A 72,089-nucleotide genomic window follows, 5' to 3' on the forward strand; every position below is an offset into this window, starting at 1 on the left:
TGAGTAAGCTGAGCCGGTTTGTGTCAAACCCGGGAGATGATCACTGGCGTGCTCTTGAAAGAGTGTTGCATTATCTGAAAGGTACTATAACTTATGGTATTCAGTATACTGGATATCCAAAAGTACTGGAAGGCTATTGTGATGCCAACTGGATTTCTGATGCTGATGAGCTTCATGCCACGAGCGGATATGTGTTTCTGCTTGGAGGTGGCGCTGTTTCCTGGAAGTCTTGCAAGCAGACTATCTTAACGAAGTCTACAATGAAAGCAGAACTCGCTGCATTGGACACTGCTGGAGCTGAAGCCGAGTGGCTTCGTGATTTCCTGCTGGATTTACCGGTAGTTGAAAAACCGATACCGGCTATCTCAATGAACTGTGACAACCAGACTGTGATTACAAAGGTCAACAGCTCCAGGAATAACATGAAGTCCACAAGACATGTTAAAAGAAGATTAAAGACTGTCAGAAAGTTGAAAACCTCCGGAGTTATAACGTTGGACTATGTCCACACGTCGAATAATCTGGCAGATCAATTCACTAAGGGACTGTCACGAAATGTGATAGAAAGTGCATCGAGAGAGATGGGTATGAGACCCACATGAAATCTACTGTAGTGGTAACCTGCTCTATGTGATCAGAGATCCCGTGAAGTAGAGTGGTGAAACAAACTATGAGTAGATTGAGAGGAAAGTTCCCTACGAACCTATCTCTGATGTATATCTTTTTCCTTCTGTAAGGCAGGATGGTTTTTACCTTAATGTACTCCGAGAGTCTTATAAAGATGAGATGTTGTCCTATAGAACATCTTTTGAGAAGTACACCTGTATGAGTCAGACTGCTGGTCACAGTCTATGGGACCTGGGTTATCCCTAAACACTCATGAAAGGCATAGAAGTGTGACTTATATGCTTCAAACAGCGGGGATGCTTGTTGCAACCTAGTACCGGCAAAGGATTTGAGTGAATCTCACCTCACACAAAACTGTCAATTCAAGGCTTAGTCCATTGTTCAGTTGTGACTGAGTGAAACTCTTATTCTAGGTGGATGTTCAACTTAACAGTCTCCATCGAAACACTGGTATATCAAAGAATTATGATTCTGGAACTATACAGTTACAAACCTTAGAGTTTGGTGGGGATTGTTGGATTTATTATGGGCTAGGCCCATTTATAAATTTAATAAATTAATAACTCTATGGCTTGTAATTGTGGGTATTACTATTTGTACCGGATTGGAAGTTAAAAGGACGTTGACTCAACTTAAATGATTGGAATTGATCCGTCTAATTTGAGAAGTTGAGAAACGGACAAAGGCGTGCCACACGCGCGCGCGCGCGCCGCCGCCGCCGCCGGCCGGGCCGGGCACGGGCTCGGGCCGGGGCGAGGCAGGCGGGCGTGGCGTGGCGTGGCGTGGTATCTTTTTAATACCCACTAACCACGGGAGTTTCAACTCGAAGCCAGTCTAACTCCTGATCTCCTGGAGTCTCTCCATCTTCCCGTCCTGGCGCATTCCTCCGGGACCTCTCGGCTTTTCCTGTTAATCTTCCAACTCCAGTTAAAGAGAGAGGTCTCATCCAGAGACATGGTTCAGTTGCTCGATGGCCTTCCTCATCTCATAACTCTGCGCGCACGGAGGAGCGAGAGGGCAGGTGCCTCCGAATCCCTTGTCGTTCGAGACCTTGCTCGGGGGATCGGCAATTAGGTTTTTTGGGGAGCGTCTACACGACTGCCCGAAGAGTTTCCGTCTCCGTACGCCTACGTCGTCTTCTTCCCGATCGCCTTCCTGGAGGAGCGTACGCCTACGTCATCTTCTTCCCGATCGCCGGCGTCACCATCTTCTTCCTGGAGGGAGGAAACACCTTCTTCTTCTACGGCATGTCAAGGGACGTTGCTGGAACTTCAGAATCGCGGATGGGAGGGTATGATTGTTACATCATCTTTCTGTTTTATGTTTTACATGTTTCAACAGTTCATCAGTTTGCTTCATATCTTATATCTGCTCATGCTACAAATATGCTTATGTCTGTTCATGCTAGAAATATGCTCTGCATATGTGTTTCCTTCTTACAGTTCTGTTGTTCAGTATATAGCTTTATGCTTGTTGCAGATATGAGATGTATATCATGCCATCTGTTTCTCTCTGTTATTCATGAATCAAGTTCACATGCTTTTGATCTTTATAAGTTTCACATGATATATGATCTAGCATGTATTTTCACCATGGATATAATCGATATCATGATTACAATGATTAATAATTGTTTATATGTCATCATCGTGCTGTTGATTTATGGAATTAAAATGACATGAAAATTACCTATTATCCTAACAGAAATTCCGTGCCATGGCTCCGCATCACCGACGAATAACGTGTCTTCGGCTTGTCCGCACGTACTACTCCGCAGTATACTGTACTTCATTTCTTCTCGTTTCACTCGACACAGGTCGTTGCGGTTGCGGCTAAGCACGGCCGAGGACGCCGCCAGCCACGCGAGACCGAGCCGAGGCGTGTTTCACGTCCTCTCGCAACTAGCTGGGAGGTGGAGGTGGAGGTGGTGGGCCCCGGAGGTCTAGTCCCCCACGCTGGCGTGTGTGTCTCGCCGCCGCCGGGCTGGAGAGGGAAGAGTGTGCGGCCACAGGATCGGAGCCTGGGGCCTGATGGGTGGAGGAAACGGTCAAGAAAGGCGCTACCAGGTCCCGTCGATCAACGGGACACAAAGCGTGGCGTGGACCATGCATCCTTGCCACTTCCAGACGATGCGTGCGCTGCGTTCAGTGCTGCCGTTCTTCCCACCCCGCGGAGCCGTTGAAAGATTGAGAGGCAACAGCCAAGAGGCGTGGCCGCGTAGTGGATTCCGTTGGAGCACTAACTGCCGAACGGCCCGTCCTTATCACAATACTCATGTCTCTCCGAAGAAGCTATAGTTTTTTTTTTTTTGCTTTTTTCTGAGTGTAAACTTTTTCCTTATGATCAAAACACGATTTTTAGTCAGATTTTTTCGATTATTCGCAGCCCACTAGATTTGTGTTGGAGAGGTCGCCGTAAGAAACGTACAGTATGGGCGTGATTGGTGCCCTGCAGTCCTGCACCCAGCCTGGCCTGGCCGGCGGCATGCCGAAACCAGACGTTTGGTTTCCTGTGTAACAGAACCGATCAAATTATAAAAACGTAAGTATAAAAACAATCATCGAAGTGATTAAATTTTTGTACTTAAGCTCCTATAATCCCGGTAGTCCGGAAATCACGAAGGATTTCAAACAACTCCTGACATACAAACCAAGACCATAGTGATTCAACACAACACATCATTCGTTACAACATTTTACAAGTGGCATTCGGATTATATCCATCAGAGTTCAAATAAAATATTACAAACCAAGTTCAAATTTGCGGAAGCAACATAATTTAGTACATAACTTCATAGTTTCAAATACATTGCCAGATCTTAGTCATGTCCCACAAAAGCATCTTCAGGTACGAGAACTAGGAGAGACCGTGCCCAACGGTCTAGTCTTCATCCCCAGCCGGAAGAAGGCAATACTTGCAGCAACCAAAGTAGAACTGGTCATCTGCAACAGGTGGGAGATAAACCCTGAGTACGAGAAGGTACTCAGCTAGACTTACCCGTCAAAACCAGAAATAAAAGACACCAAGGGTCATGCAAGACTTATGAGGTGGGCTAGCTTGACACAGTTACATAAAAGAGCTTATGAATATAGTGACCAATTTAAACTTAGCATCACGTTTATCATCATTTATCTGTCCACTAGATTAGCACCTGTACTATAGCACTCACTTATTAGAAGCAAACAATATTAACCATGGCAGGTATAATCAGGCTGTCATCATCATATCATCATTTCTGAACCATTATGTTATTTAGTGTATCTACTTTGGAGATAAGCCCGTCAAGTTCTCACTAACCGGTGAGAGACGGCGACTCGAATCGAATTACAACTCAGCTGAGGGGGTATTCCTAACTCTCACCCTGACGTACTTTACAAGAGTAGCCGTGGGTCACCTTTGGTACAACTCAGGAACCAAATTCGCGGGTTCGATCAGCACCAGCACTCTCAGGGATTATCCTTCTGCCAGGACGATCAGGACTTTTAAATCACCTGCCCTTGGACTCACGCCTACGGCTCCCTTCCGAGGCGTACTTTATACTTATCGACTTCTGGCCTGAGGTGAGCTACTCGGCTTCGTGGTCGGTCTCCGGACCCGGCCAACTAAGAGAGAGGCATGCGTTCAACATGAACAGGAAAGGCTCTAAGATTCGGTCCTTAAGCGACACAGACGGAGTCACTACCAACCGACAAGCCTCCGCCTGGTCTTCATTTCAAATTAAGATATGTTCTTTTTTACGATAGCAAATATAGCCAACTGTGCCATATATATATCCCTATATCTCGTAGGTGACAGGAAATCACCTGACTTCTACCACGTTTAAGCAGGGCTAAGCACTACATGAGCCTGAGTTACATAGGATTCAGGGTATCAATATCTGGACAAGGATTGGATAACCAATGCAGCAAGTGTTTGCATCCAACACCTAAACTTAATGCAACAATATATATATATATGTAACAATAATACTTTAACTGCATTTCGGAAATTAGTTGGCTTAATATGCTCCGGGGCTTGTCTTTCATAAAGTTGCGTGGACGGTGATCTAGACACTCAACGGCGACCTCGTCTGGCACTTCTTCCGAGGGTTGCACCTCCTAAACCTCTAGTGTTGGCTGCTGCTGCTCCCCGCTCGGTTCCTCGAATTTCAGCAGTGTCACTCCTTCAGGTACACCTATTGCATGCCGATGCACAAGATAAATATCATGGATGCATAAGGAATGACATGATGCTCATGATGAATGGATCACAGTAAGTGTTTAACAAAAATATCACTGAACACTCGTTTACTGATTAAGAATAGCTCTATTCAAATCACTTTAAAACATGTATCTAACTTAACTTGAAGAACAAGATCAACTTACCTAACTTGCATAACCTAAGATAAAGATGCTCATCTTCAGTTAAAGGTCTAACACCTAAGAACATTACCACAAGCTTAGGAATAGTAAAGGCATACTTAAATCAACAGTTAAGGTTTCATATGCAAACGAGCAGTTCCTTAATTCAATCACAACAACAGTTCTACAAATTCAAATCACTTGCAAGAGGATATTCTGAAAAGCTTATGAAATTCTCTATAAATCATTTGTAAATATCAAAGCAGGATTCTTACGTTTAACCAATTCGAATTAAAGTAAACATAGAATCTGTCCAGAAATGGCAGGTTTACTAAATTAAATATTTAGTGATGATGCAAAAGCATATCTGGACCAAACCAAGTTTACCAACTTGTTGTGCATACTAGAGGAACATCAGAAAGTATAGTGCCAACTTCTAAATAAATTATTTAATGTCCTTTTCTTATTTATTTAGTTAATTAGGTGATTAAAGCAACATATAGTAAATTTATGCATAAAAATCTACAAAAATTACAGTAGCTACCTCATAATTCACATAGACTACCATAAAAATTTCAAAGCATTTGGACAAGCAGAACTTGCTGTATCAAAAATAACAGATGATAGGTCTATTTCTAGCATAATTAGGAAACCCTATTGAAAAGTGTCAAGCAATAGATTTTACATTTTTTCTAGTATCATTCTAGCATAAGAATAGTACTCAACAAATTTTACCTTTACTGGATCTATAGAGAAATTATGAAAATTCACACAAGATCCATCCATGCAAACAAGAGAATTACCTAACTCTTACCTACAGTGTCCAAAATGTATGAAAATTTAACTACAAGCTATTCATTATATGAGCAATACACCATAAAAATTTCATGCCATTTGGAACTACACAGAAAAAGATATAATTATCCCTATTTTTCACATGATTAAAAGAGATAATTAGCAACTCCATTTTTCATAACAGAACATGGTATAAATTATATTTTTAATATAAACTAGACATTACCAGAAACTCAACAAAATTAAAACCACATCATTTGGATCTACCAACTAAGAGATATACATTTTTGAATATGTACTCAATTCTATGAAAAAGAATAAAACAAAATAAAATGGAAACCTAACCAACTACTGCTGGGCCGGCTCGGAAAGACACGGCGGCCCGCGACGCGCGCGCGTCAGCACTCAACGTGGCCCAGAAATGGCGCGGCCCATGGCCGGCTCCCGCCTGCGCGTGGCTGCTGACGAGCGGGCCCCGTAAGTCAGAGAGATAGACAGGGGAGAGGAGAAGAACGACGGCGGAGCTTGTCGCCGGTGGCAGCTCCGGTGAGGTCATCGGTACCAGCGTGTTCACCTCACCCGTGCGCACCTAGGGGTACAATCAATTGCGGCTATTACGGTGGCTAGGGGAAATGGCGACGGCCATGGCGGCGCACGGCCACGAGTTGGCCAGCTCCGGCGAGCCGACGGTGTCACGGCCCTAGTGGTCGACCCTACGAGCATCAGCATCACTTACTGGACCAAGAGCAAGGGAAAAAGGAGGCAGCAAGAGGCTCGAGCGGCACAGCCATGTGCGAGCTAGGCCGGCAGCGGTCATGGCGACCCAGTGGAGCCGCCGTCACGGTGAGCCCTACCTAAGGTGAAAACGAGGTTACGGTGAGGTCGAGGACGTGGAGGGGCTCATGGTGGTGCTGTGGTTCAAGGAAATCAGACAATGGCACTCGGTTTCAGTGATTTGGCTCGCGATGGCCATGGCTTCTCAGTCACCGTGCTCGCGTGGAAGAGGATGGCAGGGGGTGAAATGGCGAGATGAAGAGGGAGTGAGCGAGGCGCTGGCTTTCATCTAGGAGCATGACGCGCGACATGGAGGCGCTAGCTGAGCATGCACGCCACGCGGTGCCCAGACTCTGAATCGGTCGGCCACGGCGTTCACTGACGGTTTTCTGAAACTTCGATTCAGTGCTCCATGGCGACGACTGACCGGCGAAGTTGATAGCATTGGATCTCTTAGACCATGACAAATTAGTGGAAGTAATGTATATAAAGGTTGTAGAGCTATGGTAGGGCTACAACTTTGATTTAGAAATCAATAGCTAATTCACCCTGGATCATGAGTTGTATCAAGCCAAAGTTCGCTCAATCAAACTAAAACTATATTTAGGACTTAGAAAATTTTTTCAGTGTTGAATCAACCTTCAATAATGACTTGTGGGCCCTTTTTGAACATGTTCTAGCCATTTTCATGAGATGGTCATATTGAGACTTTTGTCCCTTGATAAATTGGCTACAACTTTGGTAAAGGGTGCATATCCATACAAGGTCTCTAGGTTGGACTTTTGAATCAGTCAAACAGTGCCACTCTATGGGTCATCCTAAGTCAAACCTCCACCTAGAGGGCAATTTAGTCATTTTGGTCCACATGAACAATGTCCCATCAATTACCCTAAATGTAGTTAAGGTGTATTAGACCATAATTAACCACTCTACACAAGTGCTACACCAACTTCTAAGGATCACATGTGAGGAAACAACAAAACACTCAATTTACCCTAATGTTGCAATTCCATGTTTCACATGTTTCATGACTTTGTTGCAATTTTACACTTGTCAAATTACACTACCATGTTGCCATGTATCAAGGTATGAGAAACTCATGTTGCATTCACATGTTGCACTAACTACCATTCACAATCAATCAAGTATGAAACAAACAAAATTGAGAATGTTGCATATGCATGTTTCAGTAACAATGGCATGATGAGATAGATGATGCACATATTTATGAAATGAGATGCAATTTCATGGGAGCCAAACACCTAGGGTGTTACAGCCCTCCCCCTTAGAAAAATCTCGTCTTGAGATTTGGAAAGCGTACCATTCAGTATAGAAAGTTAGAAAATTTTCCTTTAGATAATCTTCCCGCTCCCATGTTGCATCCCGATCACTATGATTACTCCAAACTACCTTGTATAACTTAACTACTCGCCTACGAGTCACCCTTTCTTGAGTATCTAGAACTCATACGGGCTTCTCCTCATAAGAAAGATCAGATTTCAAGTTGATTCTCCTCGTTGCTACTCTTTCCTCGGGAATACGGAGACACTTCTTCAGCTGAGACACATGGAATACCGGGAATATAGCTCCCATTTCACATGGTAGATCGAGTTTATAGGCTACTCTTCCACTTTTCTCGATAATTTGGTAAGGTCCAACATATCGAGGCTCAGGCTTCCTTTTAATTCCAAAATATTTTACTCCTTTCATAGGGGATACCTTTAGATAAACATGGTCACCTACTTCAAACTCAATAGGTTTTCTTCTCTTATCAGCATAGCTCTTTTGTCTAGCCTGAGCGGCTGTCATATTCTTCTGTATAGTTCGGACTTGCTCTTCGGCTTCTTTTACAAAATCAATACCATAGAATCTTCTTTCTCCGGGTTCCATCCAGTTTAAAGGAGTCCTACACTTGCGGCCATATAGCACTTCAAAAGGAGCCATCTTGATACTCTCTTGATAACTATTGTTATAAGAGAATTCAGCGAGAGACAACCATTCCTCCCAAGAGCCTTTGCAAGAGATAAGACAAGCTTTAAGCATGTCTTCAAGAATTTGATTAACACGCTCAGTCTGTCCCGATGTTTACGGATGATAGGCAGAACTGTGGATTAGATGAGTGCCAAGATTCTGATGTAAGCATTCCTAAAAGCGAGCCATGAATTACGGTCCTCTATCTAAAACAATGGATTTAGGGACACCATGGAGACGTACCATTTGTTGAAAATAAATATCAGCATAATTGTGAGGGTGGTAGGTAGACTTGACTGGAATAAAGTAAGAGGATTTGGTTAGATGATCTACGATAACCTAGATAGAATCATAACCCTTTTTGGTAGTGGGTAACCCAACAATGAAATCCATAACAATTTCTTCCCACTTCCTGTCAGGAATAGAGAGTGGCTGCAATAATCCGAGCCTCATATGAATAGCCTTGACTCTGCAACAGTTATCACACCTTGCCACGTAGGCTGCGATTTCTTTCTTCATCTTGGTCCACCAGTAATACAGCTTGAGATCTTGATACATTTTACTGCTACCAGGATGGATGGACAATCTAGAAGAATGGGCTTCAGCCATAATTTGATTTCTAAGTTCTTTGTCTTTGGGTACTACAAGCCTATCATTAAACCAGAGAATTTCTTTATCATCGACCCTAAAGTGCTTGGTCTCCTGCTCTTTCATCTTCCGCTTGATATGAAACACACCCACGTCAGTCTTCTGAAGTTCGATAATTCAACTTCTAAGAGAGCAATCCACAGTGATATTGTGGACTACTACAGGATGAAGGAGGTGTGCCAGATAAAAGTCTTCACTAACTAAGGAATTGCAATGGGCCTTTCTACTTAAGGCATCAACAACCACATTGGCCTTACCAGTAAGCCTGGGCAAAATACCTGATACCCATTACCCGTACCCGAATTACCCGAACCCGGACCCGAATTACCCGAACCCGAGGTACCTGATCCCAAATTCGGATAGCGATTTTGATTACCCGAAATTAGTTTGGGTAATTCGGGTAATATCCCCCGGTACCCAAACTACCCGAACTACCCAAAGATTTATTTTTGTCTTTGTATTTATCATGTGTTGTTAGCTGAACCATTTAACTTATCACTTTATTAGAATATAATTCTCTCTATTTGAATGAGTGACTGTAATATATTATTCTCTACAAATTGCTATTGAAATTCTATACAAATTGCTGCTGAAATTATATATAGATCGCTATTGAAATTTAGTGTAGTTGGTTGTTTTCTATAAATTTGGGTATATCGGGTAATACCCGAACCTGAACCCAAATTATCGGGTGCCCGAATTTGCGGGTAGTGTTTTTTCAGGGGTAATATCAGGTAGCAATTTTCATTGCCCGAATTTTGAATTACCCGAATTACCTGACCCGAAAAAATCGGGTAACCCGAACGCCCAGGCTTACTTACTAGGATGATAGTGCACTTAAAGGTTATAGTCTTTGATTAATTCTAACCATCGTCGTTGACGCATGTTCAACTCGGGTTGAGTAAAGATGTACTTAAGACTTTTATGGTCAGTATAGATGTTGCACACATTACCTAGCAAGTAATGTCTCTAAATCTTTAGGGCATGAACAACCGCGGCTAGCTCTAAGTCATGGGTAGGATAATTGACTTCATGTTTTCGAAGCTGGCGCGAAGCATAAGCAATGACTCGGCCCTCCTGCATAAGAACACACCCCAAACCGATGCCACATGCATCACAGTAGATATCAAAAGACTTCTCGATGTCAGGTTGTGCCAATACAGGAGCAGAAGTTAGTAAGGTCCACAAATCGTAGAAAACCTCTTCACACTTTGGAGTCTACACAAACTTCTCATCCTTTTGAAGTAGTCGAGTCATGGGCTTGGTGATTTTTGAGAAATCCTGGATGAATCGACTATAATAGCTAGCCAAACCTAGGAAACTTCGAACTTCTATGACCGTAGTAGGTGCCTTCCACTCTAGGACTTCTTGCACCTTAGTAGGGTCAACCAAAATTCCATCTCCAGATAACACATGACCTAGAAAAGGTACCTTGTTCAACCAGAATTCGCACTTGCTGAACTTAGCATAAAGCTGGTTGTCACGTAATCGAGTTAAAACAATTCTCAGATGTTCAGCATGCTCTTCTTTATTCTGAGAATATACAAGGATATCATCAATGAACACGACGACAAACTTGTCCAATTTTGGCATGAATACTGAATTCATTAGGTACATAAAGTGCGCCAGAGCATTTGTCAACCCAAAGGACATGACAAGATATTCGAATAAGCCATAACGAGTAGAGAAAGCTGTCTTAGGTATATCTTTAGGACAAATTTTGATCTGATGGTAGCCAGACCTCAAATCGATCTTGGAGAATACCTTAGCTTTGGAGAGTTGATCAAACAGAATATCGATGCGAGAAAGAGGGTATTTGTTCTTGATAGTAACAATATTAAGGGGGTGATAATCCACACACATGCATAGAGACTTATCCTTCTTCACAAAGATAGCCGGACAACCCCAAGGAGAAGAACTAGACTGAATCAAACCTTTCTTTAATAGCTCATTCAACTAAATCTTCAGCTTAGCCAACTCATTGGGCGGCATTCTATAGGGCCTTCAAGAAATAGGAGCCGTACCCGGAATGAGTTCTATCTTAAATTCTACTTCATGGTCCAGAGGTAATCCAGGCAAGTCATCAGGGAAGACATCTAAAAACTCACAGACAACCGGTATATCCTCAATGGCTTTGGCTAGGGTAGCATTGGCTGTATTGTGGATAGCGATATCACGAGGCAACTGCACTAGAAAACTCTTCTTATCCACAGGATCTCTCAACATTACCACATGGGTTGATGTATCGATCAACACTCCATTCCCGCTCATCCACTTCATCCCAAGGATTACATCGATTCCTACCCCTGGTAGAACTACAAGATCCATAAGGAACTCTCGATCTCTAATCTCAATCCTTACATCTTTAACTACTTGGTTAGTCATGATATTATTTCCAGCAGCACTAATACAATAACCCCCCTTGATAATTGTAATCACATTCATCTTATGCTTAGATGCAAAAGTAGAACTCACAAAGGAATGTGAAGCACCTAAATCAAAGAGCACAACTATAGGGTGATCATTAACAAGGAACTTACCAGCGGTGACCACTTCACCAGCAGGAATTTCCTCCACAGTAGTGTAGTGAACACGCCCCTGATGAACATTTCCTTGAGCATTCTGCTTGGGAGGATAGGGACAAGTACTAGCCCAGTGACTAGGCTTGTTACAGTTCCAACACAGCTTGTTAGCTAGTGGGACATTGGAGCTGCCCTGCCTAGAGGTATTCTTTGGCAAGGAAACTGTGTACCCCTTGCGGAAACCAGTTTTAGCTTGATTCTTCTTCTGAGGTGGGCAGTACCGGACATTAGCATTGGGTGGACGATATTGGGTTTTGGATACCACTGGTGCCTTAGACTGAGAAGCACTTACCTTAAAGTTTCTTTTACAGGTCTTGAAAGCAACATATACCTTATCATTATTCTCCTGAGTCAGGGTGTCACTGATAAACTCATTGAAGGTGATACACTTACAGTTGCCCATAGACTTCATCAGTTTAGGGGAAAGTCCCCTCTTAAAACTAGCTATCTTTTTGGCATCAGTATCAACAAACTCAGGAGCATACCTCACCAGGTTGTTAAATGCCTAGAGGTATTCATTAATACTCTTGTTGCCTTGAGTTAGCTTCATGAACTTGGTATGCTTAATTGCCATGAGACCAGGAGGGATAAAATGTCCCTTGAAAGCCTCCTAGAACTGGTCCCAAACTACCTCGATGTTTGTAGGAAAGGTGGTCCTGTGATAGGTCCACCAGATGCCTATAGAGCCTTGGAGCTAGTGTCCTACATATGAGGCCATGATACCTTCTGTCAATCGGAGCAATCCAAACCTTTGCTCTATCATACTCAACCATTCATCAGCTTGTAATGGTTCTTCTGCCTCTCTAAAGATAGAAGGCTTTGTGTCCATGAAGTTCTTAAAGTTGCTATACTGGTTCAGCTCGGGTCCCTGGTGGGCATGTCGATCATCGTGGTTAGCCAGTTGGCACATAGCCTCAGCTAGCATGCGCTGACTTTCGACGACTGTCTGCATTAGCTCAGCTGGTGTGGGCGGTGGTGGAGGGGTTGTTCCTCATCTCCAAGGCTACGACCACGACGAAGGTTATAAGCCATGTGCAAAATGTATAGCCAATGAGCACTGACGATGTGGAAAATTTTGTAGATGAATTGTATAATTATGCCAAACTGATTCCATTAGAGAGAATGAATTTATAAAATCAATAGAGGCATAATCATCCATCACAATCACACAACTCATCAAGCGCATCAATTGACACATTAATGCGATGAACTTAACCAACAACGAGATCTATAGACCGCATAGACGGAATTTATCAAAGGCTCATATACGTGGAGCATAACACGTTTGATAGGTTACATCCAAGCCATAGAGGTTCCAAACTTACATCCAAGATAACATAGGGTTCGATATTACATCCCAACGATTAACTTATTACAAAGCTACTCGTTCATGCATGAGGATAAACAAAAGGCTAGCTCTAGCGCATTAGCTAAGTAGTAAGCTAAATTATGCATCATCCTCGGAGTCAGTGTCGAAGATCTCGCCTCCATCTTCATCACTAGCAGGTTCTAACTCCTCATCTTCCTCCTCTCTAGGTGGAACGTCCTTAGGTCCATTAACCTCAATGTCATCATCATCTTCAGCCATGATGACACCAGAGCCCATCTCATCCTCATCATTAGGGGGCAGGAGAGGGTGAAGCTGATTGTGTAACAGGTGAACCTCCTCATGGAGATGGTCATTGTACTCTTCTGTAGCTGCCAACTGCTGCTCTAGCTCAACCTGACGCGCTCTCAACGCATTCTCTTTGTTCCAGGCTTCATTCCGCTAGTTCAGTACGTGGATCAACATACGTTCACAGTTGCGGTGAGCAACTATCAACTTCTGAACCTCCAGGGTCTCTTGATCCCATTCCTGTGTTACTTGCTCCAAACGTTGCTGAGCCGCACTCCTCTCAGCAGTCACCCGGGCTAGCTCTGCCCTCAGCCTTTCCTCCATAGTAGGCTTAGGACGGGGCTCACGAGGAGCTAACTGGTGATGAGGCGCCCTGCCTCCGGCGGACTTGCGAGCGGTGCGTTTCGTGCGTGCCATCTATAGCAAAAAGTTGCAACTTAAGGGGAGAATCATTTAAGGGATACGAAATTTAATTTGTCGAGACCATCAATTTTTTAAAGGAGGGAGTAATGCAAGAAATGCCATGTATGCTTGAACATGATGCATGCACGATCCGTACGTCCTCACAAACCTAGAAAAATTTAAAGGCTAGCGAAATATACGGTGGCATACATACGTTCTCTCATATACGGTAGCTAGTCAATCTACAATGATACGTTATTAGTGTACCTGCAGCAAATTTCATTTCAGCCCAATAATTTCTTAAAAAGGCATGTAAAGTAAGCAGTAAACTAAATACTTTTGTACATACATCCCCCGATGTATATACTCTAGTATCACAGCTATCCGACAGAGATACCCATACTTAAGTACTCTCATAGATACATGATCGAACATGTAAGTATGCGAGCAACCACAACTACTCTTCCCTAGACCGACGGTTGGACAGTCATGCTCTCACAACTCCCACTTACCAGAGCGTAGAGGTATTTTGATCCATATATTACCACCCAAGCGAATGGCATCCATACAATAGCATGCCGTATGGACAATGAAACAGAAATAAGTAGGAACCCCCAAGTTAGTACTTTAATAAGCCACCTAAGAGTTCTTATTTGGGCATAAGAGATATGACCACTGGCAATACTTAGTATTTAATTTAGAATTTTCACAAATACTTTTGTTTTAAATACACAAATGACATGTTTAGTGTCGAATCTTGCTCTGATGCCAGCTATAATAGAACCGACTAAATTATAAGAACATAAGTACAAAAACAATCACCGAAGTGGTTAAATTCTTGTACTTAAGCTCCCATAATCCCGGTAGTCCGAAAATCACGAAGGATTTCAAACAACTCCCGACATACAAACCAAGACCATAGTGATTCAACACAACACATCATTCATTACAACATTTCACAAGTGGCATTCGGATTACATCCATTAGAGTTCAAATAAAATATTACAAACCAAGTTCAAATTTGCAGAAGCAACATAGTTTAGTACATAACTTCATAGTTTCAAATACATTGCCAGATCTTAGTCACATCCCACAAAAGCATCTTCAGGTATGAGAACTAGGAGAGACCACACCCAACGGTCTAGTCTTCATTCCCAGTCGGGAGAAGGCAATACTTGCAGCAACCAAAGTAGAACTGGTTATCTGCAACAGGTGGGAGATAAACCCTGAGTACAAGAAGATACTCAGCTAGACTTACCCATCAAAATTAGAAATAAAAGACACCAAGGGTCATGCAAGGCTTATGAGGTGGGCTAGCTTGACACAGTTGCTTAAAAGAGCTTATGAATATAGTGACCAATTTAAACTTAGCATCACGTTTATCATCATTTACCTGTCCACTAGATTAGAACTTGTACTATAGCACTCACTTATTAGGAGCAAACAATATTAACCATAGCAGGTATAATCAGGCTGTCATTATCATATCATCATTTCTAAACCATTATGTTATTTAGTATATCTACTTTGGAGATAAGCCCGTCAAGTTCTCACTAACCGGTGAGAGACGACAACTCAAATCGAATTACAACTCAGCTGAGGGGGTATTCCTAACTCTAACCCTGGCATACTTTGCAAGAGTAGCCATGGGTCACCTTTGGTACAACTTAGGAACCAAATTCACATGTTCGATCAGCGCTAGCACTCTCAGGGATTACCCCTCTGCCAGGACGATCAGGACTTTTAAATCACCTGCCCTTGGAGTCACGCCTATGGCTCCCTTCTGAGGCGTACTTTATACTTATCGACTCATAGCCTGAGGTGAGCTACTCGGCTTCGTGGTCGGTCTCTGGACCCGGCCAACTAAGAGAGAGGCATGCGTTCAACACGAATAGGAAAGGCTCCAAGATTCGGTCCTTAAGCAACACAGACGGAGTCACTACCAACCGGCAAGCCTCAGCCCAGTCTTCATTTCAAATTAAGACAGGTTCTTTTCTATGATAGCAAATATAGCCAACTGTGCCATATGTATATCCCTGTATCTCGCAGGTGACAGGAAATCACCTGACTTCTACCGTGTTTAAGCAGGGCTAAGCACTACACGAGCCTAAGCTACATAGGATTCAGGGTATCAATATCTGGACAAGGATTGGATAACCAATGCAGCAAGTGTTTGCATCCAACACCTAAACTTAATACAACAATATATATATATGTAACAATAATACTTTAATTGCATTTCGGAAATTAGTTGGCTTAATATGCTCCGGGGCTTGCCTTTCACAAAGTTGCACGAACGGTGATCCTGGCACTCAATGGCGACCTTGTCTGGCACTTCTCCCGAGGGCTGCACCTCCTGAACCTCCGGTGTTGGCTGCTACTGCTCCCCGCTCGGTTCCTCGAATTCCAGCAGTGTCACTCCTTCCGGTACACCTATTCCATGCCGATGCACAAGATAAATATCATGGATGCATAAGGAATGACATGATGCTTATGATGAATGGATCATAGTAAGTGTTTAACAAAAACATCACTAGACACTCGTTTACCAATTAAGAATAGCTCTATTCAAATCACTATAAAACATGTATCTAACTTAACTTGAAGAACAAGATCAACTTACCTAACTTGCATAACCTAAGATAAAGATGCTCATCTTCAATTAAAGGCCTAACACCTAAGAACATTATCACAAGCTTAGGAATAGTAAAGGCATACTTAAATCAACAGTTAAGGTTTCATATGCAAACGAGCAGTTCCTTAATTCAATCACAACAACAGTTCTACAAATTCAAATCACTTGCAAGAGGATATTCTAAAAAGCTTATGAAATTCTCTATAAATCATTTGTAAACATCAAAGCAGGATTCTTACGTTTAACCAATTCGAATTAAAGTAAACATAGAATCTATCCAGAAATGGCAGGTTTACTAAATTAAATATTTAGTGATGATGCAAAAGCATATCTGGACCAAACCAAGTTTACCAACTTGTTGTGCATACTAGAGGAACATCAGAAAGTATAGTGCCAACTTCTAAATAAATTATTTAATGTCCTTTTCTTATTTATTTAGTTAATTAGGTGATTAAAGCAACATATAGTAAAATTATGCATAAAAATCTACAAAAATTACAGTAGCTACCTCATAATTCACATAGACTACCATAAAAATTTCAAAGCATTTGGACAAGCAGAACTTGCTGTATCAAAAATAACAGATGGCAGGTCTATTTCTAGCATAATTAGGAAACCCTATTGAAAAGTGTCAAGCAATAGATTTTACATTTTTTCTAGTATCATTCTAGCATAAGAATAGTACTCAACAAATTTTACCTTTACTGGATCTATAGAGAAATTATGAAAATTCACACAAGATCCATCCATGCAAACAAGAGAATTACCTAACTCTTACCTACAGTGTCCAAAATGTATGAAAATTTAACTACAAGCTATTCATGATATGAGCAGTACACCATAAAAATGTCATGTCATTTGGAGCTACACAGAAAAAGATATAATTACCCCTATTTTCCACATGATTAAAAGAGATAATTAGCAACTCCATTTTTCATAACAGAACATGGCATAAATTATATATTTAATATAAACTAGACATTACCAGGAACTCAACAAAATTAGAACCACATCATTTGGATCTACCAACCAAGAGATATACATTTTTGAATATGTACTCAATTCTGTGAAAAAAAAATAAAACAAAATAAAATGGAAACCTAACCAACTACTGCTGGGCTGGCCCGGAAAGACACGGCGGCCCGCGACGTGCGCGCGTCAGCACTCAGCATGGCCCAGAAATGGCGCGGTCCATGGCTGGCTCTCGCCTACGCGCGGCTACTGACGAGCGGGCCCCGCAAGTCAAAGAGATAGATAGGGGAGGGGAGAAGAACGACGGCGGAGCTAGTCGCCGGTGGCAGCTCCGGTGAGGCCATCGGTACCAGCGTGTTCACCTCACCCGTGCGCACCTAGGGGTACCATCAATTGCGGCTATTACGGTGGCTAGGGGAAATGGCAACGGCCATGGCGGTGCACGGCCGTGGGTTGGCCAGCTCCGGTGAGCCGACAATGTCACGGCCCTAGTGGTCAACCCTACGAGCATCAGCATCACTCACTGGACCAAGAGTAAGGGAAAAAGGAGGCAACAAGAGGCTCGAGCGGCACAGCCACGTGCGAGCTCGGTCGGCGGCAGTCATGGCGACCTGGTGGAGCCACCGTCACGGTGAGCCCTACCTAAGGCGAAAACGAGGTTACGGTGAGGTCGAGGATGTGGAGGGGCTCACGGTGGTGCTATGGTTCAGGGGAATCGGACAATGGCGCTCGGTTTCGGTGATTTGGCTCATGGCGGCCACGGCTTCTCGGTCACCGTGCTCGCGTGGAAGAGGATGGCAGGGGGTGAAATGGCGAGATGAAGAGGGAGTGAGCGAGGCGCTGGCTTTCATCTGGGAGCACGGCGCGCGACGTGGAGGCGCTAGCTGAGCATGCACGCCACGCGGTGGCCAGACTCTGAATCGGTCGGCCACGGCGTTCACTGACGGTTTTTTGAAACTTCGATTCAGTGCTCCATGGCGGCGACTGACCGGCGAAGTTGACAGCGTTGGATCTCTTAGACCGTGATGAATTAGTGGAAGTAATGTATATAAAAGTTGTAGAGCTATGGTAGGGCTACAACTTTAATTTAGAAATCAATAGCTAATTCACCCTGGATCATGAGTTGTATCAAGCCAAAGTTGGCTCAATCAAACTGAAACTGTATTTAGGACTTAGAAAAAATTTTCAGTGTTGAATCAACCTTCAATAATGACTTGTGGGCCCTTTTTGAACATGTTCTAGCCATTTTCATGAGATGGTCATATTGAGACTTTTGTCCCTTGATAAATTGGCTACAACTTTGGTAAAGGGTGCACATCCATGCAAGATCTCTAGGTTGGACTTTTGAATCAGTCAAACAGTGCCACTCTATGGGTCATCCTAAGTCAAACCTCCACCTAGAGGGCAATTTAGTCATTTTGGTCCACATGAACAATGTCCCATCAATTACCCTAAGTGTAGTTAAGGTGTATTAGACCATAATTAACCACTCTACACAAGTGCTACATCAACTTCTAAGGATCACATGTGAGGAAACAACAAAACACTCAATTTACCCTAATGTTGCAATTCCATGTTTCACATGTTTCATGACTTTGTTGCAATTTTACACTTGTCAAATTACACTACCATGTTGCCATGTATCAAGGTATGAGAAACTCATGTTGCACTAACTACCATTCACAATCAATCAAGTATGAAACAAACAAAATTGAGAATGTTGCATATGCATGTTTCAGTAACAATGGCATGATGAGATAGATGATGCACATATTTATGAAATGAGATGCAATTTCGTAGGAGCCAAACACCTAGGGTGTTACATCCTGCAGCGATGCCAGGGCCTGGCCGGTGGCATGCAAAACTCCTCGCTGGGCCTGGCTCGGCCGGAACGCAGATGGCCTCCGTTTCTTCGGAGCCTGGCTGAGTTGAAGTCTCGTGAATCGTTCGTGAGATAGCCGGTGCAGGAACAACCAAACGAACAGGTAACCAAACAACCGATGCACTCGTCCTGTACGTACGTAGAGCATCTCCAAGAGTTTGCTATCTCAACTTGACATCCATATAATTTTGGCAAAACAAGAAAAAATAGCCTCCAACAGTTTGGCAAAACAACTTGGCATCAATAGCAACTTGGCAAATCTTTCCTCCGCGCGCGTAAATATACGCGCGCGTATACGGCTTGACATCCGGGACTCTTCGTTTCTTAGCGGGGCTCTTCGTTCGCTTAGCGGGCCTCTTCGTTTTGTTAACGAGTTTTTTTATTTTACCAAGTCAAAAATGCCAAACTCTTGGAGATGGATTATTTTTTTACTTGATATATAATTTTGGGAGTTGGTAAATCACAAGATTGGCCGAGTAAAATTTGACAAACTCTTGGAGATGCTCTTATGCAGTCAACCAAACATCAGGGCCTTCCATGCAGGGGGCCTGTCTCAACTTGGTCTGGCTGGGAGAAGCGAGCCAGGCTCTCCTCGTGATGAACCAATCACGCCCTAGAAGCGGTCCTGACTTTGACCCAGCGTCCCAGCACAACTTGTACCGGCCCAACATGTACTCCAATTTCCAAGTCCATCCTCCAGGCACGGAGACCACGACCCGGCCCAGCTGGCCTATTCACCTCCGCACGCTGGCCGTGATTTGGTACTCTGCTGGAACTGACCTGGAAGCATATGCATTTGCAGCCCGCTGGCCCAGCAAGAACAGCTCGCGCACATCGGTAGTGGGTAAATAATTTAGGGCCGCTTGGTTGGCCTTTCAACCTTTTTTTTGTTTTTGCAAAAGTCGAAAGCTAACTAGAAGGCCCAAAAACTATAACTGTTTTTGCCCAAAAGCAGTTTTCACTGCAATACAAAGCCAAAAGCACCCTCCACCCTACTTTTCAGCTGCTTTTGGGTTAAAAAATAACCCACTTGCCACTGATTGTACACATACTGGTTCGTTCTTTCCCTACTTTTTCCCCTCCATGACTTTTTCTTCACAACCGCGACTCCCACCCGCGCCGGCACAGTGACCTCGCCGACGCCACGCCTAGCAACCTCGTCAGCTCCTCGTGATCTCACCGGCGCCGCGCCCAGCGACCTTACCGGCCCTGCGACCTCGCCAGCCCCGCGACCTCGCCGGCTCCCAGCGGCCTCGTCGGCACCGCGCGCCCAGCAACCCAGGTCAATCCTAGGGGCCCGGGCATGGCCAGCGCCAACAGGCGCGCCCTGCCTGGCCCTCGCGGTTAGCCCCAGCCGACGACGCGAGCTCCTTCCCTATGCCTGGCGCGAGATCCTTCCCCGTGCCGACGCGCGAGATCCTTCCCTATGCCTAGCGTGAAATCCTTCCCATGCTGGACGCACGAGGTCCCAGGTCCGGCCGCACGAGGTCTGGCTCCTCCATCTCCAGCCTCACCTTGTTGTAACCCCGTACACACACGGGAAGAAGAGAGAAGAGGCTGACGAGCGGACCCCATTCGTCAGTGAGAGAGGACTTCTCAAAAGCCACAGTTGTTGAACCAAACAGGCTTTTGAGTTTCTCAAAGCTACTTTTTCACAACTACTTTTCCAAAAGTCATAGCTCACAGCTGTTTTTTCAAAAACTACAACCCAACCAAACAGGGCCTTAGCACGTGCCCTTTCGCGCAGGGCAGCGCATCCACTCGCTGGGGGTCGTGTAGCCGCCAGCCCGCTGACATCCTCCTTCTCCACCGCGACCGCACAGCCAGATGTCATTATGGAGTGCTCCGCCCGCCTGCTTGCCATGCTTTGCTGAAAGCGTATGTTGTAAGCGTATGTTTCAAGTGCTTCATATATTTTAGAGGTATGTTGCAAATGTTTTAGATGGATGTTGCAAAAGTTGATTGGGATGTTGCAATGATTGTACAATTATATTGCAAAGATCTGCTACCAATGTGTTCATCCGTGTTTTTGGGATGTATGTTGTAAGTGTGTTTATTTGGATGTTGCATATGTTTTACACGTATGTTGAAAGTGTGTTTATCTGGATGTTACTTATGTTTGTAATGATTTTCAAGTGTTTTGAGAAGCTTTTTTCAAGTTTTTATAAGGATGTTTCAAGTGTTTTATCTGCCTTTTTTGTAAGTTGCAAGTATTACATCTCGATGTTTCAAAAGTAGATTGAGCGAGTGTAGTGGATCTCCATCTAGTTGGTGTAGATTAGATTTTCAGTGGTGTTTCTCGGCTCCACGATGGTTAGTGGTTGCGGGCAGACCACGCATCCTGCAGCAGTGTTCAGCGACGTCTTAAGGCAGCTCTCGGGTAGGTGCCTCTGGTGCGCGAGCCCTGTGTGATGCGCGTGAAATAGCGTGGAAGCGGGCTAACAGGTGAGGATGTCCAAACTCCTCATCCGTCCGGATGTTCGGATGCTAGCAGTTTTTCCCTTCTTTAAGCAATGATGAAGGCCGCGAGCCGATGTCGCAAGTTGTTGTTGGGCCTTTGTGGCATTTTTGTGGGCGGTACCAGACGTCCCTCCACCGAGAGGAGGGTCCCGCTAATCATCCGATGGCCCAATTAATCATCGCAATTCAGTTTAGGCCTTGTTTAGTTCTTCCCAAAAATTTACACTCTATCACATTGAATGTTTGGACATACGCATAGAGTATTAAATATAGACTAAAAAATAACTAATTACACATATTACGACTACTTTGCGAGACGAATCTTTTAAGCCTAATTAGTCCATGATTAGATAATAAAGTGCTACAGTAACACATGCGTTAATCATGAACCAATTAAATTTAATAAATTTATCTCATGGTTTACTAACAGACTCAATAATTTTTTTATTAATATTCGAACCCACGAATATCCAAGGTGACGGGGGCTGGGGAGGAGGAAAGAATAAAGAATGGCGGTGCACCCGTGCTGACGACTTTCGACGACTGTCTGCATTAGCTCAGCTGGTGTGGGCGGTGGTGGAGGGGTTGTTCCTCATCTCCAAGGCTACGACCACGACGAAGGTTATAAGCCATGTGCAAAATGTATAGCCAATGAGCACTGACGATGTGGAAAATTTTGTAGATGAATTGTATAATTATGCCAAACTGATTCCATTAGAGAGAATGAATTTATAAAATCAATAGAGGCATAATCATCCATCACAATCACACAACTCATCAAGCGCATCAATTGACACATTAATGCGATGAACTTAACCAACAACGAGATCTATAGACCGCATAGACGGAATTTATCAAAGGCTCATATACGTGGAGCATAACACGTTTGATAGGTTACATCCAAGCCATAGAGGTTCCAAACTTACATCCAAGATAACATAGGGTTCGATATTACATCCCAACGATTAACTTATTACAAAGCTACTCGTTCATGCATGAGGATAAACAAAAGGCTAGCTCTAGCGCATTAGCTAAGTAGTAAGCTAAATTATGCATCATCCTCGGAGTCAGTGTCGAAGATCTCGCCTCCATCTTCATCACTAGCAGGTTCTAACTCCTCATCTTCCTCCTCTCTAGGTGGAACGTCCTTAGGTCCATTAACCTCAATGTCATCATCATCTTCAGCCATGATGACACCAGAGCCCATCTCATCCTCATCATTAGGGGGCAGGAGAGGGTGAAGCTGATTGTGTAACAGGTGAACCTCCTCATGGAGATGGTCATTGTACTCTTCTGTAGCTGCCAACTGCTGCTCTAGCTCAACCTGACGCGCTCTCAACGCATTCTCTTTGTTCCAGGCTTCATTCCGCTAGTTCAGTACGTGGATCAACATACGTTCACAGTTGCGGTGAGCAACTATCAACTTCTGAACCTCCAGGGTCTCTTGATCCCATTCCTGTGTTACTTGCTCCAAACGTTGCTGAGCCGCACTCCTCTCAGCAGTCACCCGGGCTAGCTCTGCCCTCAGCCTTTCCTCCATAGTAGGCTTAGGACGGGGCTCACGAGGAGCTAACTGGTGATGAGGCGCCCTGCCTCCGGCGGACTTGCGAGCGGTGCGTTTCGTGCGTGCCATCTATAGCAAAAAGTTGCAACTTAAGGGGAGAATCATTTAAGGGATACGAAATTTAATTTGTCGAGACCATCAATTTTTTAAAGGAGGGAGTAATGCAAGAAATGCCATGTATGCTTGAACATGATGCATGCACGATCCGTACGTCCTCACAAACCTAGAAAAATTTAAAGGCTAGCGAAATATACGGTGGCATACATACGTTCTCTCATATACGGTAGCTAGTCAATCTACAATGATACGTTATTAGTGTACCTGCAGCAAATTTCATTTCAGCCCAATAATTTCTTAAAAAGGCATGTAAAGTAAGCAGTAAACTAAATACTTTTGTACATACATCCCCCGATGTATATACTCTAGTATCACAGCTATCCGACAGAGATACCCATACTTAAGTACTCTCATAGATACATGATCGAACATGTAAGTATGCGAGCAACCACAACTACTCTTCCCTAGACCGACGGTTGGACAGTCATGCTCTCACAACTCCCACTTACCAGAGCGTAGAGGTATTTTGATCCATATATTACCACCCAAGCGAATGGCATCCATACAATAGCATGCCGTATGGACAATGAAACAGAAATAAGTAGGAACCCCCAAGTTAGTACTTTAATAAGCCACCTAAGAGTTCTTATTTGGGCATAAGAGATATGACCACTGGCAATACTTAGTATTTAATTTAGAATTTTCACAAATACTTTTGTTTTAAATACACAAATGACATGTTTAGTGTCGAATCTTGCTCTGATGCCAGCTATAATAGAACCGACTAAATTATAAGAACATAAGTACAAAAACAATCACCGAAGTGGTTAAATTCTTGTACTTAAGCTCCCATAATCCCGGTAGTCCGAAAATCACGAAGGATTTCAAACAACTCCCGACATACAAACCAAGACCATAGTGATTCAACACAACACATCATTCATTACAACATTTCACAAGTGGCATTCGGATTACATCCATTAGAGTTCAAATAAAATATTACAAACCAAGTTCAAATTTGCAGAAGCAACATAGTTTAGTACATAACTTCATAGTTTCAAATACATTGCCAGATCTTAGTCACATCCCACAAAAGCATCTTCAGGTATGAGAACTAGGAGAGACCACACCCAACGGTCTAGTCTTCATTCCCAGTCGGGAGAAGGCAATACTTGCAGCAACCAAAGTAGAACTGGTTATCTGCAACAGGTGGGAGATAAACCCTGAGTACAAGAAGATACTCAGCTAGACTTACCCATCAAAATTAGAAATAAAAGACACCAAGGGTCATGCAAGGCTTATGAGGTGGGCTAGCTTGACACAGTTGCTTAAAAGAGCTTATGAATATAGTGACCAATTTAAACTTAGCATCACGTTTATCATCATTTACCTGTCCACTAGATTAGAACTTGTACTATAGCACTCACTTATTAGGAGCAAACAATATTAACCATAGCAGGTATAATCAGGCTGTCATTATCATATCATCATTTCTAAACCATTATGTTATTTAGTATATCTACTTTGGAGATAAGCCCGTCAAGTTCTCACTAACCGGTGAGAGACGACAACTCAAATCGAATTACAACTCAGCTGAGGGGGTATTCCTAACTCTAACCCTGGCATACTTTGCAAGAGTAGCCATGGGTCACCTTTGGTACAACTTAGGAACCAAATTCACATGTTCGATCAGCGCTAGCACTCTCAGGGATTACCCCTCTGCCAGGACGATCAGGACTTTTAAATCACCTGCCCTTGGAGTCACGCCTATGGCTCCCTTCTGAGGCGTACTTTATACTTATCGACTCATAGCCTGAGGTGAGCTACTCGGCTTCGTGGTCGGTCTCTGGACCCGGCCAACTAAGAGAGAGGCATGCGTTCAACACGAATAGGAAAGGCTCCAAGATTCGGTCCTTAAGCAACACAGACGGAGTCACTACCAACCGGCAAGCCTCAGCCCAGTCTTCATTTCAAATTAAGACAGGTTCTTTTCTATGATAGCAAATATAGCCAACTGTGCCATATGTATATCCCTGTATCTCGCAGGTGACAGGAAATCACCTGACTTCTACCGTGTTTAAGCAGGGCTAAGCACTACACGAGCCTAAGCTACATAGGATTCAGGGTATCAATATCTGGACAAGGATTGGATAACCAATGCAGCAAGTGTTTGCATCCAACACCTAAACTTAATACAACAATATATATATATGTAACAATAATACTTTAATTGCATTTCGGAAATTAGTTGGCTTAATATGCTCCGGGGCTTGCCTTTCACAAAGTTGCACGAACGGTGATCCTGGCACTCAATGGCGACCTTGTCTGGCACTTCTCCCGAGGGCTGCACCTCCTGAACCTCCGGTGTTGGCTGCTACTGCTCCCCGCTCGGTTCCTCGAATTCCAGCAGTGTCACTCCTTCCGGTACACCTATTCCATGCCGATGCACAAGATAAATATCATGGATGCATAAGGAATGACATGATGCTTATGATGAATGGATCATAGTAAGTGTTTAACAAAAACATCACTAGACACTCGTTTACCAATTAAGAATAGCTCTATTCAAATCACTATAAAACATGTATCTAACTTAACTTGAAGAACAAGATCAACTTACCTAACTTGCATAACCTAAGATAAAGATGCTCATCTTCAATTAAAGGCCTAACACCTAAGAACATTATCACAAGCTTAGGAATAGTAAAGGCATACTTAAATCAACAGTTAAGGTTTCATATGCAAACGAGCAGTTCCTTAATTCAATCACAACAACAGTTCTACAAATTCAAATCACTTGCAAGAGGATATTCTAAAAAGCTTATGAAATTCTCTATAAATCATTTGTAAACATCAAAGCAGGATTCTTACGTTTAACCAATTCGAATTAAAGTAAACATAGAATCTATCCAGAAATGGCAGGTTTACTAAATTAAATATTTAGTGATGATGCAAAAGCATATCTGGACCAAACCAAGTTTACCAACTTGTTGTGCATACTAGAGGAACATCAGAAAGTATAGTGCCAACTTCTAAATAAATTATTTAATGTCCTTTTCTTATTTATTTAGTTAATTAGGTGATTAAAGCAACATATAGTAAAATTATGCATAAAAATCTACAAAAATTACAGTAGCTACCTCATAATTCACATAGACTACCATAAAAATTTCAAAGCATTTGGACAAGCAGAACTTGCTGTATCAAAAATAACAGATGGCAGGTCTATTTCTAGCATAATTAGGAAACCCTATTGAAAAGTGTCAAGCAATAGATTTTACATTTTTTCTAGTATCATTCTAGCATAAGAATAGTACTCAACAAATTTTACCTTTACTGGATCTATAGAGAAATTATGAAAATTCACACAAGATCCATCCATGCAAACAAGAGAATTACCTAACTCTTACCTACAGTGTCCAAAATGTATGAAAATTTAACTACAAGCTATTCATGATATGAGCAGTACACCATAAAAATGTCATGTCATTTGGAGCTACACAGAAAAAGATATAATTACCCCTATTTTCCACATGATTAAAAGAGATAATTAGCAACTCCATTTTTCATAACAGAACATGGCATAAATTATATATTTAATATAAACTAGACATTACCAGGAACTCAACAAAATTAGAACCACATCATTTGGATCTACCAACCAAGAGATATACATTTTTGAATATGTACTCAATTCTGTGAAAAAAAAATAAAACAAAATAAAATGGAAACCTAACCAACTACTGCTGGGCTGGCCCGGAAAGACACGGCGGCCCGCGACGTGCGCGCGTCAGCACTCAGCATGGCCCAGAAATGGCGCGGTCCATGGCTGGCTCTCGCCTACGCGCGGCTACTGACGAGCGGGCCCCGCAAGTCAAAGAGATAGATAGGGGAGGGGAGAAGAACGACGGCGGAGCTAGTCGCCGGTGGCAGCTCCGGTGAGGCCATCGGTACCAGCGTGTTCACCTCACCCGTGCGCACCTAGGGGTACCATCAATTGCGGCTATTACGGTGGCTAGGGGAAATGGCAACGGCCATGGCGGTGCACGGCCGTGGGTTGGCCAGCTCCGGTGAGCCGACAATGTCACGGCCCTAGTGGTCAACCCTACGAGCATCAGCATCACTCACTGGACCAAGAGTAAGGGAAAAAGGAGGCAACAAGAGGCTCGAGCGGCACAGCCACGTGCGAGCTCGGTCGGCGGCAGTCATGGCGACCTGGTGGAGCCACCGTCACGGTGAGCCCTACCTAAGGCGAAAACGAGGTTACGGTGAGGTCGAGGATGTGGAGGGGCTCACGGTGGTGCTATGGTTCAGGGGAATCGGACAATGGCGCTCGGTTTCGGTGATTTGGCTCATGGCGGCCACGGCTTCTCGGTCACCGTGCTCGCGTGGAAGAGGATGGCAGGGGGTGAAATGGCGAGATGAAGAGGGAGTGAGCGAGGCGCTGGCTTTCATCTGGGAGCACGGCGCGCGACGTGGAGGCGCTAGCTGAGCATGCACGCCACGCGGTGGCCAGACTCTGAATCGGTCGGCCACGGCGTTCACTGACGGTTTTTTGAAACTTCGATTCAGTGCTCCATGGCGGCGACTGACCGGCGAAGTTGACAGCGTTGGATCTCTTAGACCGTGATGAATTAGTGGAAGTAATGTATATAAAAGTTGTAGAGCTATGGTAGGGCTACAACTTTAATTTAGAAATCAATAGCTAATTCACCCTGGATCATGAGTTGTATCAAGCCAAAGTTGGCTCAATCAAACTGAAACTGTATTTAGGACTTAGAAAAAATTTTCAGTGTTGAATCAACCTTCAATAATGACTTGTGGGCCCTTTTTGAACATGTTCTAGCCATTTTCATGAGATGGTCATATTGAGACTTTTGTCCCTTGATAAATTGGCTACAACTTTGGTAAAGGGTGCACATCCATGCAAGATCTCTAGGTTGGACTTTTGAATCAGTCAAACAGTGCCACTCTATGGGTCATCCTAAGTCAAACCTCCACCTAGAGGGCAATTTAGTCATTTTGGTCCACATGAACAATGTCCCATCAATTACCCTAAGTGTAGTTAAGGTGTATTAGACCATAATTAACCACTCTACACAAGTGCTACATCAACTTCTAAGGATCACATGTGAGGAAACAACAAAACACTCAATTTACCCTAATGTTGCAATTCCATGTTTCACATGTTTCATGACTTTGTTGCAATTTTACACTTGTCAAATTACACTACCATGTTGCCATGTATCAAGGTATGAGAAACTCATGTTGCACTAACTACCATTCACAATCAATCAAGTATGAAACAAACAAAATTGAGAATGTTGCATATGCATGTTTCAGTAACAATGGCATGATGAGATAGATGATGCACATATTTATGAAATGAGATGCAATTTCGTAGGAGCCAAACACCTAGGGTGTTACATCCTGCAGCGATGCCAGGGCCTGGCCGGTGGCATGCAAAACTCCTCGCTGGGCCTGGCTCGGCCGGAACGCAGATGGCCTCCGTTTCTTCGGAGCCTGGCTGAGTTGAAGTCTCGTGAATCGTTCGTGAGATAGCCGGTGCAGGAACAACCAAACGAACAGGTAACCAAACAACCGATGCACTCGTCCTGTACGTACGTAGAGCATCTCCAAGAGTTTGCTATCTCAACTTGACATCCATATAATTTTGGCAAAACAAGAAAAAATAGCCTCCAACAGTTTGGCAAAACAACTTGGCATCAATAGCAACTTGGCAAATCTTTCCTCCGCGCGCGTAAATATACGCGCGCGTATACGGCTTGACATCCGGGACTCTTCGTTTCTTAGCGGGGCTCTTCGTTCGCTTAGCGGGCCTCTTCGTTTTGTTAACGAGTTTTTTTATTTTACCAAGTCAAAAATGCCAAACTCTTGGAGATGGATTATTTTTTTACTTGATATATAATTTTGGGAGTTGGTAAATCACAAGATTGGCCGAGTAAAATTTGACAAACTCTTGGAGATGCTCTTATGCAGTCAACCAAACATCAGGGCCTTCCATGCAGGGGGCCTGTCTCAACTTGGTCTGGCTGGGAGAAGCGAGCCAGGCTCTCCTCGTGATGAACCAATCACGCCCTAGAAGCGGTCCTGACTTTGACCCAGCGTCCCAGCACAACTTGTACCGGCCCAACATGTACTCCAATTTCCAAGTCCATCCTCCAGGCACGGAGACCACGACCCGGCCCAGCTGGCCTATTCACCTCCGCACGCTGGCCGTGATTTGGTACTCTGCTGGAACTGACCTGGAAGCATATGCATTTGCAGCCCGCTGGCCCAGCAAGAACAGCTCGCGCACATCGGTAGTGGGTAAATAATTTAGGGCCGCTTGGTTGGCCTTTCAACCTTTTTTTTGTTTTTGCAAAAGTCGAAAGCTAACTAGAAGGCCCAAAAACTATAACTGTTTTTGCCCAAAAGCAGTTTTCACTGCAATACAAAGCCAAAAGCACCCTCCACCCTACTTTTCAGCTGCTTTTGGGTTAAAAAATAACCCACTTGCCACTGATTGTACACATACTGGTTCGTTCTTTCCCTACTTTTTCCCCTCCATGACTTTTTCTTCACAACCGCGACTCCCACCCGCGCCGGCACAGTGACCTCGCCGACGCCACGCCTAGCAACCTCGTCAGCTCCTCGTGATCTCACCGGCGCCGCGCCCAGCGACCTTACCGGCCCTGCGACCTCGCCAGCCCCGCGACCTCGCCGGCTCCCAGCGGCCTCGTCGGCACCGCGCGCCCAGCAACCCAGGTCAATCCTAGGGGCCCGGGCATGGCCAGCGCCAACAGGCGCGCCCTGCCTGGCCCTCGCGGTTAGCCCCAGCCGACGACGCGAGCTCCTTCCCTATGCCTGGCGCGAGATCCTTCCCCGTGCCGACGCGCGAGATCCTTCCCTATGCCTAGCGTGAAATCCTTCCCATGCTGGACGCACGAGGTCCCAGGTCCGGCCGCACGAGGTCTGGCTCCTCCATCTCCAGCCTCACCTTGTTGTAACCCCGTACACACACGGGAAGAAGAGAGAAGAGGCTGACGAGCGGACCCCATTCGTCAGTGAGAGAGGACTTCTCAAAAGCCACAGTTGTTGAACCAAACAGGCTTTTGAGTTTCTCAAAGCTACTTTTTCACAACTACTTTTCCAAAAGTCATAGCTCACAGCTGTTTTTTCAAAAACTACAACCCAACCAAACAGGGCCTTAGCACGTGCCCTTTCGCGCAGGGCAGCGCATCCACTCGCTGGGGGTCGTGTAGCCGCCAGCCCGCTGACATCCTCCTTCTCCACCGCGACCGCACAGCCAGATGTCATTATGGAGTGCTCCGCCCGCCTGCTTGCCATGCTTTGCTGAAAGCGTATGTTGTAAGCGTATGTTTCAAGTGCTTCATATATTTTAGAGGTATGTTGCAAATGTTTTAGATGGATGTTGCAAAAGTTGATTGGGATGTTGCAATGATTGTACAATTATATTGCAAAGATCTGCTACCAATGTGTTCATCCGTGTTTTTGGGATGTATGTTGTAAGTGTGTTTATTTGGATGTTGCATATGTTTTACACGTATGTTGAAAGTGTGTTTATCTGGATGTTACTTATGTTTGTAATGATTTTCAAGTGTTTTGAGAAGCTTTTTTCAAGTTTTTATAAGGATGTTTCAAGTGTTTTATCTGCCTTTTTTGTAAGTTGCAAGTATTACATCTCGATGTTTCAAAAGTAGATTGAGCGAGTGTAGTGGATCTCCATCTAGTTGGTGTAGATTAGATTTTCAGTGGTGTTTCTCGGCTCCACGATGGTTAGTGGTTGCGGGCAGACCACGCATCCTGCAGCAGTGTTCAGCGACGTCTTAAGGCAGCTCTCGGGTAGGTGCCTCTGGTGCGCGAGCCCTGTGTGATGCGCGTGAAATAGCGTGGAAGCGGGCTAACAGGTGAGGATGTCCAAACTCCTCATCCGTCCGGATGTTCGGATGCTAGCAGTTTTTCCCTTCTTTAAGCAATGATGAAGGCCGCGAGCCGATGTCGCAAGTTGTTGTTGGGCCTTTGTGGCATTTTTGTGGGCGGTACCAGACGTCCCTCCACCGAGAGGAGGGTCCCGCTAATCATCCGATGGCCCAATTAATCATCGCAATTCAGTTTAGGCCTTGTTTAGTTCTTCCCAAAAATTTACACTCTATCACATTGAATGTTTGGACATACGCATAGAGTATTAAATATAGACTAAAAAATAACTAATTACACATATTACGACTACTTTGCGAGACGAATCTTTTAAGCCTAATTAGTCCATGATTAGATAATAAAGTGCTACAGTAACACATGCGTTAATCATGAACCAATTAAATTTAATAAATTTATCTCATGGTTTACTAACAGACTCAATAATTTTTTTATTAATATTCGAACCCACGAATATCCAAGGTGACGGGGGCTGGGGAGGAGGAAAGAATAAAGAATGGCGGTGCACCCGTGCTGACCTCGTTCGGCTTCGGTCCTACCGCCGCCGCGTCGTGGGTGGAGAATCGAACTGCTTCCCTTCCCGTCTTCCCCACCCTTCCCGTCCTCCCCCGGATTATTCCCGTCTCGCGTCGTCTCCTCTCTATCCGACTCCTCCTGCGGCTCCCGCATGGACGCTGCCGTCGGGGCGGAGGCCGCCGCCAACGGCGGGATCGAGAGCTCCGCCGACCCCTGCAGCTCAGGCGGTGCCGGCGGGTACAGTCTCTCCGTCCACCAGATCGCCGGCGGCGGGAAAGGTCTGCTGCTCTCCTCCCGGAACTTCCCGTGCCCCGGTTTGCGAATCGCGATAGGTTCTGCGCCCTGTTGTCATGTCCGTGCGATTAGCAGCGCTGATTGGTTAGCGATGTTGTTACGTGGATGCAGTCTCGGCCAGTACTGGGAAATGGTGGCTCGCTGAGGAAGATTTGCGCAACTACAAGCAAAGGTTATGTTCGGTCTTCGGTGTAGTTTAGTTCAACTTTGGACTGCTGTTCGGAAGCGGGTGCTGTGTAATGTGGACTTGCAATCAAAGAATATCTTGCTGTTTTAACTGGAATTATATTGTTATTGTGAACTCAATAGGGCTCGAAATACTTGTGCTGAAATTTGGCTTGATGATTGCTGCAATTACGAACGGATTTGAAAGATAGAGTCATGTAGGAATATGCAACATTTCAATTTAATTGGGCTGTAAGGTGCGCAGCTGTTGTACTTGATCTCAGATGTTAGTCAATTTCTTTTATTACCCCGCCCACACTAGTTGATCATCTAAGCTTCAAATGATCTGGCAATTCATATTTTCTCTGCTCAAGAATCGCTTGCTAGTCACTATGGATGTTTCTAGAGTCTCGGCTGCTCATGTGGCGCCGGCATATGATGCCTGGTTGCCTCTTGCACCGGCCAGTGCCTGTCTGCCTATGGCACTTTACGATGCACCTTACGGGTGGAGCCGTGGTTCCGGGCTTTTCTTGTTCAGCATGGTTGAGGTTCTACTGCCTGCATGAAATGCCCTAGGGAGGCTTTTTCCGGCTGGTCAATTTTAATTTAGAAATGGATGGATAATGGTGCTACTTTTATGCCCTATTAAAGTGTAGCAGATCATCTTTTGTCTTGTTCATGCTAATGTTAATTCCCATTTTCAGCTGCTGATATCATCTTATGGAGGCGAGGGCGTGTTACATTTGGTGTTATATTTGGTGCTACTATGGCATGGTGGTTGTTTGAGAAGTCTGGACTATCATTATTAACTATCTGCTGTGATATATTTCTCATCTTGATAGTTCTGCAGTTCTTACGGGTTAAAATAGCTGGACTGCTAAATAGGTAAGCAACCCGGATCCTCCTTCCATTATATCTCAAAAAATTGGATCGAATTGCCTATATGCTGTTATCATACTGGTTTAACTATTTGCAGGCAGCCTAGGCCACTACCTGAGTTAGTTTTATCAGAGGAGATGGTGAGCAATGCTGCAGCTTCATTCCGTGTTAAAGTTAACAACATGCTGATGATAGCGCATGACATTACTCTTGGCAAGGACTTCCGGCTATTTTTCCAGGTTCGCTGTTATGCATGTACTTTGTGTTGATTATTTGGTATTCCTGTCGTTGCTGAGACAGAAAATTCTCTTTACAGGTTGTGCTTGTCCTTTGGCTGTTATCTGTTATTGGAAATTTCTGCTCGTCAATCACTCTTGCTTACATAGGTATGTCCTGCACAGGTCATACTTTACACTTTGTTCCTTACACATTTAGGAATATAGAGACACTCAGACAGTACCACCAAAGTGCAGGCAGAATCTTATCTCTGTTTTGTCATGAGTTTATTTTTCTGAATTTTATTGCTAAATTTTACAATGGGTGCATGACAGGAACCATTGCATTGGTCACAATACCTGCGTTGTACAACAAATACCAGCGGCCTGTCGATAGGTATGCTGGGATGCTCCACCGGAACATATCGAGGCATTGCAAGATAGTTGATGAGAATGTGATCAGTAGACTACCGAGAAGGTTTATCAGAGATAAAGAGGACTGATACTCGAAACATGAGCTCGCTAAGCTAGTCCAAGTATTATTGTACCTATATTCTTAGACCTTAAAAGGTGTGAAACTAGAGAGTTAGGAAAACAGAAAAAGGCACGAAACCTACAGTAGATACCGTTGCAATGTACTCTTGGGCAATAAGGTTTGGGATGAAATTAAAAGGTATAGCTTTCTGTGTTAGCTCTTTGCAACAAACTGGCTTAATGTTGTTAAAAATAACAAAAGCAACTGTCATGGGAATGTGAAAATGAAGTGGCCGTAACTCGTATAAGCTTGTGCAGTATCAGGTAGCAGGTACTAGCAATGCAACGGTAAATCTGCTTCTCAATTGCATTAGGTTTTATGCCAACAGGCTGGATCTACTGCGAAAGTACTTTAGCTGCGGATTGCAGAGCTGCAGCTCTGTTCTACGTTACGGCTTACTCTCTTCGTCCCACAATAAGATTCATATGGGTCAAACTTGAAAGTTTCATTAGGTTTATATAAAATATTAGCAACATTTGTAGATAAGTTTATCATAAAAATATATTTAATGATACTAATTATATATCATAAATATTAATATTTTTTATATATATTTGGTCAAAGTTAAAATTGTCTGGATTCTCGAGAAGTGAGAATGATACTTTGTGTTGTGGGAAAGAGGAAATAGTTCAGTGAGAACGACACTTTGGGACTGAGAGAATAGTTCAGGAAGATGCTGTGAACTGGCTACGTCTCATTTCGCAAGTAAATTTTGTTAAATCTGACAGGTACTAGTTCTTCCCCTTCTTCGTGACCGAATTTTTTGTTTTTTAGCCTCTTTTTTTTGAATTTTTTTTCCATAAATATACCCCTTTTAAAATCTGGACCCTTAGCTCGGCGTCATCGTTAGTAGCGCCGAGCTTACACGTCCCGGCGCCATAGATTTTAGCGCCTAAGTCCTGGGCTCAACGCAGACGTGGCGGTGACTTAGCAGGCACCTTGGCGTCGTAGATCTTGGCGCTGAGCTTGGCGCCGGGTTATTGGCGCCAAGCTTGGCGCCGTGGTTATTGGCGCCGAGAACGGCGCTAAGATCTATGACGTCGAGGTGGTATTTTAACCCGGCGCTCAACCTTCCTGTTCGAGCATTCTTCCACTTATTTCTCCTCCCTCTTGGGTTTTTTCTCTCCCCACTTCGTCCTATCTCACGAATCGGTATATTGGACCTTGGAAACTTTGATTTGATCCGTAGATCTTCGAGAGCAAGGTATCCTCGCTCCCTCCTAGTTTTTTTTCAAATCGATTCGGTCTATATCAGTTGGATTTTTTAACTTAAGAATCATCATTACTTATGGTTTCATGCAATTTTAATATTTATATTATACAACCGTAGGATGCCAAGACGTGGAAAAGCTACCAAACTAAGGTAACCTCAGCGCACGTTGTTATGATATGGGTTCATTGTTGTGGATCAAATGAAAAACCCTATGTGTAGGGTTTAATGTTAATTGCTTTCGGTTCTTAAAACGAAAATGGCTAAATTGTAGTTATGGCCGGATGACCGAAAATGCCTTCGATCTATTGCCTCTGCCTAGTGGTGTTCCAGTGCCCATGTGCTTTTGCGGTGATCCTTGCAAGGTAGCCAAGTCCGATAAAGAGGACACATATAGGCAGAGGTATGGATGTGTTTCAATTTTGCGTTTGAGCCTATACTTTGTCAGCGCCGCATTAACAAGATGGTGATGAATTGATGTTTGTGTCATATGACATCTTGCATAATTTTTTTGTTTCGTAACAATTGCATTTTTTGCAGACCCCTCTACCACTCTGTGATTTTGAGCAGTGGATCGACACTGAGATCAAGCCTGAAGACAAGGAATGGATGCAGAAACTATTGCGGTGAGAAACAGAGGACAAGAAGATGATGGAGAAGAGACGCGGAGAGGAGGCTACAAAAAAGGAGCACAAGGAAGAGGAAGAAATGAGGCGTGTTGCTACGTACAGGGAGTAGAAGCTTGAGCGTGCACGCCGAGCGAAAGCAGCGATGGAGAAGAATCCTGATGCCCTAAGGAAGGAAAAGTGGTCTCGTTGCACTCAGTAGTCTCCATTACTGGCTAGTTCTATGGTTTATTCATGAACAATGTTGTCTACTGTTGGACTTTTTATTGTGTTGTCATGTAATGTACTTTAAGTATAGGCATGCTTAGGTCATGTACTGCGTTATTTAGTTTGTCGACACGTACTTCTAGTATTATTGTGTTGTTTAATGTGTCATAGTATTGAACTTTTCATTATGTAGTTGTTTTCATTATTTGTGATCATAATATTCAGTTTAATATTGTAGACGTAGTGAAATGTGATCACGTGCTGCAAACAAAACCTAACGAAGTAGGGCATTATATAATTCAACACACAAAACATATGAAATGGTATGTGAGAACATATACCGAACTAGGGTACAGAGGTCCCGAACTAAACATAACATGCCTTAGGTAATTGAAGCGAACAACAAGCACAAGAAATGACATGTGAGAACATGTACCAAATAATGGTACATAGTTCCTTCGACTAAACCTAACATGCCTTAGGTAATTAAATCAAACAACAAACACATGGATGTGCCATGTGAATGAGATAGGGTCGTCCTAGTAGTGTGGCCACATAGCAAATTGTGTTGCACCTTCTCCACAGTAGCCTCCCATTGTTGATGGTGGTGGTGGCGGGGGTGACGGCAGAGGCCCCTTGTTCTTGTGATTAGGGCAGGTGCAATATGGATCATTGCAGAGTACCTCCTGTGAACGTGCACCATTGTTGTCGTCGTCGTTTTTGTCTTCCTTGTACCCGCTGCTAACTTCTCTTTGTAGATCAAAGATTTAGTGTAGGATCCACGTCCTGCAGTTGTACCAAACTGTCTCCTGATCTGCCTCCTCGAGGCACTATGCGAACTCTTGCCGGAGCCAGGAGATTAGAACTCCAGAAGTGTGAGCCCCTTGCTCGCCAACCTCTCGCCCAAGGAAGGCCTCTATTCGTGCTCTCCAACCTTCTGACCTGCACTGCCCAGTCACCGTGTTGCCGTGAATCCTTAGACCTAGCATCTTCTAACAGTCCTGGAGCGTGACTGTCATCTCTCCAAAAGGCAAGTGAAAGCTGTGAGTCTCCGACCGCCACCTACATTTTAGACAAAGCAAGATTACGTGTCAAAAAGACAAGCGCATGAACAAATGGCCATGAATAGAGGCAATGATTGAAGATAATACCTGTCAACCAATGTAGTTATGGCCGCTGAGTTGAACTTGAGCAACCGATGATGAACCTAAAAAGAGATGACATCTAGGCCAGCTCTTTGCAGGAAAGGAGTGTACCTATTGTCGTACTGCATGTCCAAGAACCCATTGTGGGCTCTAGGACGAAGGAGCGGAAGGTACTGTATAGAATAAAACATAGTCTCCTGTTACTTCACGAACACATGTACTCCACATGTACTCCCACAAAAATTTGAACAAGACGTATAGATTATTACTTGCCCCTCCGCTATAAGACGTCCTCAGTGGGTCTCCTCGTACGCCGGGTTGAGCAGGTGGAATTGTGCCATCCTACAAAAAAAGTCAATGAAATAGAAATTCAATATACAATGAAACATAAACTTAGAAATGTACAAGTAATTAACATAATTACAAGCATAAATTGAGACATGTATAATTAATTGAATGAATATGACAAATATGAAATAGTAAAAACAACCAATAGTCGCACCTCATTAATCTGCCAATGGCAAGTGCGTAAATTGTGGCCTAGTCTACCACACTTGCCACACTCATACTGCTCGGGGTCAATAAGAAATGGGGTTCCTCTCCCACGCCCTGTTCTCCCGGGTATCTGATCCATAACCATCCTGTGCCTCGTCCTCTTCCTCGATCCACGCTTGTTCCAACAGTAAGCTAGATCCACAATGTACTTTGGTTCATCGTATGGAGGCCACTCTCTAGGGTCCCAAAAAGGCACGAAGCGGGGGCTTCATGTGTGCACAAGCGTGTCGACACTGAACTCGTGAGGTATCTTGCTCTCGATATTAAAGTTGCGATGCCTAGCTGCTGCCACCAAATAAGAATATAGAAAGTGGTACTGTCTTGGTTTACCACAAGTGCATGTGAAATCTTGGAGGATTACCACATGCATCCTCAACTCTCGAACCTCGTCGTCGGACATTGTACCACCCCTATGCTCAACCTAATAAGTCCCTGTGGCGTGGTCAAAACATGTAACCTCATGTGTGCCAGTCCTTTCATTTGCCTTCTCTAGGTATACCTTTGGTTTCGGAGCCCATATATCTCCATCACTCCGCAAGTTCAATGCATGGGCATGTCTATCATTGAACCAGACAACAAGCTTGTAGAAGGTGAATTAAACGATTACATTCACGGGCATACCACGTATCCCCAATAGCAACTTATTGAATGACTCCGTCATGTTGCTGCACTAAAACTCGTACCTCCATCCACCGACGTCGTGAGCTCTTGTCCATTTCTCCAAATCCCTCATCAAACATATGAGCCATTGTCTACCTTCTGCATTTGATGCAGTTCTAACCTACTTCAACTTTTTCTAAAAGTACTTGTTCTCAAGCTGTCAAGCAGCCTCCTAGAATAGATCAAAGTTATCCTTCACACTATCCTTCCAGAGTAGATTCTCGGCAAGGTGCCGAGTACACCAACGATGGTGCAAAGGTGCATACCCCTCTATCTGCTCTCGCACGACATTAAGGATGCCCTGGTGCCTATCAGATATGACACCAACCTTTATGCCAGGCCCAACCACATGTATCCGGACTAGCCTCAAGAATCATCCCCAACTGTCATTGTTCTCCTTCTCAACCAAAGCAAATGCCAAAGGAACTAACTTGTTGTTCGCGTCATAGAATATGGCTATAAGAAGTGTGCTCTGGTATTTGCCAATCAATGGAGAAGATGAGACGATAGTGCCTAAAGGCCTCGACACACTGAGGGAAGCATCAGAAAACATGAAAGAATATCTGCTTCCCATCCTTTCATGCATTTGGTTTTGGGATGTACTCATAATGCATGCATGGATTCAATGCTTTGATTGCATTGAAAAGTACTGGCAGCTGCTCATACCCATCCTCCCAGTCCCCATATATCATCTTCCATGCTCGCTGCTTAGCCCTCCAAGCTTTACCATAAGTTATCACATAACCTCCATATAATGCCTCAACGGTCCTGATAATTGTCCTAACCTTCATGTTGGGTTCTCCCTACAATATTCCCATCAACTTCTTGGAAACAAGGGTAGATGTCAACTGTTGATGCTTCAGTGTTAGCGCATGGTCAGCACAAATCCTCCATGGACAACGTTCACTTTTCGGTGACCATTTGCTTCCTTGCACAAATCCTCCCTGCAATATTCCCATCAACTTCTTGGAAATGAGGCCCAACAACTTTTGTGATCTTTCACTTTTTGGTGACCATTTGCTTCCTTGCACAAATCCTCCATGGACAGCATTCTTTTCACACACAACTGTGTAATGGCGCTCCGCATATGAATGCAAGACCTTGTAAGGTCTTTTTCGTATCACTGCAAACACCTGCAACCACCTCTTCAATGTAGGGAGGTCCTTGAATACCCTACCCTTCTCAATTACCATGTTAGGACCGACCTCAATGAAAGCTCTAGTTTGGTTTTGGTAAATTGATGAAACCCTAAGTGCTAACCAAGTTTATCAAGTGATAATGAGATAGGTAGCATACTCCAAGTGGTGAAGCAAATGAAGAACATGATGATGGTGATGCCATGGTGATGATCAAGTGCTTTGACTTGAAAATAAGAAAGAGAAAAACAAAAGGCTCAAGGCAAAGGTATAAATAATAGGAGCTATTTTATTTTGGTGATCGAGACACTTAGTGAGTGTGATCACATTTAGGATCGATAGCCGTACTATTAAGAGTTAAACTCATGTCGAAATGCGGTTATCAAAGTGCCACTAGATGCTCTAACTCATTGCATATGCATTTAGGATCTAGTGGAATATTAACACCCTTGAAAATATTTGTAAAAATATGCTAACACATATGCACAAGGTGATACACTTGGTGGTTGGCACATTTGAGCAAGGGTGAAGAAGATAGAGTTGAAAATGAGTCAATCACGCTGGTCATGCATTGACCGGACGCTGGTCTTGGTTGGATCGGTGCGTTCGATCAGTGGCAGCTGAGGACACGCAGCGTCGATCTTCGATCAGACACTAGTGTTGATGTGATCGGACGCTAGCTGGGTGCGTCCGGTCGCACCTATGTGGCGCGTGCAGAAGTAACGTTGAGTGATCGGACACTGGGTGAGTCTGGTCGAGCATGAGCGGACGTGTCCGGTCGTGATTTTTTGTTTCTGGTACCTTACTGGAAACGACCGGACACTGCTGCTAGAGTGTCCGGTCAGTTTGAGCAGTGCGTCCGGTCATCACTTGACTGTTAAGATTGGATGAACAACATTTGAAGCTGATGACATGTGGCAAGCATCAGGCGACCGGATGCTAAGGTCTAGCTTTCGATCGATCTGACCGGAGCGTCCGGTCACCCCGAGCAGTGCCCAGTGAAAGGGTACAACGACTCTATTTTATGGGGGCTTCTATTTAAGCCTCATGGCCGGCGCAAGCTCATACTCTTGGCCATTTTGCATTGACATAGCAACCTTGTGAGCTTAGCCAAAGCCCTCCCACTCATCTCCATCATTGATTCATCTTCTTTGTGAGATTGGGAGAGAATCCAAGTGTATTGCTTGAGTGATTGCATCTAGAGACACTTGGTATTCATGTTTCACTGTGGGATTCACTTGTTTGTCTTGGTGGTTGCCACCACCTAGACGGCTTGGAGCAGCGAAGGAGGATTAGCATGAGTTGGTGATTGTTCATGGCCATCTCCGGTGATTGTAAGAGAATTTGTACCTTCCCCAGTGGAGCACCGAAAGGTAACCCTAGTGGATTGCTCGTGTCATTAAGTTACCTCACTTGTGGGTAGGTTCTTATAGTGTCTAATTGTGTGGACGATGTTCGTGCAACACCTCTTAGCCGCCGAACCACCAAGTATTGGTCGGCACAACAGGGACGTAGCGTGTTGGCAAGCACGTGAACCTCGGGAGAAAATTGATTGTCTCTTGCCCCTTTGGTATTCTCCCTATGATTGATTTAGTATTCATCTTATGATTGGTTCACTCCTCTACACCGGCGATATAATCATCCTACTCACTTATTTATATTCTTGTAAACTAGTTGTAGTAAGCTTTTTAGTGTTATTAGAATTGAGAGCTTGTTTTGTTGTTTTAAGTTCATCTAGTGGAGCTCTTAGTGAGTAGTGACCTAGCAAATTGTGTGTTTAGATACCAAAGCAACTAAAATTGTTGGATAGGTGGCTTGCAACCCTTGTAGAGCTAGAGCAAGTTTGATTTTCGCTATTTGTTATACTAAACAAATTGCTCTAGTTGATTTGTAGATTTTTAAATAGGCTATTCACCCCCCTCTAGCCATATTAGGACCTTTCACTCAGGAGCTTTTAGAAGCTCATCATCATGTCCTTCTGCACACACCTGATCGAAATGAGCAAGATCGCTGAACTCGTGAACTCTTAGATCACGGTGGCCGAGAAAGATACGCCTCTGCATCTCAACATCACTCTCTATCAGCTCTCCAATAGGACAATCATCATCAGAATGAAGAGCCCTTGCCATCTCATATGGCTCTGAATCATTCATAATTTCAACACTATTGGAGCCACAGAATCCATCTCCATAGTGCACTTACGTAGCAACAGTGGGTATATCCACATTGTCAGGAATATCTCCTACAACATAAGTAGAAAAATGAGGAATGAATGAAAAATGGATGTAAGAAAGGGGGTAAGCTCCCAATAACCATGCAGATAAAACACTTACTCGGATGATTCTATGTCAAAGGGATCTCATGAGGAGGATCCACCACAACATCATGAGTCTGACAAGCATCTCCAACTAGCTCATTGGGGGCAGATTGAGCATCGGGAACCGTAGGTGCAACCTCCATATCCATATCGGGTTTCGGAACGGGAGGGTCGAAGTATGCCTGCTAACCCATTGGTGGGGAAAACCCACAAGAGATGGGATCAACTAACACCCGACGCACAACCACGTCTAAACTTTGGAACTGACACTTTATAGCCGATCTCACATAGTTCTCCCACTGGTCTGTACACCCAATTGGGATCATCTTCCTTAGGATGTTGGGAGGGGAACCTAGGTGAAGTACACCCTTCACTGCGATGCCATCATCATCATCGGCTCCATGGCAATGTAGCTCCTCCTGAGCCCTTGCAACCAACTCACTAAATGAAGGCTTCTCATTGAATAACACAGGCACGCTTTGTATCTCAATAAACTCAACATATCCATAGTGATCTCTTTCCACAGTGCTTCCATGATATATGCTCACTAGATTGTCCATCTAGTAGTTTAAACAAAAATTAAAATACAATTCATTTAGTCCAAAGTGGCTGCTACATAGTACCTCTCTAATAAATACTAACCAACTACACCCTAAATAACTATGTCACAAATTATCTAACTATATTTATCTCACTAACTAAATCAACTAGCTATCTAATAACTATATCTATGTACCTATGTCACTAGCTATCTAACTATATCTATCTCACTGACTAAATCAACTACATACATCATCAAATTTTCTAGAAACTACCAAATAATCAAAGTAGCACTACAATTCAAACTAACTATGTACCTACATTGCATATTAAAAATTTTTACTTGTCCAAGTCAATGCAACGATGACACGGACGCTGGGACTGGAGCAGGACGGGGACGCGGAGGATGGGATCGACGGCGAGGTCGTGGCGCGCTGGGAGCAGGGGCCGTGTCGCGGCCGAGGTCGCCGGAGGGAGCGCCTATGCACGTGGCAGACGCAGCTAGCAGGGACAAACGAGGCGACGCGGGCTGGGAGGGGCGGCGGGCGGCCGGCGCCCTGTGGTGTGGTTGGTTGATGTGGCGTAGAGAGAGGAAGAGAGAAAGGAATGGAGGGCCCATACGTAAGACGGCTTGGCGCCAATAACCACGACGCCAAGCTCGGTGCCAAGGTGTCTGCCAAGTCACCATCATAACTACGTCAAGCCCAATACCTAGACGCCAAAATATATGGCGCCGAGACATGTAAGCTCGGCACCACTAACAATGGCGCCGAGCTAAGGGTCCAGATTTTAAAAACATACTTTCAGAGGCATATTTATGAATTTTTTTAAAAAAAAATGGCTAAAAATAAAAAATTCGGTCTTCATGATCAAACAAGATGACTGACGGTTGCAAGTGCTCGGAATTGCCAAACCTTACTCATTCGGCATTACCACAAGCGCAATACATGGTTCAAGATCTTAATGTTGTACGAATATGTTACCCCCTTCCCCCTAAAAACATACAGCATGTTCGCTTGTTGGTTTCAACCAGGGCTTATCAGCCAACCAACAATGTTTTTCTCTCACAACAAACCAGCACCAACCGAGCTTATCAGCCCAGAAACCAACCAGCGAACATGCTAATAACCTGGTATCATTTCGCAAGTAATTTCTGTTAAATTGACAGCTACTAGTTCCTCCCTTCTTCATGATCAAATAAGATGACTGACGGTTGAAAGTGCTCGGTATTGCCAAGCCTTATTCAGCATCATACCATAGGTGCAATACATGGTTCGAGATTAAAATGTTGCTTGATACATTCATTTTGTTACATCCGGGAAACTGCCTATAGCGCTCATATATCAACACTTGACAACAACATATAGACCATTCATTTCTGAAACTGTGATAGCAACTCCTGGGCAGTCTCGCGCCAAATATTGTAAAGGTCATCCAAAAACAGAACAAAATGTACCTGCACAAATAAATCATACCAAGTGATCTATATATTTAATCAAGATAATTGTCAAACACTTATAAAAACAAGCATGATCATTATTGTTTGTCCAGTTCTCCAGAACTAAAGGTATGTATTAGTTCTGGTAATGCATATCCGGTTTATTTATTGGACAATCATTGCTATATTTTTCTCTAACAATGGAGTTTTGAGAATTGAATTCCAAAGTACTACAGAAGTATCGTACTTGACCGTGAAAAAATTTGGACCAGAACCACACCTAACCTCTTTGATATCCTCTGAAAATTGTTGTGCGGTAGAAACAGCTATTTTTGATGCTTCCTTGGGGGGATAACTGCATAAGATCCAAGTCAAGTTACTCTTACAAATTAAATCCTGAAATGGGAAAAGGAGCTGAGTGCGCCAAAGGTAGGTAAATGAGTGAACTAAAACTTGGCACATACCGAAAAACACCACAAGATATAGCAGGGAATGCGATGTACTGAATGCCATTATCTTTAGCAAGCTTCAAGCTATTTCTGCAATTAGTATATGCAGTTCAGGATAGTTTTTCACTGGTTCAGTAACCAGCACAGAATTTCTTTAAAATTTGAAGAGAGCTTACTCATAGGCCTTCTTTAATGACACCTCAGGATGCTTGTCCATATCATATATGGGCCCAACAGTGTGAATCACTCGAGAGATAGGAAGCTCGAAAGCACTGCTCATATTTAATATTGGGCAAAGGGATGTGTAAGCGATAAATAAAGTTTAGAATTGAGCATTCTGACTTATAAAAAAATCAAAATGAGCAAATAAGGTACTAAGTACTAACGGAGTAATCCTAGCTTCTCCAGTAGGGCAACGAACTCCTGGTTTGACCTCTGGAACTTTACGGCATGCTTGCACTAGCTCTGGTCCAGCAGCTCCATGTATAGCTGAGATAGGGGTTTCAAGTTAATATAGGATAGTCCATAAACAATGGGTTGAACTATAACAATTCTCGAAAGTACTTATTACATGTTACCTCCATCAACACCTCCGCCACCTAACATTCGCTCATTAGCAGCATTAACCTGCCAAAACAAATGCCAGTTACATTCCTCAGTTTTTGATCGCATACAGAGATTATCGCTTTAAGAAAGTTGAGCAGTATTTGTTAACAAGGGACAAATTAGAGCCCAATACAAATCGGCATCCTAATTTATAACAAGAGCAACATATCATGAATCAAAGTAGCCGCACAATTGTTTGGGAATATGATTACACATCAGAAGTAAGAGCTTGATACAACATAAAGGGCGTACCCAGTGCAGAGAGCTCCCGCTCTGTGCGGGGTCTGGGGAAGGGTGTTAGTGGCAAGCCTTACCCTCGCCTGTGCAGACAATTTAAAATTATCAACCATTCTGTACTCCTCTAAATAGGTGAAGATGAGGGGTAGATCTACATTATACCATCAGGGTTCACCGACCTTGACGGTTTTTAGCTAACCCTCTATATATTAATCTCTTGTTTAGTTTATGACCCAAATAGAACCCTGGCGTCTGATTTTGCTAGATTCACCCCTGGTGACAATGTACAGAATATATTGAACCAGGTGGGTGCGCCAAGCTAAAGTAGCTCCTCTCATAAGATGATACCTGACAAGGCTAAGCCCTTTGTTTCCAAATTAGGATATTCTTGCCGGGAGTTACATGATTACATCTATCTGAAGTTTCAGTTAAACTTTGAAGGCTCATAGATATAGAAACCTTTCATAATATTCCATCTAGGTTAGCACCTGATCATGTGAATGTACTTGGTTTAGATTTTTGTATCCGGACTTTTCCCCGTGGAAATCAGGCCACACAAACCAGATTCAATCAAAGTGACATTTGAATGTTTCCTTTTTAGAAGCTACGCTGCAGACAGAAAATTGTAAAGCATCTACATAGTCATCGCACAAAGCTTCAGATAGTAAGCGGATAACATCAAAATAAAATATATGCCCACACACGGAGAGGGACAATGCGATCATTTATTCGCAGAAGCAACGGATTTGGATTGAACAAAAATAAAGCGCATCTAAGTACTAGTCTCATTGACCTCTGATCTAAATTTCAGCAACGCACCGTTTGGATCCAAGGAGCTAATTATTAGCAGGTCTAACTAATAGTTTAGCTAATTGTTAGCTGAATACCCAACTAATAACTGTTTCAATAGTTGAAACAAACTAGCTAACATTAGCTGTGTCTAGCTAGCTAACTATTAGCAGCTAATGGATCAAACAGGCCTTAAGCCGGCTCGTGGAATCAAAATGGCCTCCCACGTTAGCTAGATAGTATCAGAAAACCGATCTAGAAACTGCAGGTACTGGTACAAGCACGCCCGCGCTCATCACCAGCACCAACCCAAATCGCTAAGCATGTAAGGGATCGCGCACTGACCGCAAACACAAACGATAGAACGGGAAACGAGAAACAAACGGAGTAGAGCGGGACACGTGAGGAGGATCGGAGGCGGAGAGGAGCGTACGATGGCGTCGGTGGCGCCGTCGACGGACCAGAGGGTGATGTCGCCCTTGTGCAGCTTCAGTGCGCCGGCCCCCGGCGCGGCCGAGAGCCGGAACGCTTCGCCGCCGCTGAACTCCGAGGCCGCCATGGCAAAAGCCCTCGTAGCGCAAATGCTACCCCGCCGCCGCTGCCACTTTGGGGGGAGGAGGAGGGGAAGCGGGAGTAGCGACCGCGTCAGGAAAAATCTAGGGCGCGATTGGTTCCGCTTCAGGCTTAGCCTGGCTCGCATCCATCGGCCAGGCTCGTCGGCACCAGGCTCAGCGCATGGAAAATTTTTAACATTTTTTTAAACTACTTTTTTTTTTTTTTTTTAAAAAACTAACACTTTTGGACGCGCCAACTAACGGTGCGGCCAAACCACTCTATTGCGCCATGCATGGCGGCGCGGCCAGGCTACCACCGTGGCAGCGACCGGTGACGTAGCCCAGCTCTGCCGCGCCACAGATCACGGCGTGGCACCGGCGCGCCATCGCGCACAGCGCGGCAGGCCCCAGTAAAAGCCCGCGGCGCGGCTCTCTCTCTCTTTACATTCCTTTTTTCCCTTTCACGCGCCCGCCGCCGCCAGATGCCCGCGCCCTTCGCCCGCGCCCGGCGCCGGTAGCCGCTGGTCGCACCCTCCCTTGCCGGCCCCCTCCCTACCTTCCCTGAAGCTCCTCTTTGGCCTTGTCAAGGTAATGAAGTTCTTCCTCGGCCTCAACGGTGGATCGAAGGATTTGAATGATTAGTTAGGGCATGGAGGAAAATATGAGTTCGTTAGAACGTTGGATTGAAGGATTAGGATTGCCAATGTTAAAGTTAATTGATTAGTTAGAATTATGATTACCATGTATTCTAAGGTCAATTTTTATAAGAATTTTGCTTGTTTGAGTTTGCATCTCAACTTTTATATATGAATAAATATATGGACACACTGTTGATGTACCAAATTTTATTTTTTACTGACCAAAGTATAATTTTTATATAGTTTTTATGTTTGCGTCTAAGATAAAGTTTGCACCATGAAAGTGCATTTGCCCTCTATGTGGGTTTTGGTGTATTGATGACATTCAAATTAAGGACTAATATGATCTTAATGAGATACGTTGCAGCTATTAGTCCCATGAAAAAAACAAAGAGTTGATAAAGATGAAATTGTATCCCTCAATTTTTAAAGTTGTAAAGATGGACAAACTCAAAGCGCTCTCTAAATGTTTTATTTTTGCTTTTGAGTTTAGGATCCGCCGCACTATAAAGAGAAATGTAGATTTAGTTGGTCTGAGAAAGATAGAGTGCTCAAGCATAATAATTAAATCAAAAGAGAGACACTCTAGCACTCTACAAGCACATATATTATTTTTCTATGACTGTCGGTGTCAGAAGTCCCGACGTAAGCCGGAACTCCCGACAGTCGGAAGTCACAACTCTTACCGGAAGTTCTGACTCTTAATCACTTAGCCTATACAGTGACTGTGGACGTCAGAAGTCCCGACAGTCGGAAGTCCTAACCCAAGCCGATAGTCCCGACACTGGTGGTTCTGCTGGCTGGCTGGCTGCACCCGTCGGAAGTCCTGACCCATGTCGGGAGTCCCGACACCTACTGCGGTGCTGGCTGGTTGTTTAACCGTGCACGTCGGAAGTCCCGACGTACTTCGGAAGTCCCGACGTTTGCCGGGAGTTTCGACACTAACCTGCTCGCGTGGACTTCTGACCCTTCATGAACAGTGCTTTCTTTTAACGTCGGAAGTCCTAAGATCTGTGTCAAAACTTCCGACTTAGATCTGAACGGTTAGATTTTCACTTGAAGTATAAATATCCCTCTCTTTGCTTCTAACCGTTACGGACTCATTCACAGCTGACCCACTTTGTGCTCAATAGCTCCCAAGCAACTAAAGTACCCCTCTCCTTTCCTCTTTGCTCTAATCTTCGATTCCCTTAGAATTTTGAGTGAAAGGAGAGTGGATTAAGTGAGAGCATCACTTTGGCAAGCTTAAGCACTTGATTTCTTCGTCAAGCCGGTTGATTTTGCGTCTATTACTCTTGGGGCTTTGCCCCTAGCTGGCTAGGCGTTGCCCAACAGCTTCCATCTTGTGGAAGAGCCTTAGGAAGTTTGTATCACCCTTCGATTTCTTAGTGGAAAGCTCAAGTGACCTTTGTGGTCGCTTTGAGAGAGGCAAGGAGGTGGAAAAGACTCCGACCTTGATGGTTACCTCAACAACAAGGATGTAGGAGCTCCTTAGTGGGGTTGCCAAACCTCGAGATAAATCTTTATGTCTCGTATGCTTGTTGTTGTGATTGCTACAGATTACTTGTATGTGTTTGTCTCTTTGTCTCCCAAACTTCCATTTTAGAGTTTGGACTCGATCTACGGTTTGGAGGCATTACGGCATCAAGGGAGTGACCCAACATCTTCACCAAACCACTAGGAAGTGAGGTTGTAAGATTATTTATCCATAAAGTTAAATTTGGCACTGCTTTTGTAGTTCACGTAGACATCAGAACTGCTGACGTTTGCGCCAGAACTTCTGACAATGTCGGGAGTTTCGACCCAAACGCCGGGACTTCCGACATTGACTTACAGATTTGAACTTAGTATTTACAGTAAATTTTTAGATATGCCTATTCACCCCCCTCTAGGCATTGTTAGATCCTTTCAATTGGTATCAGAGCGATGTTTTCTCTTTACGCCTCACCACGTGAGAAGAAACAATGTCGGAGTCCGATAAGATGCAAGCCATTGTCTTCGAATTGGCCAAAAAATAGCTGAAGAGTTGATGAGTGCTAAAGCCAAGCTCTTTCAAGATGAAATGAAAAAGATGCAAGATGAGATGAGCAAGATAAAGGAAGAATTGAGCAAGAAGATTGATGATGCAATAAGTGGCAAGAATGATACGAGTGACAAGAATGAAACAAACAAAGATGCCGCTGGTGATATTGGAGCCGGTGAGCATGCTCATGGAAAGGGAATATATTCAAACATGAGCTTTGACTATGGACAACTCATGAAAGGTTCAACACTACATACTCTATCCGTCAATATTGACAAGCCACCTCACTTTGATGGAACAAGATACACTAATTGGTCTTATAAGATGAAGATGCATCTCATTGTCGTAAGACTTTGGAAAGTTGTGGATGTTGGTGTGATGATTCCTACCGATGAAGATAGAGAGATAACTCTGGAAGAAGTGCACAACCTCCATCAAAATGCACAAGCCGTAGCATTGCTTGTGTCAAGCCTAGCTCCGGATGAGTTTGAAAAAGTGAATGGAATGGAAAGTGTAAAACAAATTTGGGATACTTTGAAAGTGTCATTTGAAGGAGATAAAAGTGTGAGAAAAGGCAACATTGAGTTGCTTCATGGTGAATTGAAAAGATTTGTATTCTTGCAAAATAAAATAACACAATCCATATTTGATAGGCTCATGGCATTGGTCAACCGCATAAGTTCTCTTGGAAGCACTGAATGGGATGACAACAAGATTGCTAGAAAGATGTTGAGAACCTAAAAGGATCAAGATACCCAAGAGGGGGGTGAATTGGGCTAATTCTAAATTTCTTTGTAATAAATTTTATTGAGGAGTATATGTTGCGGAGACCTCATGCTTGATCCTAACTTCATCACAATAGGCTTCATTGTTTGTGTTGTCAAATTCCTTCCCATTGTCACTTCTAATTTTCTTGAGCTTCACTTCAAATTCGTTTTGTGCTCTCTTGGCAAACTTCTTGAAGCAAGATGCAACTTTGGATTTGTCATGAAGGAAGAATACCCATGTGTATCTTGAATAGTCATCAACAATCACAAGACAATAAAGATTTCTTACCAAACTCTTGTATGTTGTTGGTCCAAATAAGTCCATGTGAAGGAGTTCTAGCACTCTTGTGATTGATATGAAAGCTTTTGTTGGATGAGTATTTGCAACTTGCTTGCCGGCTTGACATGCACTACAAAGCTTGTCCTTCTCAAACTTCACATCCTTCAACCCTCTCACCAAATCATTCTTCATTAGCTTCTTGAGTGAGCTCATCCCAACATGAGCAAGTCTTCTATGCCATAGCCACCAAAGTGTTGTTTTGATGAATAGGCATGTTTTTAAGTTAGCATCTTTAGAGGTGAAATCCTTAAGTATAGGTTGTTGTATCTAAATCCTTTGAATATCACTTGATCATCATCCTTCTTAGATACAATAACTTCCTTCTTGGTGAACAAGCATTGTAAGCCAAGATCACATAATTGTTCAACAGATAGCAAGTTGAAGCTCAATGAAGCAACATAGAGCACATTTGAGATAGAATGATCATTTGATATTGCCACTTTGCTTAATCCTTTAACCTTGCCCTTAGAATTATCTTCAAATGTGATTCTTTCTTATCTATCTACTTCTTCATCTAGTGAGGTGAACATACGAGAATCACCGATCATATATTATGTGCAACCAATATCAATAACCCAATGACTTCCACCGGTCTTATAGTTCACCTACACACAAGAGATCAAGCTTTAGGAACCCAAACTTGTTGAGGGCCCTTCACCTTCTCAACAAGTGACTTTGCTACCCAAATTTTCTTAGGCCTATTCTTGTTAGGAGGTCCTAAGAACATGACTTTTATCTTTCCACTAGAATCATTTCTAAGCATGTAATGAGCATTGAAGGCAAAAGGTCTAGCATGCTTGGGCAAGGGTTGTGGTGGTGGAGTTTGGCACTCATGAGCAAAGTGGTCTTCTTGTTCACATTCAAAACACTTCTTTGGCTTTGGCTTTGCCTTTTGTTGTTGTTGTTGAGCTTGAGCCTTCTTCTCTTTGTTTTCCATGTACCTAATGCCACTTCTATTCATCTTCATGACGGTGTTCATTAGTAGCTCACTTTGAAGATGCTTGTCTCCTGTGAACTTACTCAATCCAATCTTGAGATGGTCTTTCTCTAACTTGAGCTTCTTGTTCTCTTCCTTGAGAGCATCATTATTTTTCTCTTGCTTGAGCTTCTTGTTCTCTTCTTTGAGCTTCTCATTCTCAAGAATCAAGTCACCATCATGATCACTAGTCTCAAGTACTATGGTGTTGGTGGTCTTAAGCTCTTCAAGATCTTTCTTGAGCTTTTCATTGTCATTCTTGAGTTTGACAAACTCATCATAATCATCGGCCTCAACCACTTGCTTGCCCTTGCTACTAGAACTTTGCTCAATGCTCTTAATGATCAAATCATCACATAATGTAGCTATATCAATCTTAACAACATTGTTAGTAGCATCATGTGGCTCATTGGATAGAAATTCTTGAACAATGATAAGATTATCATGATTAATCTTAAGAGTAGTATATTCTTCTTTTAGCTTGTTATGGCTAGTGATGAGATCTTTGTGCATCCCCTTAAGTTTATCATGTTTATCTTTAAGCTCTTTCTTAGAAGATTTGAGCTTCTTGAGTTTGGATGATATAGCATCATTTGCCTCTCTAAGCTCAACACTAGCCTTTTTGGCTATATCACACTTTTGCTAAAAGTGAATCACTCTTAGCCTCTAGTTTTTCATTCTTAGCTCTACTCTTTCTAATGATCTTAGTGTATTGATTTTGCAATTTAACAAGATCATCATAAGAAGGTGATTCATATTCATCATCATCACTATCACTATCATCATTGCTAGCATGTTCATCACCACTACTATCATCATTTGATACTGAAAGTGCATTTGCCCCCTATGTGGGTTTTGGTGTATTAATGACATCCAAATTAGGGACTAATGTGATCTTAATGAGATATGTTGCAGCTATTAGTTCCATGAAAGATTCAAAGAGTTGATAAAGATGAAATGGTATCCCTCAATTCTTGAAGTTGTAAAGGTGGATGAATTCAAAACGACCTCCAAAGATTTTAATTTTGTTTTTGAGTTTAGGTTCTGCCGCACTATAAAGAGGGATGCAAGTTTAGTTGGTCTGAGGAAGATAGAGTGCTCAAGCATTTAAATAAAATCAAAAGGAGTCACTTTAGCACTTCACGAGCACATAGAATAATTTTTCTGTGACTTTCGGTGTCGGAAGTCCCGACGTAAGTCGGAACTCCCGACAGTCGGAAGTCCTGACCTAAGCCAGGAGTCCCGGCACCTGTGCTTCTGACTGCTCGCTGTCTGTGCACGTCGGAAGTCCCGACGTTCGTCGGGAGTTCCGACTGTCGAAAGTCCCGACATTCGCCGGGAGTTCCGACACTGACCTGACCCAAGCCGGGAGTCCTGGCCTTAGCAGTGCTGGCTGTTTGATTAACTGTGCACGTCGGAAGTCCCGACAATCGTCGGGAGTTCCGACCGTCGGAAGTCCCAATGTTTGCCGGGAGTTCCGACACTGACTTTCACCCGTGGACTTCTGACCCATTGGGAACAGTATTTTATGCCAACGTCGGAAGTCCTGGGATCTGCGTCGGGACTCCCGACGTAGATCTAAATGGTTGGATTTTCACTTGGAGTATAAATACTCCTCTCTTCACTTCTAACTGTTACGGACTCATTTCACAGTTGACTCACTTCGTGCTGAACAGCTCCCAAGCAACCAAAGCACCCCTCTCCTTCCTCCTTTGCTCCGATCTTCGATTCCCTTAGTTTTTGAGTAAAAGGAGAGTGGATTAAGTGAGAGCATCACTTTGGAAAGCTTGAGCACTTGATTTCTTCGTCAAGCCGGTTGTGTTTGCATCTATTACTCTTGGGGCTTTGCCCCTAGCTGGCTAGGCGTTGCCCAAGAGCTTCCATCTTGTGGAAGAGCCTTGGGAAGTTTGTATCACCCTTCGATTTCTTAGTGGAAAGCTCAAGTGACCTTTGTGGTCGCTTTGAGAGAGGCAAGGAGGTGGAAAAGACTCCGACCTTAGTGGTCACCTCAACAACGAGGACGTAGGAGCTCCTTTGTGGGGTTGTCAAACCTCAGGATAAATCTTTGTGTCCCGCGTGCTTGTTGTTGTTGTGATTGCTTGAGATTACTTGTATGTGTTTGTCTCTTTGTCTCCAAAATCTCCATTTTAGGGTTTGGACTCGATCTACAGTTTGGAGGCTTTACGGCGTCAAGGGAGTGACCCAACATCTTCACCAAACCACTAGGAAGTGAGGTTGTAAGTTTATTTATCTGCAAAGTTAAATTTGGCACTGCTTTTGTAGTTCACGTAGGCGTCGGAACTGCTGACGTTTGCGCTGGAACTTCTGACAACGTCGGGAGTTCCGACCCAAACGTCGGGACTTCCGACAGTTGCTGACAGATTTGAACTTAGCATTTGCAGTAAATTTTTAGATACACCTATTCACCCCCCTCTAGGCATTGTTAGATCCTTTCAATTGGTATCAGAGCAAGGTCTTCTCTTTGTGTTTCACCATGTGAGAAGAAACAATGTCGGAGACCGACAAGATGCAAGATGTTGCCGTTGAAATGGCCAAGAAAATAGCTGAAGAGTTGATGAGTGCTCAAGTCAAGCTCTTTCAAGATGAAATGAAAAAGGTGCAAGAAGAGATGAGCAAGTTGAAGGACGAATTGAGCAAGAAGGTTGATGATACAATAAGTGGCAACAATGATGTTAGTGACAAGAATGAAGCAAACAAAGATGCCGCTAGTGATGTTGGAGCCGGTGAGCATGCTCATGGAAAAGGAATATATTCACACATGAGTTTTGACTATGGACAAATCATGAAAGGTTCAACACTACATACTCCGTCCGTCAATATTGGCAAGCCACCTCACTTTGATGGAACAAGATACACCAATTGGTCTTACAAGATGAAGATGCATCTAATAGCCGCAAGACTTTGGGAAGTTGTGGATGTTGGTGTGATGATTCCTACCGATGAAGATAGAGAGATAACTCTGGAAGAAGTGCACAACCTCCATCAAAATGCACAAGCCGTAGCATTGCTTGTGTCAAGCCTAGCTCCGGATGAGTTTAGAAAAGTGAATGGAATGGAAAGTGCAAAGCAAATTTGGGATACTTTGAAAGTATCATTTGAAGGAGATAAAAGTGTGAGAAAAGGCAACATAGAGTTACTTCATGGTGAATTGGAAAGATTTGTATTCTTGCAAAATGAAACAACACAATCCATGTTTGATAGGCTCATGGCATTGGTCAACCACATAAGAGCTATTGGTAGCAATGAATGGGATGACAACAAAGTTGCTAGAAAGATGTTGAGAACCTATAGAGCCAAGAACAACATGCTAGCGTCCGTGATCATGGAAAGGCCCGGTTATGATGAGATGACACCTCAAGAAGTTCTTTCAAAGCTCAAGCATCATGAGTGTCTAAATGAAGATGCAATCAATGCTCACAATCAAAATCCTAATGCAATGGGATTCAACAAAAGTGCCGCCCTTAAAGCAACTCAACAACATGAAGGTTCAAGTCAAGAAAAGAAGAAGAAAGTGAAGGATGAATCCTCAAGTGGAGAAGAAGATTCCGATGCGGAGGTTGCATTTGTGATTAGAAATCTTAGAAAGTTTATGAAGAAGACAAGCAACCGCAAGACCTATGGTGATGGTAAGAGAAGGTTCAAAAAGAGATTTTGCTATGGATGTGGTCAAGTTGGTCACTTCATAGCCGATTGTCCTAATGAGAAAAAGAAGCACAAGCATGACAAGGATGAAGATAAGAAGAACAAAGGCAAGAAGAGAGGTGAAGCTCATCTAGGGGAAGAATGGGAGTCAAGTGATAGCAACTCAAGTGATGATGAGAAGAAGAAGAAGGGAGCCACAAACATCGCCATCCACCACTCTTCTTCACCGACCATGATCTTCCCCGACTCAACTTCACCACCAAAACTCTTCTCCAACCTATCTTCACCACCGAGGCTTTTCTCCAACCTCATCGACAACGACTACTACACCCCAACTTGTCTCATGGCAAAAGGGGAGAAGGTACATACTACACCCGTTTCCTCTAGTGATGAGTATGATAGTTGTGATGATAACATAGAAGAAATTGAAGCAACCATGATAAAGAAATTTGGTAAAAAGGCCTTCACTAAAATAAAAATGCTAATGAAGAAACTAGAGAAGAGGGATAGATGCTTAGAGTTGCAAGGAGATATAATTACTCAAGAGAGAGAGAGAAACCTTGCACTTGAAGCATCTATCGCCGAGGAAAAGATAAATGTTGAGAAGTTAACCGTTGAATTGTCTTTAGCCAATGACTCAATTGGGAAATTGACTAAGAAACATTCCTCGGTTAATGATCAAATAGCTAGCCTTAAGAATGAAAAGAGTATAGCTCAAGAAAGCCTCACAAGCTTGAAAGAAAAATATCAAAATCTTGAGCTAAACTATAGTACTCTTTGGGCTAGCACTTCAACTTATCCTAAGGCAACCGAAGTCTCTAATGTCTCCACTAGTGATGGTTGTAAAAGATGCTATAAAATTGATGTAAACGCATATGCAACTAACCTTGTTGAGTTAGAGAAGAAAAATAAGGAGATTCATAGGTTGGAGATGATATTGAAGAATGGGTGTAAGTGTCAAGAGCAATCTAACAAGACTATATACAAGTCATCAAGGCACCCATCAATCAAGGAAGGCATTGGCTACAATAGGTATGATGGAAAGGCAAATGGAAGGAATATAATAAATGGTGTGCTTTGTGTGAAGTTCAACAAGGGCGTTGCTCTTGATGAGCTTATATGCAAGGCAAACAACAAGGTATACATTCCAAAGATCCAACCTACAAATATCAAGACAATCAAGACAAAGCAATCCGATGTCCTCAAGCCACAAGCACCACTTCCACGGTGCTATGCTAGTGACTACATGTGTTGTTGGGGCAAGGATGGCAAGATTGTGGTTAAGTATGTTGGTGCCCAAAAGAGAAAGGAAATTATGAGGAGTATTTGGGTGCCCAAGTTTTATGTGACTAACCTGCTAGGACCCAAATCTTTTTGGGTACCTAAAACAAAAGCTTAATTTGTTTTTGTAGGAATATTCCTCCGGTGGAACAAGTTGGGTGTTGGATAGTGGATGCACCAATCATATGACCGGAGAGAAGGACATGTTCACATCATTCCAACCAAGTCATGATCAAAGTGGAAATATTGTGTTTGGTGACAATGGAAAAGGTGAGGTACTCGGTTTGGGTAAAATTGCAATATCAAATGATAATTCCATTTCCAATGTCTTACTTGTGAATTCGTTGAGATACAATTTGTTGTCCGTTTCACAACTTTGTGAGATGGGTTACAATTGTCTCTTTACGGATAAGGGTGTGGAAGTCTATAGAAGGGAGGATTCCTCTATTGCATTTACGGGTCATTTAAAGGGGAAACTCTATCTAGTTGATTTCACATCAAATAGAGTAAATCCCGAGACTTGTTTAATGGCAAAATCTAGCATGGGTTGGTTATGGCATCGCCGACTTGCCCATGTTGGGATGAGGAACTTGGCCAAACTTCAAAAAGGCGAACACATCCTTAGACTAACAAATGTTTCTTTTGAGAAAGATAGGATTTGTAGCGCATGCCAAGCGGGAAAACAAGTTGGAGCTAAACATCCAACCAAGAATGTTGTGACAACCGAAAGGCCATTGGAGTTGCTTCACATGGACATATTTGGACCCGTCGCTTATATAAGCATTGGTGGTAACAAATATGGTTTTGTGATTGTTGATGATTATTCTCGTTTCACTTGGGTATTCTTTTTGCGTGAAAAGAGTGAAGTCCAAAGAATCTTCAAGAAGTTTGCAAAAAGAGCCCAAAATGAGTTTGATGTCAAAATCAAGAGAGTTAGAAGTGACAACGGGACGGAGTTCAAGAACACCAACATTGAAGAGTTTCTTGATGAAGAAGGAATCAAACATGAGTTTTTGGTTCCATACACTCCACAACAAAATGGTGTTGTGGAGAGGAAGAACCGAACGCTCATAGAAGTCGCAAGAGCAATGTTGGATGAGTACAAGACTCCAACCAACTATTGGGCGGAAGCGGTCAACACGGCATGTCATGCCATCAACCGCTTATATCTTCACAAGATAAGAGAAAAGACCACCTACGAACTTCTAACCGGTAAAAAGCCTAAGGTGCACTACTTTAGAGTTTTTGGATCCAAGTGTTTCATACTTAACAAGAAATCCAAAAGTTCTAAGTTTGCACCAAAGGTTGATGAAGGTTTCATGCTTGGTTATGGTACTAACGAACATGGATATCGTGTTTTCAATAAAACCACCGGTTTGATTGAAATTGCAGTAGACGTGATTTTTGATGAAACCGACGGCTCTCAAAAAGAGCAAGTCAATGTTGAGAATGTAGGTAATGAGGAAGCCCCACATGAAGCAATCAAGAAGCTTACTATTGGTGAAGTAAAGCCCGTTGAAGACAAAGATGAAGACCATGTTGTGCATGATGATCTTGATCCAACCATTCATCATGTTTCATCAAATGAACATGGTGAAGCTTCCGCTACAAGAGATAGTCAAGATGGGAGATCACATGAAACACAAGGTCATTCTCATGAAGATGGTGTCAACAATGAGCGAGCTCAACCACAACTCAACAATGGAGAAAGTAGTGAGGTCAACCCTCCACAAGCTCATGATTGTGATCTTCCAATTGATCATGACCATGGTGATGATGATGATGATGATGGCCCTATCCAAAGATCAACTCAAGTGCCGCATCCTAGAGTGCATCAATCCATTCAACGGGATCATCCTGTTGATAACATATTGGGGAGCATTCGACGAGGGGTAACTACACGTTCCTATTTAGCAAGTTTTTGTGAATATTACTCGTTTGTTTCTCCTTTGGAACCTCATAGGGTGGAAGAGGCACTTAATGATCCAGATTGGATGATAGCCATGCAAGAGGAGTTGAATAACTTCACTCGGAATGAAGTCTGGTCCTTGGTGGAAAGACCCAAGCAAAATGTGATTGGAACCAAGTGGGTCTTCCGCAACAAGCAAGATGAGCATGGCGTGGTAACAAGGACAAGGCAAGGTTGGTGGCTCAAGGATTCACTCAAATTGAAGGCTTGGATTTTGGGGAGACCTATGCACCGGTGGCTAGGCTAGAATCAATTCGTATTCTACTTGCCTATGCCGCCCATCATGATTTCAAGTTATATCAAATGGACGTGAAGAGTGCATTTCTCAATGGCCCCCTATCCGAGTTGGTGTATGTAGAGCAACCACCGGGCTTTGAAGACCCCAAGTATCCAAACCACGTCTACAAGCTCGACAAGGCGCTCTATGGGCTCAAACAAGCCCCTAGAGCTTGGTATGATTGTTTAAAGGATTTCCTACTCAAACAAGGATTTGAGATAGGAAAGGCCGATGCCACTTTATTTACTCGCAAAGTCAATAATGATATCTTTGTTTGCCAAATATGTGTCGATGACATAATATTTGGTAGTACTAATGTGGCTTTTTGTGAGGAATTTAGTAGGATTATGACAAATAGGTTCAAGATGTCCATGATGGGAGAGTTGAAGTTCTTTCTTGGATTTCAAATCAAGCAACTCAAGGATGGCACGTTCATAAGTCAAACCAAGTACACAAATGACATGTTGAACAAGTTTAACTTGGACAAGGCCAAGCCCATCAAGACACCCATGCTAACCAATGGACATCTTGATCTTGATCAAGGAGGAAAGGATGTCGATCAAAAGGTATATCGCTCCATGATTGGATCACTCCTTTATCTTTGTGCATCTAGACCCGATATTATGCTTAGCGTGTGCATGTGTGCAAGATTTCAAGCTAATCCAAAAGAATGTCATTTGATGGCTGTTAAGAGAATTTTTCGGTATTTAGTGCACACTCCTAATCTTGGCTTGTGGTATCCTAAGGGCTTCACTTTTGAGTTACTTGGCTATTCCGATTCGGATTATGCCGGTTGCAAAGTAACTCGAAAGAGTACTACCGGAACTTGCCAATTTATTGGTCGTTCCTTGGTGTCTTGGAGCTCTAAGAAGCAAAATTCCATTGCTTTGTCCATTGCTGAAGCCGAGTATGTGGCGGCCGGCGCTTGTTGTGCCCAACTACTTTGGATGAAGCAAACACTAAAGGACTTTGGATGTGAGTTAACCAAGATTCCACTTTTGTGTGACAACAAGAGTGCCATTAAGTTGGCAAACAACCCCGTAAACCACTCTCGAACAAAGCACATAGACATCCGGCATCATTTTTTGAGAGACCACAAAGCCAAAGGAGATATCGCCATTCATCATGTGAGCACCGAAAAACAATTAGCCAATATCTTCACAAAGCCCCTAGATGAGTCAAGATTTTGTGCTTTGAGGAGTGAACTAAATATCATTGATTCTCGTAACGTGGCTTGATCCCTTGCACACACATTTTGTTTGATCTAGTTAGGAGAAAAGAATTGTGAAAACATTGTGTGTCACTTTCAAAATCTATTTTGTAATTTTCATGAGTGACTATTGTTTTGTATTGGATGAATGAAATCTAGTCACCTGTGAAAATCTTAGTGTCCATCATATTTTTGCCCCACATGATAGAGCGAGTGAAGGTTAAGGTGTTTTTCTGCTTCCCTGCGTCGGAAGTCTCGACATTCGTCGAAAGTCCCGATGGCCGGGAGTCCCGGCTCACGCCGGAAGTCCCGACCGCCGGAAGTCCCGGCGTGCGCCGGGAGTTCCGACGCAGATCTGACTGCGCCGATTTGTTACCCGACTCCCTTTTAACCGGCCTCGTCCTATTTGTTTTACTGCGATTTCTCTTCCTCTACCGACGCCGACGCCGCCTTGGCTCCTCCTCGCGCCGCCCCATCGCGCCCTCCCCTCCCACTGCCGCCCTACCTCGTCCTCCGGCCTCCTTCTTTCTTCCACCGCCGCCGGAGGTCTTGCCGGTAGTGCCGACCGCCCTCCCTCCCTCCCTCCCTGCTTCCACCGCCCGTGCCCTCGTTTTCTTCGGATTGGGGTGTTCTTGTCATTGGTGTGGAGGAGATTCCATTGGTGGAGGAGATTGTGCACGTGGATTTGTTCGTCGACGACTGTGATTTGGTTCTCTACCTCTCTTCCGTTCTCATTTCAAGGTACTACCATGGTGTTCTAACCCTAAATTCAATGTACCTTTTGTTTTGCCTCTATTCTTTCTTCCTCTCTACTCCTCTATCTCCCTTGTTTGGATGTGTGTCGTGATTTGAAGCCCCATGAATGGGATGGTCACCGTGTGCGCCGGAAGTCCCGGTGACCGTCGGGAGTTCCGACCGTCGAAAGTCCCGATGTACGCCGGAACTCCCAGCTGTCGGAAGTCCCGACTTTGGCTGGGACTACCGACCCTATGGTGACCACTCCATTCCTATTTCTTCACTTCTCGATGTTTGTTCACCTCTCCTTGTATTGTTTCTTAATTCCATTTTGTGTTCTACGCAGTTATGGAAGGTGGTAGTAGTCCCTCGCGCCATCGGGAAAAGCGTTCCAAGAAGACTCAAGATTGTGCCGTTGTTCCCAAGCCTCCTAGACGCACCAAGGCGTCTTACTCGCGTAGTGCTGGTGGTTCTCGTGGCCATGGCCGTGGCGACCAGGGGTCATCGGCTGCTGCTCCTCCTCCTGCCCCTCCTACTCCTGCTCCTGTTGGGGCTGAGCCGATGGTTGATGAAGAAGAGGAAGCGTTGGACCGTGCCAGATGCACCCTTGCTGTTCCACCGCCTCGCACCCTGTCACGTGGTCCGTCGGGGAGTTGTCAGCTCGTTCCATTCACCGAGGTGTCGCCGATCATGAGGGAGCCCTCCATGGCTTCGAATCCGGCTGGTGGATGGACTCCTCCCCTTCCAGTGGATTATCAGCACCGAGTCAAGGACATCTGGTACAACAGAGGAAGGAACCTATATGCAGAGGATGAGAAAGATCTCCGCCTTGAGTATCGTTTCTGGCACCCCTTCCATTATGATTTCTATGATTCCATTCTTTATTGGAAGTTTTTGAAGAAGAAGGAGCCACCGGTCCTTCAGATGAAGTGCATTGATGCATATTCTCTTGGCAAGTACAAGGAACCCGAGCTGGAGCAGATGGTTCGGGATATAAAATCAATGGGGCTGTACTACCTGCTACAGTTTTGGAAGAATTGGAACAACGAGCTGATTTGTCAGTTTTATGCTTCTTATCATCATGAGAGAGACCAGACCGGTGCTGTGGACATTATTCACTGGACCACTGAAGGCAAGCACTATAAGGTGGACTTCGTCAATTTCTCTTGCCTTCTAGGTTTGGGTCACAGTGACCAGAATGCAAATGAGTTGACTGAGTATAAGGATCTTGCTTTGGAGGAATATCAACACATGTATCTTGAGGGCCACAGAGCTGATGGATAGACCACATTTCTGAAGCCATATTATTATATTCTGAACAACATCCTGAGACAGATATTGTATCCGAAGGTAGGTGACTCCACCTTCCTTCGTGATGATTCATAGAAGGTGCTTCAGAGATTTGGAGATGAGTTTGAGAAGTTCTCCATCAGTCGATACATTTGGAACAAGATCCATGATGCTACTGAGGATCCGGTAAAGCATCTTCCCTATGCTTCGTACATCATGCATATCAGAGAGCAAGTATCCGGCATCCGTTTTCCCTATGACTCTTAGCATAAGCTCCTCAAGATATCCAACAAGACCTCTATCGTTGCCGCTAGAGAACTCAAAGAACAAGCTAAGGCAGCCCAAGCTAGAGGGAAAGGTCCTTCCGGTTCTCGCTCTCGCTATGGTGCTACCACCACCACTGCTGCTGCTGCTCGCTCATCCAATGATGAGCCCATGTCTTCGTCCTCCTCCGGAAAGAAGCCCAACAAGTTCAAGTTTCTAATGACCTACATGTTTGGACAGTGTTGTGCTAGTGCTCAGCGTGAGAACGACATGCAAGAGAGGCTATATCGGTTGGAACAGCAAGTAGGCATTGTATCTTCCCCTCCGCCGCCATTTGTGCCTCCTCATGATCCGTTGGCTTTATATGATGAGGCTTGTGCGGCGTACAAAGATGATGCTTCTTCTCGCCCGCATGGCAAGGGGAAAGCAACTGAAGAGGATGAGGAATATCAAGAGGAAGAAGATGATGAAGACGACGACGATGGTGAGGAAGGTGACCAAGGAGAAGATGATGACTCCGACGATGAGTAGTTGATTTATCATGCGGCCTACCCCTTTTGGCACTTGTTGACAAAGGTGGAGTGTTAGGCTTTGATTTATTGTAATAAGTTAGTTGGTCTCTATGTTTTGGAACTTTAAAACCTTTAGCGTGTATGAACTATGTCGTGTGGTGGCAACCGTGTGATGGACAACTATCTATTTATATGTGTGTGATGGATGATTGTAGGATAAGTAATGTTTTAATCTATCTTATTTGCTTGTGCTTATCTCTACTTGTCATGATGAATGTTTTTTATATGGCCATGTAGTGCTTCAAGTTTCTACTTTGAAATCTTGGCCATCATATTTACTTGTTGTGAGAAATAACATGTCATATTGCATCTCTTTTCACGTCTATATACTTGTTCACACACACTTGTTGCACCCCACGGATTACAAAATTGAGGGGGAGCTTTTGTCTTGGTGTATGCAAAGCATGTATACATGATTCCAATTGAAATTCAAATTCATGCATACATCAAGGGGGAGCTCTCCATAAATTTTGGGGTTCAAAAAGCTTTAGATTCTTTCATTCCTATAAAAGCCTAAGTGGGTTGTCATCAATTACCAAAAAGGGGGAGATTGAAAGTGCATTTGCCCCCTATGTGGGTTTTGGTGTATTAATGACATCCAAATTAGGGACTAATGTGATCTTAATGAGATATGTTGCAGCTATTAGTTCCATGAAAGATTCAAAGAGTTGATAAAGATGAAATGGTATCCCTCAATTCTTGAAGTTGTAAAGGCGAACGAATTCAAAACGATCTCCAAAGGTTTTAATTTTGTTTTTGAGTTTAGGTTCCGCCGCACTATAAAGAGGGATGTAAGTTTAGTTGGTCTGAGGAAGATAGAGTGCTCAAGCATTTAAATAAAATCAAAAGGAGTCACTCTAGCACTTCATGAGCACATAGAATAATTTTTCTGTGACTTTCGGTGTCGGAAGTCCCGACGTAAGTCGGAACTCCCGACAGTCGGAAGTCCTGACCTAAGCTAGGAGTCTCGGCACCTGTGCTTCTGACTGCTCGCTGTCTGTGCACGTCAGAAGTCCTGACGTTCATCGGGAGTTCCGACCGTCAGAAGTCCCGACGTTCGCCGGGAGTTCCGACACTGACCTGACCCAAGCCGGGAGTCCTGGCCTCAGCAGTGCTGGCTGTTTGATTAACTATGCACGTCGGAAGTCCCGACGATCGTCGAGAGTTCCGACCGTCGGAAGTCCCGACGTTTGCCGAGAGTTCCGACACTGACTTTCACCCATGGACTTCTGACCCATTGGGAATAGTATTTTATGCCAACGTCGGAAGTCCCAGGATCTGCGTCGGGACTCCCGACGTAGATCTGAACGGTTGGATTTTCACTTGGAGTATAAATACTCCTCTCTTCACTTCTAACCATTATGGACTCATTTCACTGTTGACTTACTTCGTGCTGAACAGCTCCCAAGCAACTAAAGCACCCCTCTCCTTCCCCCTTTGCTCCAATCTTTGATTCCCTTAGTTTTTGAGTAAAAGGAGAGTGGATTAAGTGAGAGCATCACTTTGGAAAGCTTGAGCACTTGATTTCTTCATCAAGCCAGTTGTGTTTGCATCTATTACTCTTGGGGCTTTGCCCCTAGCCGGCTAGGCATTGCCCAAGAGCTTCCATCTTGTGGAAGAGCCTTGGGAAGTTTGTATCACCCTTCGATTTCTTAGTGGAAAGCTCAAGTGACCTTTGTGGTCGCTTTGAGAGAGGCAAGGAGGTGGAAAAGACTCCGACCTTAGTGGTCACCTCAACAACGAGGACGTAGGAGCTCCTTTGTGGGGTTGTCGAACCTCGGGATAAATCCTTATGTCCCGCGTGCTTGTTGTTGTTGTGATTGCTTGAGATTACTTGTATGTGTTTGTCTCTTTGTCTCCAAAATCTCCATTTTAGGGTTTGGACTCGATCTACGGTTTGGAGGCTTTACGGCGTCAAGGGAGTGACCCAATATCTTCACCAAACCACTAGGAAGTGAGGTTGTAAGTTTATTTATCCGCAAAGTTAAATTTGGCACTGCTTTTATAGTTCATGTAGGCATCGGAACTGCTGACGTTTGCGTCGGAACTTCTGATAACGTCGGGAGTTCCAACCCAAACGTCGGGACTTCCGACAATTGCTGACAGATTTGAACTTAGCATTTGCAGTAAATTTTTAGATACGCCTATTCACCCCCCTCTAGGCATTATTAGATCCTTTCAGATACCTTGCAATCACCCTTGGCCATAAGGCATAGGTGTGTAGGGGATGATGGCAGTGGTGGCGGTGAAGATGATGAAGAATCAATAACAATGGCGGCCACCTTCTCATTGTCACTATCATCATCGTTTGAGCCACTAGATGAATCAATGTTGTGAGCCAATCACCAACGATGTATGCCTTTCCACTTTTCTTCTTCTTGTGGAAGTCCTTTTTCTTGCCATATCTCTTCTTATATGGCTTGTTTTTCTTCTTCTCATCATCTTCTTCATTGCTTGAGTCATCTTTCTTGCCCTTGTACTTGTTCTTGTACTTGTCTTTCTTAGGCTTTGTGCATTGATGTGCTAGATGACCAAGTTCTCCATAATTGTAGCAATCCATCTCGGAGATTGGCTTCCTTCTAGAGCTTGTGAAGAACTTCTTCTTCTTGCCATCGAACTTGATGCCACTCTTGTTGCGCTTCTTTAGCATCTTGGTAGTTCTTTTCACCATGAGAGCAAGGTTTGTATCATCAACTTCATCATCACTTGAGCTCTCATACTCAAGTCTTGCTTTGCCCTTCTCTTGGCTAGCTTTGAATGCTAAGTCTTTTTCTTTCTTCTTAGTAGAGGATGAGCCATCTTGTGGTGTGATGTGCATGTACATCTCATGAGCATTGATCTTTCCCAAGATTTATGTTGGTGTAGTGGTGGAAAGATCACCTTGATGAAGCACGGTCACAATATGCCTATATTTGTTAATGGGGAGGACACTCAAGATCTTTCTTACAACATCAGATGGTTGCATTTGAGTGAGTCCAAGCCCATTAACTTCCTCTACAAGAACATTCAAGCGTGAATACATTTCACTAGCACATTCTTTGGGAAGCATCTCAAAAGAGTTAAGCTTTTTCATGACAAGATGATAGCGCTCCTCATGCTTACTCTTTGTTCCCTCATGGAGTGCACAAATGTCCGACCATAGTGCATAGGCATCTTTGTGGTTCCTTACCCGGTTGAACACATCTTTGCAAAGGCCTCTAAAGATGGTGTTTCGAGCCTTTGCATTCCATTTTTTGTTATTCACCTCATCGCCTTGTAGGTGTGTAGCATCCTGAGGTTTTGGGAAGCCTTGTAAGGTGGCTCTAAGTATTCCAACATCTAGAGCTTCTAAATATGCCTCCATATGGATTTTCCAATATGGAAAATCATTCCCCTCAAAGATAGGAGGAGGTCTATCCCCGTGAGACATCTTTCTCTAGGCGGATAAGCCTAAATACGTGAGCACGAGGCTTTGATACCAATTGAAAGGATCAAGATGCCCAAGAGGGGGGGTGAATTGGGCTAATTCTAAATTTCTTTGCAATAATTAAGTCCTATGGTTAGCCCAATTAACCCCTTGTACTTAGAAAGTGTATCTATTGATCTACCGCACAAACGTTTAGCAACCTATGTTCCAATCCTACTATAGCATGTCAATTCTATGAATGTAAATGACAAGAATTGAATTGCTCAAAGTAAATGCTCAAAGTAAATAGAGAAGGAGGAATGTGGCGATGTTTTGCCGAGGTATCGGAGAGTCGCCACTCCCCACTAGTCCTCATTAGAGCACCCACGTAAGGGTGTAGCTCCCCTTGATCTGCGCAAGGATCAAGTGCTCTCTACGGGTTGATTCTTCAACACTCCATTGTGGTACATCACCCACAACAGCTCACAACTTGAGTTAGGTCATTGACAAGCTCCGCCGAATGATCACCAAACTCCCAATCACCACCAAGCCATCTAGGTGATGGTGATCACCAAGAGTAACAAGCACGAACCCTCACTTAACCACAACAAGCCTAATGAGAAGGGTGGATGCACACTTTGCTACTCTTGATCTCACTAATGAGGGCTCTCTTTGGGATTCTCAAATCTCAATCGTCTCACTAGGACCTTTCTCTTCTTGGCACTCTCAAAGGTGTTTCTTAGTTGTTGGACTAAGCAAAAGTACCCCCACACATGAATGGAGGAAGTATTTATAAGCATGGCTAAAAAATGAACTGTTATGTGCCTCTACGGGGTGACCGGACGCTCTGGTCATGTTAACCGGACGCTTTGGTCAGTTCTCCCCAAACTCTAGTGTTTAAGTGGTGACCAGACGCTGGGCAGCATCCGGTCAGCACTAACCGGACGTGTCCGGTCATGATTTCCCCTCTCTGGGACTTTACTGGAGTCGACCAGACGCTGGGACTCAGCGTCTGGTCAACACTGACCGGACGCATCCAGTCGTGATTTTCTCTCTCTAGAACTTTACTGTAGTCGACCGAACACTAGGACTCAGCGTCCGATCACTTCACCTCTCAGCATCTGGTCACTTCTAGATGACTTCACCTTGATCAAATGAACTGACTGGACTCTACGCCAATGTCCAGTCACACGAAAGCCAGCGTCCGGTCAGCATTTGACCCTCCATTCACTTCCAACTTTCGATCATACATGAATGAAGTTTGCTCCAATAGATATAAGGGCTTTTTAGGAGCTACCTAGTGCTAGGTTTAGCAAGTGTGCACCACACCTAACTCACTAGACTCACTTAGGTCAAGCTACCCGTCCTTACCCCCCTTAATAGTATGGCCAAAGGAAAAATAAAGTCCTAAACTACCCTAAGTGTCTCTTTCACTCCAAACGACACTTAGAACTAGTCCATCCTTAACCTTGTTGTCCATCCTTTGAAAACTAAAATGATTTCCATCATAGGGGCATGACCACCATGATAGCCCAATCGATCTCCATTACCATGACCTAACTTAATTGCCTCTGCAAAACACACGTTAGTCATAGTAATCACGTATTGTCATTAATCACTAAAACCCAACTAGGGGCCTAGATGCTTTCAATCTCCCACTTTTTGGTGATTGATGGCAATACCACCTTGAGCATGTGAAAGAGTTGAGGTTTTTAACATGCTTGGTTCATATAAGCTTTTAATAATAAGAACAAAAGAGTTAGGCAAGCTTATATGACCCAAGCCAACATGATGTACTCAAAAGATATGGAATAAGCATGAGTACAAGTAATAAAGCTCATATGCATCGGAGTAAAACATGGAAGTAAAGCAAATGAGCATAACACAAGTGATATGACATATGCAAGATTCAAAGTAGAGAGCACACATGTCAAATATCATGATCACGTAGATATCACTATCACATAAATATAGTTTGATGCATAAAAGTAAACACACGAATGCATAATAGTGTATCATACATAAAAAACAAATAGATAAACTAAGCTCTCCCTAAGTCGCTCCTCCTAAGTCTAACATACTTGATCTCTCCCCCCCTTTGGCGTCAAACACCAAAACTTAAGGATCGATCGGCGGGGTTACAGCGGATGAGTCGGGCGCTGAGGTACGAGGAGCGAGCTGGAACTATGTGCCATCATCATCTGACCCTGAGCTCTGAGCTGTCTAACCCTATGTAGCTAGAAGTGATGCTAAAGCGGTCTGGGTTGGATCAGAGACTAGAGCGACCATAGATTGTGCAGGTATTACTGAAGCAGGTGGCTCTGATGATGTAACAGAAGAAGGGAGCATCTCTGTAGTCCCAGTAATAGGTGCAACTATAGAAGGACCTGGGACATGCAAATATGGTGGAGTAGGCTACCCTGTTAACTCACTAAAAGTCGCTCCAAGACTCCTAGAGACTGAGGTATCTAGCACTAGCAGTGAGGAAGTCTGAGCCGATGTGAAGCCCGTCTGAAGAGGTGTGAACTGCGGGGCTAACACTGGCGAGGCAAACCACTAGGACACCTGCTCTATAGGTGAAGCAAACTATGCTGGTGGCTTACCCTGACTCTGAAGCCCACTAAGCTATAAAGCTAGAGTCATAGAAGTTGTGGTAGGCTAACCTAGCTAGGGCGAAGACTATGGCGGTGGAGCCCCAATAGATGTCACAACATGTTGCATAAATCCAAGGAGCTGTTGCAGCATGAGGAGCTACTGCTGATGCATGGCCTACTGCTACTGCTGTATAGCCTACTGCTGCTGCTGGATCGCCTACTACCGTCGCTGGAATTCATCCTGCCTAGTCTAGAATTGTGCGAAAGTGGCAGCTGTCTCCTGCCTAGAGAGCCTGATCCTACCTCATCCGCTCAAGTATGGCAAGTAGAGCGGGGTCTGTCCATGGTGCAGGTGGAGCTAAACTAGAAGTACCAGCCTCATGGTCATGTTGTCATGGAGGCATCTGAGGAATAGGCTGGTAGTCATCATCTGAGCTGTCACTAGGGTCGCTCGCAACAATCCCCTCCTACTGAGCATCAAGCTGCTCCTCTATAGCTGCTATGCTCCTGATGGTCTCATCCTGCTGAGCTACAGTCTCTAACACCTCTGGACGTCGGCTCGGCTGGCTGGGTGTCCTCACTGCACTATGTTGGATCATCTGAGTCATGTTGTATGTAGGGAACTCTGTAGTAGCACCACTATACTCTGCCATCATCTCTGGTGGCCTCACAATAACTACCCTGTGGATCAGGAATGTAATCTAGTGAGCATATGGCAGCTGTCTGTGACCCCTAAACTGCTTTGCAATAGTATCCTCCATCTCTGATAGAAGGAGATCCCAAATATCAAACACTGTATGCTACATCAGAGTGTTCAGTAACCATAACTATATGCGAGTAAGCCCTCATGATACCCTATCCTTGGAAGCAGTGTCTTCCTCATAACGGCATTAAGCACTCTAGCAGTGGGAGTGAGATCACTAGGTGTCCTACTCAACCCATCGCCGAATGGCTCTATGAATCAATGGTGGACTAGATCTGTAGGGGGCACCATACCGCCATGAGGGTGTCTGGGGGGGCGCTGTCTATCCATAGCAAACCTCATGTAGCTAGACGAGCTGCTCTTGAAGCCTGAGTATCTCTCTGACCCTAGTGCTTGTCAGCCTGTAATCTCTGCCACTAAATGCAAAGTGTATAAATCTATATTGTGGGTCAATCTAGAGTGTAGCATAGAACTGACGGACCCAAGATAGAATATATATAAGCCTATCCGTACAAGTAAATCTATCAGCCCTAGCAGGTAAGATAGGTAAGGGTGAATATGCTCTCCAGCTACTGCTCAATGGTCTCAATATTGCACACCCTCTGAGATCGGAATACTGCCCCACTGTTAAGATATGTATTATAAAAAACTTCCTATAGAGGTGTGTATAAACCCTCTGAAGCACGCTCATCCTACCTTGGTGGAAACCACTGCTCAAAGTCCACAAATCTGAGCTGTTGAACCTGCTTGGCCGTGGTGGCTCTTAAATCCAAGTGAGTCACTAGAGGCGGTGGACATGAACCCCTCTGCTATGTCTATGACCTTGGAGTGACTGGTGCATGGGTACGACTAGAGCGGTGAAGTTATGGCTGAGGTGCCAACTCTGTCTCCTCAGCCTGCTCTCCCTCCTGGGTCTGCTCTGCTGGCTGTAGCTGCTGTTGTGACTCCCCCTAAGGCTAACTCTCATCAATAGCCACACGGCATCCTCCAACCATGAGAGTCCCAGCTAGACCACCATGACGGCGCTCAACCTGCTCAAGTGCAGCCCTCGTAGATGGAGAGAGCCGATCTGCAATGACAACGCCACTCCGAGCACCTCCTCTCTCTGCGTGCTCTATGGCCTCTGCAACTATAGCTACTCTCACTGTATCTGCATTAGGGTACTAGCGCTTCCTTGTCACGAGCTTCTTTGTTGCCTTGCCTTTTGCATCTGTAGGCTGGCGAGGTGGGGGCCTCGGATCCTCATCACCGGGACCTCCTCTGACATTCTTGACACGAGCCATCTGATGAAGCTGAAAGGAACAACTACCCTCACAAGAATCAACTGCCAACTGTCACTTCTGAGGCTTGGCCTCTATCCGTACTCGTGAGCTTAGCCCCAAGTTGACTGACAACAGCAAATAGCACCACAATGGCACCGACTCGCTGCACAATAGAATAGATAGGATATACAAATAAATACAATATATCTAAAGATACGAAATCCTAGGAAGCAAGCAATTAGGAACAAAATTGAAAATGAGGGCTTGCTACCTGATGAACCAACGAAACGATGAGAATAGGAACGGATCAAGGAACCACCGGGATGGCAATTAGGGTTCCAACATCGCAACTCGACACTGGATGAAGCTAGCGATGCTGACAGTGAGCAATACGGCTCAAGTGTGGGGAGCAGAGGCACGGTCTTGGTGACCTAGGGCATGGTGGCGTGGACTAGAGGCGGCACTGGGAGAAGTGGTGCGTGCAAGCGTGGAGGCGGCGTTGGAGATGGCAGTGTGGCTACGGGCAGGCACTGCGGAGCAGAGGTGCGGCGGTGCGAGTAGGGCGACGGGCGTGTTGGCGCAAGCAGGGCGGCACTAGAGATGGTGGCTCGGGTGATGTTGGCATGGTGAGGATGTAGAATAGGATTAGGTCAAACATGCGCGGTGATTTATGGTGGCCCCTAGCAGATTAGAAAAGGAAACGGAGAAAAGAGTTAGATCCCCACATGTTTTCTACTGATCGGACGCTCCAGTGGCAGCGATCGAACGCTGCCACCCAGTGTCCGATCGATTCCAGAGAGGTCCAAAATCCCTGAAATCATGACCAGATGCGTTCGGTGAACCCTGACCAGACACAGCCAGAGTCTGGTGCAAGCAGTCTCCTTCATCTTCGATCGACCGGATGCTGGATCCCCATCTAATCAGACGCTGGGAAAACACGGTTTTAGCGTCTGGTCACTCCTTCTCAGTAGCAGTTCACCTCCTATGAACTGACTAGACACTGGACTTCAGAGTCTGGTGCAGCGTCCGGTCACTCTTTTTCTAGCAAATCTTCAAAGTCCTTCGTGATGCCTGTTCCCAATCAAGTCCCAACTTTAATAAGATCCAAATAAACACCAATTGGGACTGATATGAGTGACCTCTCTCAAACCCTCAAAATTTTCAAAATATTTTGCCTTAGGCTATAATTCTTTTTATGAAAATAGGCAATAAGAGGGCAATTGAAGATAAATGACAAAACAACATTCATGCATATGCAATGCAATACTTGAAAGTAAATCTAGTTGCTTGTCAAGTTTGATCCAAGGTTAAGCTTCTTCACATGCTTTTCAACGGTTATCTTAACCATGTTAGACAAGCCCCATATGCATCACCATAAAAAGCAAACATGTTGTATATTACAATGCAATACAAGGGACAACACAAGCTTAATTTTTAGTGAAGTTACTAAAATCAAGAACATTGAGCTCATTCCACAATCGACAAAAAGTCACCTCATCTAGCGGTTTAGTGAAGATATCCACCAATTGATCCTCGGTCCTTACACCTTCTAATGAAATATCATTCTTTGCAACATGATCTCTAAGAAAGTGATGGCGAATATCTATGTGCTTGGTGCGAGATTGTTGAACTAGATTATTTGCAAGTTTTACCGCACTTTCATTGTCGCACAAAAGAGGTACGTTTTCTAGAACTACACCATAGTCTAGCAAAGTTTGTTTCATGTAAAGAATTTGTGCACAACAAGCACCCGCGGCAATGTATTCCGCTTTGGCAGTGGACAA

General features: G+C 44.0%; 2 protein-coding genes across 2 annotated transcripts; one reads left to right on the top strand and one right to left on the bottom strand.

Moving 5' to 3' along the window:
- Positions 1 to 31,803: 31,803 nt before the first annotated feature.
- LOC136499525 (reticulon-like protein B16) lies at positions 31,804 to 34,109 on the top strand. The gene is made up of 5 exons (XM_066495148.1): positions 31,804 to 32,077; positions 32,963 to 33,143; positions 33,235 to 33,376; positions 33,454 to 33,523; positions 33,689 to 34,109. Exons 1-5 carry the CDS (start codon positions 31,951 to 31,953, stop codon positions 33,853 to 33,855), a joined length of 687 nt encoding a protein of 228 aa, XP_066351245.1. The 5' UTR covers positions 31,804 to 31,950; the 3' UTR covers positions 33,856 to 34,109.
- A 9,349-nt stretch (positions 34,110 to 43,458) lies between these two features.
- Positions 43,459 to 46,473, bottom strand: LOC136499535 (uncharacterized). Its single transcript, XM_066495156.1, has 7 exons — positions 46,236 to 46,473; positions 44,749 to 44,797; positions 44,557 to 44,659; positions 44,347 to 44,442; positions 44,186 to 44,260; positions 44,007 to 44,076; positions 43,459 to 43,739 (listed from the first exon to the last, which is right to left on the bottom strand). The coding sequence occupies exons 1-7, from the start codon at positions 46,359 to 46,361 to the stop codon at positions 43,656 to 43,658; spliced, it is 603 nt and encodes a 200-aa protein (XP_066351253.1). The 5' UTR covers positions 46,362 to 46,473; the 3' UTR covers positions 43,459 to 43,655.
- Positions 46,474 to 72,089: the final 25,616 nt, after the last annotated feature.

Source organism: Miscanthus floridulus, chromosome 1 (assembly GCF_019320115.1).
Source record: "Miscanthus floridulus cultivar M001 chromosome 1, ASM1932011v1, whole genome shotgun sequence".
NCBI lineage: Eukaryota > Viridiplantae > Streptophyta > Magnoliopsida > Poales > Poaceae > Miscanthus > Miscanthus floridulus.

Coding starts and splice junctions, on each gene's coding strand:
- LOC136499535 (XM_066495156.1), bottom strand. CDS start 46,361: ATGGCGGCCTCGGAGTTCAGCGGCGGCGAAGCGTTCCGGCTCTCGGCC. Junction 44,443..44,556: donor GGAGAAGCTAGGATTACTCC/GTTAGTACTTAG, acceptor AAATATGAGCAG/TGCTTTCGAGCTTCCTATCT. Junction 44,077..44,185: donor ATATCTTGTGGTGTTTTTCG/GTATGTGCCAAG, acceptor GATCTTATGCAG/TTATCCCCCCAAGGAAGCAT.
- LOC136499525 (XM_066495148.1), top strand. CDS start 31,951: ATGGACGCTGCCGTCGGGGCGGAGGCCGCCGCCAACGGCGGGATCGAG. Junction 32,078..32,962: donor GATCGCCGGCGGCGGGAAAG/GTCTGCTGCTCT, acceptor TCCCATTTTCAG/CTGCTGATATCATCTTATGG. Junction 33,377..33,453: donor ACTTCCGGCTATTTTTCCAG/GTTCGCTGTTAT, acceptor TTCTCTTTACAG/GTTGTGCTTGTCCTTTGGCT.